We start from the raw sequence: 72,089 nt of genomic DNA, 5'->3' as shown, positions 1-72,089 counted from the left end.
ATTGCATCTTTATGAAGGGTAGGCCAATAGTAACCAGTGGCTAAGATTTTGAAAGCTTTTCTTTTGGTTGCAAAATGTCCTCCACAGGGCTCATTATGACATGCATGCAAAATATCATATGTTTCATCTTCTCTTACACATCTGTGCATAATTTGATCAGGTCTAGTATAGAATAGAAAATTGTCTATTCATGAGAAATGGAAGCTTTTCTGTATGAGCAACTTTCTCTCCTTATAAGAAAAAAGTGCTGGTGTCTTATTAGCTACAATGTAGTTAGCAATATCTGCATACCATGGAACTTTAACATCAATATGAAACAAATGTTCATCTGGAAATGCATCATCTACCAAAGTAGTGTCAGTATCATGATGATTGATTCTTGACAAATAATCAGCTACGACATTTGTTTTTCTAGGTTTATCCACTATGGTTATGTCAAATTCTTGTAGCAATAGTAACCATGTTGCTAACCTACTAGTTATAGCAGGTTTGTTCATGAGATATTTGATTGTTGCATGATCAGTATGAACATCGATAGGATAACCTGTGATGTAATGCCAAAATTTATTTAGAGCATAGAGTACTGCTAACAATTCTTTTTCAATCACTGTGTAATTCAATTTTGGACCATGAAGACTCTTACTGATATAATAAATGGCATTCTCAAAATTTGAGTGTTTCTATGCTAAAACTACACCTATGGCATAATCAGAAGCATCTGTATATATGTGAAAAGGTAGGTTACAATCAGGGCCTTGTAAAATTGGGGCTATGGTCAAAAGTTGCTTAAGTTGCAGGAAAGCTTTATCACACTTAGGTGTCCAATTGAATTTAGCTTCTTTTGTGAGCAACTTGTACAAGGGACTGGCTATTTTACTGAAGTCTTTTATAAAACGCCTGTAATATCTAGCATGTCCTAGAAAAGATCTGATATCTTTTAATTTAGTGGGTATGGGTAATGTTTGAATTACCTCAATTTTAGTTGGGTCTACTTGTATACCTGCAGTAGATATGAAATGACCGAGTACCACACCCTCTTACATGAGCATGAAACACTTTTCACTATTTAGTGCCAAATTATGTTCTTGACATCTTACCAGAACTTTTTCAAGATTTATCATTGCGTCTTCAAAAGTAACTCCAAATGTTGTAAAGTCATCCATATAGATTTCCATACAATCATGTGATATATTAGCAAAAGTACTAATTATAGCCCGTTGAAACATTGCAGGAGCGTTACAAAGACCAAATGGTAAAATAGAGTATGCAAAAGTACCCCATGGATAGGTAAATGTAGTTTTGTCTTGGTCTTCAGGAGCAATACTGATTTGATTATAGCCACTGTATCCATCTAAAAAGGAGAAGTACTTCTTTCCAGCTAGTGTATCCAAAACTTGATCTATGAAGTGTAAATGAAAATGATCCTTTTTAGTAGCCTTATTCAACTCCCTATAATGTACAAAAATTCTCCATTTTCCTCTTTTCTTAGGTACTATAACTAGCAGTGATACCCATTTACTATCAGATATAGGATAGATAAAGCCAACATCAAGCAGTTTCTGCAATTCTATTTTGACTATTTCTCTGAGGCTTAGATTTATCCTCCTCTAAGGTTGATGAAGTGGTAGACAACCTTCATTAATGTATATCCCATGGGTACATAGTGTAGGGCTTAATCCTTTCATATCACCACAATCCCAATAAAAATTCTTCTCATGGTTCTGAAGCAATTCTTTTAATTGTTCCATCTGTACAGATGTCAATTTGGGGTTAACATGCAGTTTATGGCCTTTACTCAGTTCAATAGGAATAGTGGATTCTACCATAGCAATTTTAGAGATTGGGCTTCCTTCTAATTCATAGGGAAGTAGTGAACAAATATTTTTAGGTTCCTTAAGTAAAGTACAACTTGTATCAGACTCCTCATATGTAATCAATTCTAATACAGAGCTTTCAGACACATTTTTTTCTACCACACAATTGTTGGTAAGGATGCTTTAGATTACTGAATCTTCTTCTTGTAACTTTAGAAAAGATTTCCTATGTAACATCATAATTTGTACTATGGAATTTATCTCTTCTTCTTCATCTCCTAAATTTGGCCAAAAAGATGTACTCAAATCTGGTAATGGTTGTGCAAGAGGATATAGATCAAATTGCTTGGTTGCTTGGCCATTTGATATGGTCATATTCCCTGATCTGCAATTTATGTTTGCATTAGCTGTGGCCAACCATGATCTACCTAGAATGACAAGATAGCCAGATAGGTTTACTATAGATGACAAAATCATGAAGTCCTAGGAATCTAAGGTCACAACAATATTTTTTATCATTCCATCAGGAATGACAGTGGAACTATCTGCAAGCTGCAGAATATATGGTGTGGGCCTTAATCCTTCTATTTGTAACTTCTTCATGGTTTCTTTAGTCATCACATTTATAGCAGCTCCCAAATCTATTAAGGCATTTTTAACAAATTGACCATTTATGCTGACACTTACTACTGGACTCCGTGGGTCAAAATATTTTGGTGAAATCACTCTTCTTAACATGATATCAGCTAAGTGTCCAACAACATGAACTGTGGTAGGATCCTTCTTCTTCCTTCCAAGTTTCTTTAGACAAGCTTCCCTTATAGCTTTTCCATAATAGGAATGTCCTTAATAGCTTGAAACAAAGGTATTTGGACATGCATATTCTTTAACTAATTAACAATGTCAAAGCGTTGTTCCTTGCTTTGTTCAGGTTCCTTTTGTATTAGTTGGTTTGGAAAAGGAGGCTCTACTGCTAATTGAACTGGTATTGGTATGGTAGCATTAGTTGGGTCAACAAGTTCATCAACCAAAGGTTCTAATGCTACATGAGAGTCTGATACTTCAGTTATAAGAGGTGGCTTTAGTGCTGGTAAGGTCGTTCCATATCTCAAATGTATATCTGCGACATCTAGGGCATAAGCAGGGTACTGCTGGGTATCAGCACTATACATGGGTTATTGTGGTTTTCTATTTGGATTTGGCTGAGGTTGTGCAGGTAGTTGTGTTTTCTTTTGAGATCCACTATTTGCAGGTGATAGTATTAAAGTAGGTTGTTGAGATGGAGGGGGTAATTGTGGAGCACCAATATTTTGGTTAGGCCATTGTTGAGATCCGTTCCATTGGTTTGGAGATTGCGAATTCCATTGGTTTGGATGGTTTCCATTGGTTTTGCTAGTTCTGAGGCCATTGGTTATTCTACTGGTTAGGCCAAGGTTGTTGGAAATTTTGAGACCATTGAGACTGTTGTGGATTATTTTGCCCAGCATTATTCCAATTGGGTTGGTTTTGTGGAGGACCTTGGGTATTGCGGTTTTTCCATTGATTACCATATGAATTTGAATTTTGCAAGGGGTCTTGAGGCATACCTTGATGTTGAGTCCATGGTCAGCATTGAGCAACAAAGAATACTTGCTCATCATCCCCATCTATCTTTACATATTCAGTTGGAAGATGCTGGTTCTCCATGCTTGCAACCAATTTACAGTGGCAATCCTTCTTTTGCTTTCAGCAATGAGGACAGTACTCAGCTAGTTGTAACTTAGCCTCTACTTGCTTCTTCTTTGCAATCATTGTATCCAACTATGTAGCGACATCATTACTGATGTCTTGTTTGAAATCTGACAACAAATTGGATATTTCAAGTTTTGAAATGCCTTGACTAATTCCTTTTGTAACTGTAGAATGGGGTCCTCAACCTTTCTTCATGGTTGACCTTGAATAGTTCTGACATATCTTTTTGAGGTCATCCCATTGAGCTTGATATATATCTCCATCGGCCATCAGGTCCAATGCTTCCAAACAGTCTTCATTCACTCCTCTTAGAAAGACTAGTTTTTGGGAATCTTCAGACAATGTGTGTTGAGGATTCTTTTGTAGTTTATATAAAAATCGAGAAACATAGTCTTCTAATGTCTTTTCCTCCTTCTGTGATATCCTAAAGATATCATCTCCTCTCATGCCAGATGCTTTGCAATATTCTTTATATTTTTCCAAAAACAAGGCTTGCATTTCATCCCAATTCACAGTTGTATTGGCTCCTAAGCCCATGAACCATCGTAAAGCAGATTCTTTCAATGTGGTTGGAAATAATTTAAGCCTATGGGCATTAGTGTTATAGTCAAAACTATGGCAAAGGATGTCAAACTCAAACAAGAAGGTATCAGGGTCTTCAGTTGCAAGGCCATAGAACTTCAGAAGAGTAGTGGGAGGTATATTCTTGAGATTGGCATTGGTTATGAGACTTGGAAGTGGAAATGCAAAAGTGGGTTGTGCCATGATTGGTGGGACTAGATTATGAGGTTGCTGCTGAAAAGGAATGTTAGGCATTGGATGATTAACAACTAGTGGATTCGAGGTAGTGTTATCAAGAAGACTGGTCAATATTTTCGTGAAAGGTTGGAGACTAGATATATCTAGGGATTCAGCTCTTGATGATGATACTGTGGGGAAAATAGGACTTGTGTCTTCAAAGGGCAACTCAACTTCTTCTTCAACTTCTTCATTCAAATTAATAGATACTTGTGGAAGAAATCTGCCATATCCATCTCGTCATCTTCCTCTTTGATGCATGCAACTAAAATTTTCACACTGGTAAAAAGAACTTAATCTAAAAACTATGACTCAAAAAATGATCCTAGCTTGACACCATCCTCGGCAACGGTGCCAAAAATGAACTACCTCATAATAGGTGTTCTATAGTCATGTGCTAGGCCTGGCTTAGGAATAATCTATTCAAGCTAAGGACTACTTTTCTCCTACCATGAGGTGCATTTAGATTATCAACCCAAGGACGTATACTTGAAATGGTCAGCACAATATGTGCACTAGGTACCTTGATGAGTCATTATGCTTATGCTGTAGGAAATTAAAAATGCAAAGGAAGGAAACTATTGAATCTATGAATGTTGAAAACACAATGACAAGATAACAAAGATTCCATCTCGACTCATCCACTAGATTGTTCTCGTAGATGCTGCAGGAACGTTTATGAAGTGTGATGCTACAGGAAGGAATTAACTAGCTACGTCTTACTTAAAATACTGCTAATGCTAGTAAAATGAATCTATTCTATCCTAATCTAATCCACCTTCCAAGTGGGCCCCCTTGGTTGGCTTCTCTAATCTACCAACGTAGGATAGAAGCTAAAGAGAACTAATTCATTTCATTAATCAGTCATTACATAATTCAGAATTGTAAAACACAACTACAACAAACTGTGAATCAGTGTTCTGTCTTACTCGATAAAACTTATCAAAAACCAAAAACTAAAACTTCACACACAGGAGTTGATCTCAAAATATATAGGGAATCTACTCTTTATTACATAATAGAAAAAGTAACTATCCTAAGTTAAGTCCGCAGGAGAGAATATAGGAGAAAAACTGAAAGCGAAAAGGAAGGATAACAGAATTGAGGAGGGAGCAATGAAGTCTCAGCATTCACTTGTTACAACGTAAATTCAGAGAAGGTAATGGCTTGTAAAAGCTCCTCCTTATTCGCTGCCATGTTTCTTGGAGTGGTTATAACTTCCTTTTCGTGGTTGTTCCTTGATGCTCATTTCTCCTTGAATGCTGTCGGCAACCAACTTCTGGATTCTTCCGCTCATCCTTTAATCCTTATCATCATGTTAGTTATGATATAAGACATATTTGCAAATAAACATCCATCAAACTAATTTCAATCATAAAAACACACATTTGGATATTTATATGAAATACTGCATATTAGATATAATTTAGGCAAAAGATGACATAGTTTTTCTACCCCATAAATCATCAAAGGTTTATCAAACATAGGCTTATAAGTGTTAAAACAAGGATAAATGGAGTATCACAAAGTATCTTAAACATAACAAAATAAAGGCATTTTCTAGACTCATTAGTTACCAACTCTAACAATACCTCCATCATGTTCTCTAAATTTAAAAAACTTATTCATATCACAAGTCACGTGATGTAAACAACCATTGTCTATTATCCAATTAGATTTCTTCTCTACTTGAGACACTAGAGCCTTTTCTTTAATTTTCTTGTCAAGACCATCTTCTTTTATGGCTAAAAATCCTAGATCATCATCACTCTCACTTTAATTTCTCTCTTCATATTCTTCATCCTCATTAGCATACAAACAATCTCTAGGTTTTCTAGAATTCTTTTATACTTTTTCTCTCTTTCAGGACACTTAGATGCATAGTGACCAAATTCATCACAAGTCCAACATTTCAAGATTCTCTTACTACCTATTTCTCTTCTTAGAAGTAGGGCTATACCTCCTTCAATCTTCTTTTCCTTTTCAAATATGGTTCTATTGCTACTAGCATAATCTCCATGTGTGCTTGCACCTCTGGATAATCATGGATGAACACTTAAAGAACTAAAAGTTCTCTCCACTCTTGTAAATTCTCTTGATTGTCTCAAAATTGTCTCTACTTCTTTTGACCTTCCAAGACATTTTTCCCTGGTAAACGTCTCAGTACAAGGTATCAATAGTTCAATCATTTGTGCTACTTGCTTGACTGGTGGTGTCAAAGTTTTCAAGACCTTCCATGCAATCTCACCTTCTTCCTTGGATCCGTCACATGATTTGATTCCTGCAAAAATTGCACATATCCTAGCAACATAGCTTCTTATAGATTCATCATCTAACATTTTTGCATCTTCAAACAAGCATATCCAATTCTGTAATCTTACTCTTTTTGTATGTTTATCCCCTTCAAAAGTAGACTCTAAATCTTTCCAAATCTTATGAGATGTTTCAAATGACTTTACCTAACTATATTCATAATCAAGAAGAGCTATCAATAAATATTCTCTAGCTCACATATTGCACATAAAAAAATCTCTCTCTGCTTCATTGTATTCCTTGAGCTTTCCTTCTTGCACAATATTTTTGTTGTCCTTCATCAAAATCCAATATCCTAGACCCATACATAGCAGATGAGTCTTCATATTTTCTTTCTAGTTTTCATAGTTAACCCCATCAAATTTAGGACTATCCTTTCTGAAGTGACTCGACATTGATCTCCAAAGTTGTTAGGCTTTCTCTTTAGGGACTTGAGGCTCTAATATCAATTCTTAGAATATATAGTCCACCAATATAAATGAGAAAGGGGGGCGGGGGTAATGTGGGGGTGGGGAGGTGAATTAGTTATCCAACTACTATCATAATTAAACCCTAACCATATGAATAATATAATCAAAAATCACAACAAGATACTCCTGCACAATAACACTAGATATGTTAACTAGGGACACCCTTGATCAAAGGGAAAGCCCTAGTGGGGATGGTACCAAAAAATGATGTACTAAATATTCCTTGTTAGAGGATGGATTGTGTTAGCAATCTATGAAATAAATTCAGTACATATAAGCTCCTGTTAGGAGAATTTGAATCCCTATTAGGAGATTCCAACCTTGTTAGGAGTTGTATAAGGCATACGGACCCACTATCCAAATAGCTTCAGGGGAAAGACCAATGAATCCATTGTCTAAATGATCTCTGTATTATTTCTTGTAGAATAATAGAATTGCACTATACTTATCCTTCCTCTTCCTCTGTTCTATCAATCAGACTTCTGCTCCTAATCTCAAAGCTAGGTTACCAACTTTGCATCTAATAATCCCTTGGATCACTTACTCACATTTACCAAAGACTCTTCACTTTTTTGCACTTTCTTAATCACATTCAAATTCCATCCATGTTTCCAAACAATGAAAACATCTTTCCTTTATACCACATCCTCAATAAAATTCCTAGAGTTGGCCTTGAGGCTTTCTCAATTAATTATAATAGGACCACATTAAGATAATTAAATATTTCACAACTACACAACATTGTCAGCTCACAATCTTAGCAACTTCTCACATGCATGACTCCAAACCTTGTGTAATCACTAATGTCATCATCAAATTTTTAAATTTTATTGATAACCTTGGATAACCTGATTCTAATTCTGTTATGAGATACAATACAATCATCAAAAACTACTTTTCAAGTACTATGTTTCTATGCTGCTCTCTATAAATTGAACATATCTTCCATACATATTTGATTGATGTTATGCTTACTTAACCTAGTCATTAGGACACCATGTATAGCATGTGCTTAACCACATTTTACCTGAATATCAATTCTTTGTCCATACAACCATGATCTCTATCTGATACTCTGCTAGTCCTCAAAGAATTACTGGTATTCTCACATTAATGAAAAACATATACATGAATGCAATATGTCAGTAATGCGACATGCCCTGCAATACTTAGATTACTCCCCCAAAGAAATAACATTAGATTACTCCCCCAAAGAAATAACATCAACATTCATGCTAACACTATCCTTACTCCCTCCTTTCTAACTATGTGCCCCAAACATTTTCCTTTAGTGACCCCAAATACACACTTATTTGGTTCAAGGAAATACCATACACTAGTACATTTTGATCCATTTTTCGATGAAACCTAGTCAAAATTTTGACCCATGTTGGTTGAATTTGTGATCAAGTGGTGTGTCACAAATTTTCTCATCAAAATTTTGACAAAACCTTGAATTGGTTAGAAATATGACCAATAACTTGGTTGAAATGGACCACATTTGGTATGACCATTATTGGTGGCCATTGGTCAAAATTTTAACCAATCATGGTGGAAATGCTAGCCGAGTTTGGTCAAAAATGCCACATTAAAATTTAAAATTATATATATATATATATATATATATAATATTTGGTCAAAATTTTCAACCAAGTTTGGTTAAAAATTCAACCAGTTGGCTACCTTGATTGACCAAGATGCCAAACCCACAACGACATCCTTGTCAATGACTTGTTCAAAAATTTGACCAAGTTATACCAACATTGGTAAAATTTTCTACCAATCTACTTTGTTTGGAAAAAAAAAATAAAATTGGATTGAAGATGATTCCAAAAAAAGTGAGATTTGTCCTTGATATGGAGCCCCCCTATGGATTTCACTAGACTTAACTCTTTCTTGGACACATGGGGTGATTCCAAAAGTTGATTAAGAAGTTTTCATCAAAATCATATTGGTTGGATATGTTGTTTCAAAATGGCAAGCCATACACATGGGAGATTGCACAAGTAGAGGCCTTTGAGGAGCTCAAACAAGGCTAGTGTATACGCCCATTTTGGCATATCTAAATTGGGACAAGGATTTCTATGTTTATGTGGATGCCTCTAACATAGAAATCCATTTCTCAATTCAGATATACAAAAATGGGCGTACACACTAGCCTTGTTTGAGCTCCTTGAAGGCCTCTCTTTGTGCAATATCCCATGCTTATGGCTTGCTATTTCGAGTCAACTTATCCAACCAATAGGATTTTTATGTAAAGTTCTTAATGATCTTCTGGAAGTACCCAATGTGTCCAAGAAAGAGTTAAGTCTAGTGACATCCATAGGGGGCTCCATATCAAGGACAAATCTCACTTTTTCTAGAATCATGTTCAATCAAATAATCTTACATAAAATGATTTTCTCAATTGGAAAATTATTATGACAACTCCAATTTCAAATGGTTAAGCCAAATTCATAATATTGTTGGAGTTATTAAGTTTTCAATGGTTATATGTTTATTTTCTTTTCATATATTTTGTATTTGTTTTGCACATACTTGCATGATATCTAGTTGAGTATATCTGCTTTAGATTTGTAGTAGAAAGATTGATTTCTAGGTGAGTATGGAAGACTTATAGGCTTATACTCGTCCATACAAATCCATCACCTGCTAGAAGGCCTTGCTAATAGGACATAGAGTTTAAGAAGCAAGTAGTCCATACTTCAACTATTTGAGTGAAGTTGCAGCATATTAAAAGATGGAAATGAATAAAGTATTTCATGTTTGGCATTATTCAATTGAATTTTTATCATTTTGATAGGAATTTATGGAGTTTGGTAATTGTATCAAATACATCATTCTAAACTAAAAGTTGACCTTTTTCCTATCATTTCACTGAATAAGAAATTTTATTGCATTTTAACATTATTGTAGTCACAAGGAATTTAAACGTGGAGAGTTATCTCTCTCATATTTAGTTTTCATGACAACTATCTATATTAATGTTTAATTGCATATTTACATAGTGTGGATCCTCTATATGCATGCAAAAGTCAAAAACAATTACATCTACATTATGGTTCTTTACATAGACACCTTAGTAACAATTTGAGAGCATTTAAAACACATTTGACATCATTTCAAGCAATCATTAATAGACTAAAACATTGAAACAACTTGTACAAAGATTGTTTGCAATGTATTTAATGAAGTTCCTTGAGTCTCTAATTTTGAGGTTGGATTTGGAAAGGGATCTTCCAGTGGTATAAGTGTGTGATCTTGCCAGCTTGTAGGCTAAAGAGAACCTACAATACTTCCCCATGACATGGGGTTTCATTGTCCTCCAAATCAATATGAAAATCACTTCCAAAATTTCCCTATTAAGAGGAAGTAAAATGATATTTCAATTCAAACATCAAAAGCGAAAAATATTTGAGCTTTACAACAAGATACAACCACAAGATAATAAACAACAAACTACATCCATTTTCAAGAAATTATATTTTCTCAATATACTCATGACAATATTAAGGATTCAAAAAATTTAAACAAATGTCTAAAAACTCCAAAGTAGGAGAAGAAATACCATGCAAATTTCAAAAAACTGAGTTTAAACTTACCATGAAGGAAAGAAGTCCTATTAGAATGCTACACCCATGTGTTCACAGTAAACAATAATAAGTTAATCACAATATTGGCACAGAAATGAACTATACTTGATTCCCCAAATTAGACATGTATAAAATTCATGTGAACATAATAATTTAATAATATTGAATTAAAATTAATATATACCTTGAGACATATCACATGGGATTCCACATTTCTGAATGAATTGGACAATACCCAAGTAAAGACAATAATAAAATTTCCAAATAAATTAGCGACATTCCAGAAAGCATAAGAACAAGAAAAGTTTGCAACAAATCAAATCATGGAGAAAACCATTATAAAAACTTACAATCACTCATAGACATGCATATCCTCTTTTGAGTTGCAAAATTCCCACTTGGTGTAATCATGTTTCAAGGGAGGTGAACAAAAATGTTGTAATTAATGCATCAATTTATTGTGAATTATTGTGAATTAAAAAAAATTAAAAAAAGGAATCAAATATTATTAAATTACATTCATCAACAACTAAATTTCATTTACAAGGATGTCACATTTCATAGGAGAAGATAATAAAGATACCTGATGCCTAGAGGCTTATATGGGTACTCGAGTGGAAATTTAAGTTTGCCATAATATACTCCTCATGATCAAATTTAAACTGAACAATGTATGCCATAATGAATATGATAAATACTAAGTATCTTTGCTAAATAATGTTCAATATCTAGGGAAATAAATGTCTACAATTAGGCCAATCAATAGGAGAGTATAAGCCATCTAAAATAAGCCCACAAAAAAGGTGCATGAACAATCTATAGGTGGATGTGCTTAGGAAAACACTAATTTTGATATACAAATAGAGAAATTTTAGCAAAATAAAACCCATGTGTCAATCCCACATTGTATTCCCAAAACCAAATTAGACATATAATAGTAAACCTGTTGGAATTACAATAGGAAAGGTAAACTTCTAAGGGGCGGGGGGTGGGCGGGGGGGGGGGGGGGGGGTGTGGGGGTGGGTGAATCAATAGTTTAAATTTTGATTGATAAAATATTCACCACACATCCATCTCATACATTCAATAAATAAACTAAAATACCATGTAAAGCATGTACATCTAAATGATGTAAACGAGTAGGTATTCACACATATATGACACTAGATATGATTGCCTAGAAACCCTCCAATGAGAAAGTAAAACTAGGGTGGGGATGACACCCATAAATCTTCACTATTGCATTAATAAAGTGTATCCAATGAAGGTTACAATGTTTGATCATGAAACATGATCTACCCTATGAAAGGCCTATCCTGTTAAAGGTTTACAAAGACTATTAGGTCTTACCCTATTAAAGGATTTCAACACCTTGTTAGAAGTGTGCCTTGTTAAAGGACTTTAACTCACAATTAAGTAAGCACATTGTTAGAGGATTTCAATATAGCTTGTTAGGACTACTCTATTAAGAGAATTAACTGATTCACCTATTAGAATGTCTTAGCATTGATCCTATTGTTAGCACTTTGTTGCTTGATGGGAAATCACCTCTAAACTGATGTATTCTTGACCTTTCTTGATCAAGTGTCTCTCTGTTGTTCACTATTTCATTCCTTTGTTCTCCTTTAACTAATTTTGTAGTGCAATTTTAGATCACAATACCTTAGTCACCTTGAATGGTATGTTTGCACAGGAAAACTTCTCTCTTTCCTCCTTCCACACACATATGAAGTTTAGGGTTTTTCCTCCTCAAGAAGATCTAAGTGACTTAGGGTTAAGTATAAATCAACGCCTATGGTTCATCCATTTTTTTGCTTAAACCTTCTCTTTACTTGATTAGATGCATGCAATGCATAGGGATTCCAACTTAAGATTCATCCTTATTAGCAAAATATCATAATTCAATCTATAAGTCAGCTCAAAAATGTTAATGTTTGGTAGCTTTAGTTGGATAAACTATATAGTTTATCCAACTAAAGCTACCAAACATTAGCACTCCCTCTTAGATAGGGAGGATAAACAAGATCCATACACAATATGAATTACCTCAACATAAAAATAGTTTATGGAATGTCAACTCATTTGACTTCCTCATTTATTAAATGCCAACTCATTTTACATTCATGAATGTCAACTCATTTGACATTCACTAGGTGCTTAAATGTTCGTAAGGTATATACACTTGCATTCTCATAATTAATAACATACAAACATCCACCATTTCTATGGTGGACAGGGAGTAAGAAAGTATAGAAAAAATAAATGTTTCATTCAAGATATACCACACCCTTCATTCATAGTGAAATCAACTGAGTTCTATTGTAGATATGAGGGTATAACCAAGAGTCATATTATTCATGCATAAAACCACGACATTATAGAACAGAAAGAAACTGCAAATGTGAATCTATTGTGGCAAGCAATATCCTTGTCATATAAAATAATATCCATAACTTGAATTAATAGAAGCGATGTGAGTTGTGGCTCTACCTGATGCCATTGTAAATAATCTTGGAGAAATATATTGGTTAAAATAATGTTCAAGTGATCTACCCTCCATTTACTTACCTTCTTGGTATAATAATGTACCAACTCTGAACATTAGCATTGGACAAAAATATAATTTTGTTTGCTTCTATTAGTGAAAAGTGAAAATGATTATTATTGAGATCCCTAGTGTTAGAATGCATATTGCATGTTAAGAATATATTCAGTATGCATATATTGTTAATCATTAGTCACAAACCTCATTGTCCTCGAGGAGATGCCATGCTATTCTACATGAAACCAGGCCACTCACTAAATAAAAGTAGTTTTTGCCAATACAAACAACTATGACAAAACTATTTTACTCAACATCCAAAGTCTTTGATGCTCGGAATATACTATGACTAAACATCTAAATGATTCGACATGCACTCCTTACTTAGCTCTTGAATCAATCATCATACACTACCTAGTTGGAACTTGAGTGACTTGGCACTCACTATAGAATTGGCATAATCTATCTTATACATGTTGTGCTCAACATGTACTACTTGTTCGAAATGAACTAAGTAAATGACTTAAGTGTATACACACTCTCTTGTCAAAACCAATCTGAGATCAACAATCTCCCCCTTTGACATGAGTGTCAAAAACACTTGGTCATGCATTAATATTCTTATTATTATGAGCATAACATATCCCTTATTTAGCTTACATATAAAACTTCAAAATATCAAAATTTTGCAATAACTTATACCTCAAAATCTCACACTACCCCTGAGTTGTTAGATCTCGTTCTATTCTCAAAATTCTATACTCAAAATGTTACTCCTTCTAAGTAGATATGCCTCAATTGAAACTCCTTCACTTCATGTTGTCTATGGTGTTCACTGATACTCTTTCCTTGATGCTCTTACTCTATTTTAGCTTAGCTCTCTTTCTCTCCTTTTGCTTAAGCTAACTTTCTCCCCCTTTGGTGAGTTCTCTTTCTCCCCCTTTTTAACTTTCTCCCCCTTTTTGAAATTGATGTCAATGGGCTATAAATTGATAGTGTGTTTGTCCAAGAAAGATTTATGGACCTCAAGAATAATTTTAAGAGTTGCATCCCAATTTTCACAAGCTACAACCAAAGACTTAATTTGGATAGCCAGCTCGACAGCAAGGTGAACTAGGCCATTTAGTGTAGAAAGATTGGGGTCTTTCTTCATAAGATTTTCCACATAGCCTAACTCCTTGTGAAAAATATCCATGTGAGGAGTCAATGTGGTTTGACTGCTAATCAATTTGGCCCTTATGTTGGCTTCTTCTATAGATAATGTTGCTAACTAACTCTGGGTTTGCAATAAAGTTCTAAAATACTTCTTAGTTTGAGTTAGAGTCATAGGAAATTTTGCACCCGATGCATTAATTTAACTTTCCAAGCTCAAAATGTGACCTTTTCTTTTATGTGAAGAGTGTGGGATTGCATAGTTTGGTGTATAGTGAGAAAATATTCTCAACTACCTTCTTCACACTTTCTACCTTAGTTGCCAATGCAACTTGTGTAAGTGCTATATCATTTGATATTTTCTCATTCATTTTACTTTGAAATTTCTTTTTAGATCATTCTAATAATTTTGCATTAGTATCAAGTTCTGCAACACTTACCTTTTACACTATATTTGTCAATTGTTCAATAAGTGGCTTGGTTTCATCTAGAGTAGGCAAACTGAATGCATCTAAGAATATGTCTTTAATTTCAAGCAAAGCTTGCTTCTGCCTATGCTCCCTTCTGAGCAGTTCTTGATGTTTCTTTCTAGCTAGGGCTTCTTGAAGTATACCCATTTTCTCAATTTTCATTGTGGCATAATCAAATTTTGGTAAAAAAATTTCTTCATCTAGGCTTACATCTCCATATGTTATGACTTCTACTATCTTTGATGAACTTGGACTCAACATTGAGAATTGCAAAGGTGTTGCATCTGTGCTTAGCCTCTAAAGAGTGTGACTAGAAAGAGTACTAGATTTTGGTAAAGTTACTAGGGCTTGTATTAGTGCTTGGTCCTTTAGCTTGGGTGTCAAATTGGTCTCTTCATGCTTGTCCTTTTTTTCCATAATGCCTTGAATTGTACCTTAAACTTGTGTTGGAGGTGTAGATAAATCTATCTAACATGTTTGACTCTATTTATCCATAGTGGCTCGAGTTTCCACTTTATCCTCTCCAACTGTATCAACCTTTGTTGGTGTAACTTCTGGTACTTTATCCAAAGGTTGTATAATAGTGACTTGAGGGGTGATGATAGGTGGTTTTTATGTTTTCACCTCCTCCCTTGTATTTTTAGTCACTAATTTTTTAATTTCATCTACACTGACTAATACAACGTTGTCACATAGTTTATCATGTAGTGTTGATTGATCAAGTATCATAATTTATCATGTAGTGTTGATTGATCAAGTATCTTTTTCAGGTCTTCCTCTATTAGCGGATTGATGTTTTGAGTAGTGAGATTAGAAAAATTCTTTACTATGATTATTTTAGTGTTTACACTTGATATTTGTTGAGAGTTGACATTTGGAAATTGTGTATCTTGTACACTTTTTTCTTGTTTCTCCTTCTTAGTTATTTCCTAGTCATCTATATTCATTTCAGTACCTCCCTCAACAATGCATTCATTGTTGTCATCTTCTTCATCATCTTTAACCTCAATAGGCTCTTGTTCTCCTCGTTTGACTATAGTTGACCCATATGTGACTTTGCACATTTGTGTGGTCTTCTTTACAAAATCTCAATATTATTTTGTAATATGCTAAAGGCTCTATATTTAGGGACAAATCTAACATCATATTTCTTTGTGGCTTTAGCAATTTGTGCCTTACTAAGTTTACCCATAACTTGAGTAAGGGATGTCTCCCTAATTTTCCTTTCTAGGTTCAAACAATAGTGCCATTTTTTCTCAACTCTTTCATATAAACTTTTAGGCATAGAGTTGGCAATCTCTAGAGGGGCTTTCTTATAATTTTCCATCATGGCATATATTACCTCCTTCACTTGATTCTTTTCAAATTTTCCAAGCTTTTCAAAATCAATGTGAGAAAATCTTGACAAATCTGCATTATTCCTAACATTATCACATAGGTTGTCTAGATCTGAGGATGGATTATGACTCACCACTTGGAATTGGCTATTGTCATCACATTTAGTTCTTTCCTAATCAAATTTTTCCTAAGAAATTTATTTTATCCTTGGTCTTTTTTGTGCTTATCCTTCCTACTCTATAGATTTGGCTTTCTCTTTAGCCTTTTGTTCAATGACATGTGCACTAGCCCTTGTGGTAGGTGTTGTAGGTTTAGGCTAGCTAGGTTTAGCAACCTTCTTGGGTTTTGTCACAGCTTATTCCCTAGCCTTTCTTTTATTTTTATTAGTAGGAGTAGGTGCTTCCTTGGATTCTTCATCCTTGGCACCTTCTATAGTTTCTATCTCTTCCTCTTGCTGATCTTCACCTTATCCTTGTGTCAATGCAAGTGGTGCTTGAATCTAACTACCTTCTTCCTCTTCATCCTCTTCTTGTTTGACACCTTCACCAAATTTAGCTTTCAATTTATTTACCAACTTATCCTTCTTCTTGATGATAGATGCAGTCTTTAGTTCCATGGTAATCTTAGATTTGGCCATCTCATGATTACCAAATGCTTTGGAATTTTGGTCTATCAATTCTGCAAGTAATGTTTTTATTGCTACAGAGGCCTCATATACATTAATGTCATATCCTAATGGCCTTAGCCATCTTACTCTTGGAGTTTCTTCTTGAAAAAATGTATAATCAATATCAATTACCAAAAAAAAATCATTATAATGTTTTTCCACTAGTGGTACTGGAATCCTCAACCTTTTCTTCATAGACTGCTTGAAGTCCTTAAAGTAGCTGGTCATTACTGACTCAAAATTTTCACCCAATTGTTTAATGAACTCTCCTATTTGAACTACAAAAGACTTGTTTGTCTTCCATGTCATAGTGCCAAATGTAGGAAAAAGTGTTCTGAACATAAAAGAAGATACATATCAAAATAGATCCAAATTTGCACTAAGCACTCGTTGTTTTCCTTATTGTTCCTAGGTTTTCAATAAATTGTTGTAGTTGTAGCTTGGCAAGATCATATGTATGATCCTTCTTCATAATCTTGTAACCCACATCCACTGCAATACAGGGCACACTATTTAATCTACTTGATTGGTAAAATTTATGTGCAATTATCCTTACTACAAAATCTATTAGAGGATCTGTGATGGTGTCTATATTCATTCCCCTCCTATTCCATACAACTCTTGTGTTCTTCTCAATAACTTCTTTAGATTCACTCCTCATAGTCTTAGGCCAATCTAGGGTTGGATACCCTATTACCTTATGGATTATTCTTTTTGTGATTTTGATAGGCCCATTGTCTAACCATAGTGAACTATCATGAATCCTACTAAAAACAGTTCTGATCCATTTAGTTTTGAAAAAATTAGGGAAGTCTAGGGCACAAGTTAATCCTTTCTTTTCTACAATCTTAAATTCTTCCCTTAATACACCATTTTCACAAAGTTTTCCATTTTCTTCTCTTATCTCCATGTCACCAATACTCTTAATTTTACAATTGTAACACTTTTTGACATCCTAAATTATTGAAACTTTTGGTGGTATCATGGATAATGCACCGAAGGGATCTTGTTGGTGTGCAATGTCAGGTATGGATTTGAAAATAGGTTGTTTTACTTCATTGCCAAAAACTTGAACATTCAATACCTCTTTACCCTCTACACCTTTTGAACTAGATGTCATTTTACAAAACTAGGGTTTTTGAAATTTAAAATAGTGCAACTTGGCACATGATAAATACCTTGCAAAATTTGACGAAATAATGTTAAATATCTGTTCAAATTGTATACAATTGCTTCAGATGACTTTCTAGATTGCCTCTAGCTCTCCTTGGTTTCTCTCAATTTTGAATGATGTAAAATGAACAAAAAAATTGATCAAATACCCTTTTGAAATACTGTAATTAATGTTACACAACTATAAGCTCAACATCAACCAATTTCAGCCTCACTCAGCATCCACTAGTCTTTTCATTCATTTGGCAATCATTACGAGCTTGGCAACAACTAGCCAGTCTATTAGCTTGTAATCCTCTAGCATTTTACTCAACAATCATAGAAGACTTTTCATGCTCGGCAGTAACATGAAAAACTTAAATATTTTTCTTTGATTCCTGACAACAACTTGCATCTTTGTTCATGCTTATTTAGAATTTTCAGTACAAAATCCTTTGGAACTAATGTATGATATAAGTTTTGAATATCAGTCCCACATATGTCTTGATTGCTTAATTTGATGAGGTGTGATCACCTAACCCATTGGGTTAAGTGATCCCTTCTCCACTTGATGTGCCTTTTCCTTTATTGAACTCATAACTTAGTGCCTTTGACCTTGTTGGACAATATTGACTGATATGACCAATATTCAAACAACTAAAACATGTGGTTTGACTCAACCAACTTTTTTAGTCACTTCTAAAGTGTGTTCTAATACAATTCTCAAGAACATGTCCATACTCTTGACAATAGTGATAGATTAACCTTGTATTATAATCCCAGTTATATGAGTTTCCATTGTTCTTTACCTTTGTTTGCCTATTTGATGACCAAATGGGTTTGGATCTACACTCAAAATCTCTATGTCCATACTTCTATTAGTTATAACAATAGCCTTCAAATATTTGGGTGTGGATGGTCTTAGTTCTACATTCATGTGCCTAATGGCCTTCTTATTGTACTTATGGTAGTGAACCATGCTCTTATGCTTGACATTCTAATTTACACTCTTTCTCCTACACACATTAGTAGTATGTCCTTTCTTACCATAATTATGACATGTAGGATTGGAGTTCTTACCTTTGTTGCTTCTTTCTTCAGTACTTTTGGATGACTCTCCTTCTTCAATACTTGTGTATCCTAGTCTACATGTATCATTATTGGATCAAGGGGATCTCAATAATTACTCAAAGTATTTGATGGCTTCACTTGTTTATTGAAACTCTCAACAAATTCCTTTTCCCTTCTTAGGTCATAAGTCAAATTCTCATTCTACAACTTCAATGTTGTTATCTCAATGTCCTTGGCATTCAACTCATAGTTTGCATTCATCATTTGACTCAAAGTATCCAATTGCATGTTAGAAATCTTAGTTAGTTCTGATGGTTTCTCTTCCAATCTGTTGATCAAAATTATTTTGTCATCTTCAATCATGGCTTTGTCTTCCATAGCTTTCTTTTTCTGTTCAATCACCTCACATAGTAGCATGGCTGGTGATTCTTGCTCTAACTTGAGATTTCTGATTTCTTCAGCTTGGGCTCTATTTTTTTCCATTAGATATGCGACTGATGCATCAAATTCAATGGATTCTCCATTAGAAAATATCTTAGTAGTGTCCATCTCTTTGTATTGTGTGTCATTCTCCTCAATAGCAATTTCCTTCTATCTCTTCAAATATTTCTTTAGGTATTCTCTTGCTTCATTCAATTGATGTAGAATGAGTTGTATTTCAATTCCCTGATTCTCAATGATCTTTCCCAACTTTTAGACTTCTTTCATCAAAGTTGTAAGATTCTCTTTCAGAGAACAAGGCTCTAATACCAATTGTTGGAATTACAATAGGAAAGGTAAACTTATGTGAAGGAGGGAGGGGGTGAATTAGTAGTTCAAACTTTGACCCATAAAACATTCACCATACATCCATCTCATACATTCAATAAAAAAATTGAAATACCATGTAAAGCATGTACATATAAATCATGTAAACAGGTAAGTATTCATACATATATGACACTAGATATGATTACCTAGAAACCCTCCAACGAGAAGGTAAAATAGGTTCAGGGATGATACCTACAAATATTCACTACTACAGTAATAAAATGTATCCAATGAAGGTTACAATGTTTGAACATGAAACATGATCTACCTTCTGAAAGGTCTACCCTGTTAAAGGCTTAAAAAGACTATTAGGTCTTACCCTGTTAAAGAATTTCAACACCCTATTAGAAGTGTTCCTTGTTAAACAACTTTAACTCATAATTAAGTAAGAACCTTGTTTGAGGATTTCAATATAGCCTATTAGGACTACTCTATTAAGAGATTTAATTGATTCACCTATCAAAATGTCTCAACATTGATCCTATAGTTAGCACTTTGTTGCTTGATGACATATCACCTCTAAACTGATGTATTCTTGATCCTTCTTGATCAAATGTCTCTTTATTGTTCACTATTTCATTCCTCTATTCTCCTTTGACTAATTCTATAATATAATTTTAGATCACAATACCTTAGTCACCATGAATGCTTTGTTTGTGCATGCAAACTTCTTTGTTCACTCCTTCCACACATATATGAAGTTTAGGGTTTTTCCTCCTTAAGAAGATCTAGGTGATTTAGGGTTAGGTATGAATTAACAACTATGATTCATCTTTTTTTTGCTTAAACCTTCCCTTTACTTGATTGGATGCATGCAATGCATAGGGATTCCAACTTAAGATTCACCCTTATCACCAAAATATCGTAATTCAATCTGTAAGTCAACTCAAAAATAGTTTACATAGTAGTTTATGCTAATACAAACAACTATGACAAAACTGTGTTACTCACCATCTGAAGTCTCTGATACTTGGCATATACTAATTTGTATACTATGACTCAGCATCTAAATGTCTTGGCATGCACAACTTACTCGACTTCTAAATCACTCGGCACTTGAGTGATTCGACACTCATTGTAGACTTAACATGCTCTATCTTATACATGTTGTGCTTGGTATGTACTACTTATTCGACATGAACTAAGTAAATGAATTAAGTGTATAGACACTCACTTATCAAAACCAATCTAAGATCAACAAACCAACATAGAAAATTACCCCACCATATCTATGTTTCAGTTCAATAGGATATTAATTGCATCATTCAACCATACATACAACATGATACGCTCATTTAATCACATGCATGGAGCATATTTCCATATCAAGGAGAAAATATGAAAATGAAGTAATCATAAAAAAATAATGAAATAATGAATCATATTTTACTCACCATTATAGACAAGGGAGCAATAAACATGGCTACTAAAACAACCACCCCAATGATTCCAACAAACAATTCTCATCTTGTGCCATGAAATTTGCTGTAATTTTCTATAGATGTTAAGAATTTCATTTAAGTTGGAATTTAAGTTTCTATTTACCACTGTATTGTTCCCCTTAAGTTGTTGTTTATGTTTCCTATTTGTAAATTTATTTTATCATATCCACCAATTTTCTTTGTCATCAATACTGTCATTTGATCATGTACTTGCAACATTTATAATGACACAAACTTCATTCAGTTCATAGCATGAGTGAAAATTATTGGCTATCTATTTCATTTCTCTTACCACCAAATTATATATCATACCCATTAGATCCAGATATGTTAGAGGTTGGAAATGGTAATATGACCAAAGAGGAGCATTGCTCACATTTCAGCATTTGGGCTCTTATGAAGGTAATAATCATGTTGTATCTTACAAAATCCAATTTTCTATACTTTCTTTTGCTAGTTATTAAAATCTATTCACTACAGCAAAAATTTTGCTTGCTTTTGTAAAGGATTTGAGGATTTTAACTTAGAGTCAGCCTTTTTGTGTCCAATACAAATTGCATAGAATTCCAATTTCTTGTGATAGGAAACAAATAGAAGATCCATTCATTTAAACTTCTTTTTGTTTCTTTTTTTAGGCACCACTCCTTATTGGTTGTGATGTGAGATCTTTGAATAATATGACCTTAAAAATTCTAAGTAATGAAGAGGTCATTGCACTAAATCAAGGTCCATCCACTACATTTTTGAGGGAAAATATGCATCTGTAATCAAACAAAATGGACTTTATTACCATGATTGAGTTAATTAAATTCTACAAACTTACATCAACATAGGTTAATCCTACTTTCTATAGGTATCTTAAATGGTAACTCGAACAATATTCTTGCATACAAATACATTGGGAGTATAAGGGAGGAAAGTGAGACAGAAAGAAAATCATGAGGTACATAAGTTCCCTTTTTATTTTATTTTATGGAGGTCATCCATGAAATAATTTTAGATAACTAATATAGGAGCACAAGCCTTATGGCTCAACGTCTTTGACTAAGAGCTAAGGACCTAGTAGGTGAGAGTGTGAAGTTGAATTAGAAAACTACAAGTTAAATTTATATTTCATTGAGATTTATTATAGAAAAACCAATGTTGCTACAAAATTGATAAAAATCACTACAGATGAAAATTGAATGCTCTCCTAAGGACAAATAAATCTTGATCTAAAAAAAAAACCACTTTGGACTTTTCCATAAATGAAAGAGACTTCTTTTTAACCGAAAAACTACTTATAAATGACTCTCATCATTGACATTATATCTAGAATATTCTACAAAATTCTAATTATTCTGAGCCATATTACATTACCAAGCTTCTACCTAGACTAAGAAATGAAACAAGCAATGAATTTTTTGACAAAGAGTAATAGAATAGTAGGAATAATAGAGAAAAAGAGTAATGGAATGACCATCATAATCTTCATTCTCGGTTTGCCTTGTACATAAGCTCAAATGACAATATGCGCAGTGTTATCACTTAGTTATGCTTTATGAAGTTTTTAAATCTTCCTAATGAATTTTATATTTGATATTGATTGAGCATCTACTTGATAGATAAAACATTAAATTAAAGTTGATATTTTGATAGTGGGTGGGATCAAAAAGTGTAGATTTCTATTTAGCATGAATACGCCCACTCAGTAAACCATAAAACTAGATGTGTATTTGTATTTGTGTTATTTGCATGAGATAAATTTAAAAAAAAATTCCATCACCTACAGTCACATTAAGAAATGGTTGTATGAATTAAAAACACGAAAACAATGTTGAATAGCAGTCTACCTACTTGAAGTCTTAACTCTAATGATATTTTAATATTTAATTGCATAAGTACTCTATCTACTATTTAATATTTCAATTAGTTAGCATGGTTAAATCACATAATATCATATACTACAGTAAAGATAGAGAAGGGATACTAGCAACATCAAAAGGAGAATTGTATCATTAAGAAGAGTGAACAATACCTTTTCAGGATTTTTTCTACCACTAGTTGACCAAAGTTTTTAGTGAATTTTGATCAACCATGAGATGTTGGGCTGGAAATCCCCATCTTTTCATTACCCCCTATTCCAGATAAGGTTGGCATTAATCTCCTGATCAACCATCTCTATTGGCCATGTAGAATTGCCATTGGACTAGTATTATCACTCAATCATTTATCTTTAAGTATGAAACAAAGGGTCAATGGAAACAAGGTCGTCATTTGATTTAAAAATGAATTTAAAGCTTTTTTAATTTTAAAAAAGAGAAATAGTTGCTAGGTCCTTGGACAAGGAAGAAAACTCATCAAGATATTTGTAAACTACTTGAATGAGGCTTCAATACTGAAAATATGGATCTTCATTTAAACAACAAATCCTAATTAGAGATTGAGTGTCTAATTGAGAAGAAAAGGTGCAAGTCATGAGACAACTCATGAATGGGCATGCCCCCACTTTATGGAGACATGTCTAATCATGACATGTGTCTCTTCCATGTATCTAAGTCCCTAAACAAGACATCAAAATAATTAAATGCTCCACTCTTGTAGATCGAATACCATTAAAGAAAATTTAGAGTTATGAATTCATCATTATTATTTCTCAATATTGATTTGATATCACCTTCATATTTATCAAATTCAATAGTTTGATTATAATTTGCAAAGAAGTACAATGATTGCAAGAATGATATTTTGAAAATAGAAAAGACATAGATCAAATCTGAAAGAAATTTAATCATGTTTAACAAGGTATCAGAGTCTTGCTAAGAAAGATCCAATTAAATTTGAGATTTCAGATTACTCAAAACTGAAATATTATTCCTCTTGAAATTGAAATCACAAATATGATTAATGCAAAGTCCATTTAGGATTCAATCTCTATCTATATTCAGTCTTACATAGATAAGTCAGAACTTATCAATATTGTTGCAGATTCATTGTATTATAAAACATGTTTGCACTCTGATTAGTATTCAATTGAGGCTGGTAATTATAGGGAAATCTAATAGCAATGTTCAAGTTAAGAATGGAGTAGCATCAAGGAATAATGCTATGCATGTAACGATGGTATGCAATATGGTGAACAATGGTTGTTTGTGTCATCTAAAAGGGGTTGTTTCTACTACAAAGTTGAAGACTTCATACGTTGGGTCCTAAGAACTTAACTCTAGGATTAGGATTGAACATGTATTGCATTGGGAACAACTGGGTGATGATGGGGTATCCTCTTAATACAATAAACTCATAATAGAAACAAAGAAACAATAGCAAATGTGAGAACAAAATATGGACTTCTTATTTGTGTCGCAAATGTAGTATTATAGAATTCACAAGTACAATATGCTAACCCACATGGGTGCCTTCATTACAATAATCTACAAGACAAGCTATGAACTATCACCCGCAAGTTGTCCTAGACAATGTTCGGGCCTTTCTTAAATAGGCAATTTTATGCTGCCTGAGAAGGTTCTAGACATTGAAATTTAATACCTAGGGCTAACAAAACCTAACAATACATATAGACTTAGCCAAATACATCTTTGACAATTATTTTAGATATTTTGGTTAGCCCAACTTTGAAAGGCCATAACTCACGAACTGTTGCTCTGATTGGCTATTATAACTACTTTTCAAAAATGCTAGCTCATGTTCTATAGGCTTAGAATGGTGCAAGTGCCCTTCCATCAAGTTTTTGGACCTCATCAAGGAACTCTAAGGTCTCCAATGGTGAGCCTAAAGATTTTTTTGCAAATTTTTGTACTTAAAGTGCACAATAACTTCTTCGATACTTATGCTTGAGCAATGAGATTTTTATGGTAGGCTTACAACTCTAAAATGAACCTTCTTGTAGAAAATGAGAATATTTTGAGCTCATATGAAAAACTTACTAAAAATAGTAAGTTTCCATAAATAGTAACCACCCTATCTACTAGTCCTTATTAAAATAGAAAAAACTAAAAAGAAAATACTTTTTTGTGATGCAAGATTGCTCTTACACCTAGGATGCTCCTGCATCAAACACCTGGGGTAATTGGAGAAGTAACCCCATCACATCTTAGGTGTTCAGAGGAAAACCAAGATGGTTAACCTCCTCCTTTGCTAGCCATGATGAATCCTCAACTAGCATCCTTTTCCATTTGACTAGATATTCTACATAAGTTATGTTCCTAGTACTTTTTCCAACATGACTATCCAGTATATCCTCAATCTCCTTTGTAACCGAACTAGTTGCTGGAATACTTCACTACACTTTTGTAGCTTTATCTTCATCATCTCCTTCATAATACTCTATCAAATCTGAAATATTAAATATCGGTGAAATATTCAATTCAGCAGGCAACTCTACTTCATAAGCATTTCTAGATTCATGCCTTTTCACTATCTTGCACGGTCCAAACTTCTTCATCTTCAGCTTATTATATGTCCCCATTAGAAAATGCTCTTTTCTCAAATGAACCATGACTTCATCTCCAACCTAAAATTCCTTAGACCTCCTTTTCACATTTTCGTTAGCTTTATACTATGTATTCATCTTTATGATGTGCTTCTTCACCTCCTCATGGACATTCTTCAAATGTTAAGCAAAATCTTCTACTTTAGCACTACTTATCTCCCCTTTATCCAACTACCTCAATTCATAGGTATTTCTGGGACTGCTCCCATATACAATCTATAATGGTGATTTACTTGTACTCCTATTGATAGAGTTATTATATGCAAATTCTACCTATGGTAAAATCATACCCCATCCTTTTAGTTTATATCCAACCAAGAATTTTAGCAAGTTTCCCAAACTATGATTCATAGCTTCTGTTTGTCTAGTCTTTAGATGATGCGATGAACTAAACTTCAAATCTGCCTTCAACTTCTTCCACAATGTATGTCAAAAATACCCAACAAATTTGGTATCTCAATCTAAAACTATACTCTTTGGTAGACCATGTAGTCTCACCACTTCTCAAAAAAACAACTTTGCCACATGAACAACATCACTAGTCTTCTTGCAAGGAATAAAATGTGCCATCTTTGAAAACCTATCAACCACCACAAAAATAGAATCATGCCCATGATGTGTCCTTGGTAATCCAAGAAAAAAATCCATGCCGACATCCTCTCATAGCTTCTCTAGTACATGTAATGGCTGATATAACCCTTTATTCTGCTTCACTCCTTTTTTCATTTGACATACTCTATAACTTTATACAAACTTTTTCACATCTTGCTACAACTATGGCCAATAATAATTCTCACAAACCAAAGCTATAGTTTTATCTCTTCCAAAATGGCTAGCCAATCCTCCACTATGCTTCTCCTTGATGAGATTCTCTCTCATTGAACTTTTGGGAATGCACAACTGGTTTCCTTTGAACAAAATATTATCTTGGATCATGAAATTCAACCACTTTGTCCTATCAAGTGTAACAAGTTCTGTACAAGCCTTCCAGACTTCACCAAAATTAGGATCATCTAGATACAAAGTACTTAATTCCTTGAACCCAACCACCACTATCTGCATTTTTGTCAGCAAAAGTTGTCTTCTACTAAAAGCATCTACAACTTTGTTAGACTTCCCACTGGTGTGTTTCAAAACAAATATATAACTCTACAAAAACTCAACCCATTTCAAATGCCTTTGGTTCAATTTTCCTTGACTATTCAAATATTGCAAAGCTTGATGATTGGTATACAAAATAAACTCCTTGGGAAGAAGATAGTGTCTCCACTTCTTCAATGCTTAAACTATAGCATAAATGTCTTGATCATAAACAAAATATATTCTTTTTCCATCACTCAAATTCTTATTAAAATAAGCAATAGTTCTACCTTCTTGGCTCATAATAGCTCCTATTACAGTACCACTATCATCATAGCCTACTTGAAATACCTTGTTAAAACCAAGAAGTGTTAAAACAAGCTGCTCGGTAACTTTTTATTTCAACAGATTAAAACTCTTATCTACCCTATAGTCTAGTTACAATCTTTCCTATTCCCTCTCATTATTTTAGTTAAGGGTCCACAAATGCTACTAAAACATCTTATGAGCTTTCTATAAAAACTAGCCAGTCCTTGAAAAGATCTTACCTCTGTCACACTCCTTGGTGTAGGCCATTGAAGGATAGCCTTCACTTTCTCTCGGTCCATTTTTAGACCTTCCACTGAGGCTACAAATCCTAGGTACACCAACTCCTTTACAAAACTATGCTTCTTCAGGTTTATCAAATAAATTTCTTCCCTCAACTTATCACACATGTTGGGAATATGAATCTGATGCAGGAGCATCCAAAGGTATAAGGGCAATCCTGTGTCACCCAAAAAAATGTACTTAGACTTAGTTTCTGTTTTATGTCTTTACATTTTTGGATACCCATTTGGCTCAAATAAAGGTTCCAACTCTCATAGTTCAACTATCAGTGCATTTGAAAATCCTGAAAAAATAGGAGCATGCAATTTGACCATCATTTTGGTGACCTAGAAGGTGCAACTTGGCTAGATGAATGTAATTGAGATTTAGAGCATTCCAGAAAAAGAATCAGGTCAAAAGGCCCCACGGTTTGAAAGTTATTACAGTTTTTCAGGTTTTGGAGACCTCCTAAGAATGCTTGAAGGTCAGGTTTGGGGCATTAAATGACCTCAAAAAGGGTCAAAAAATGGGGGACGAGTGAAGCTTGTCCAGAGGGCTATAGAGCGCTTTGAGAGCTTTCCGAAAATGTAAACGGTTCGTCAATCGAAGCTATGGTTCAAAAGTTATGCCTCCCGGAAGTTCGGCTACCGTTTCTAGATTCTTCTAGATTTGCACCGACTTCTAACGCAATTTCTGGAACCTTCTATTTTGTCGGTGGATGCCTACTAGCACTTTCTAGAATGTACTCCTAGTCCTTAACCCTCCGGGGTCTATTTAAGGAGATTTCTGGTATTGTAAAAGGCAGTTCGGATTGGAGCTTGAGGGAAGGTGCTAAAAGGAGAAATATTCTCCAGATTTATGCTATTGTAAGCCCGTAGGGCATGTTTTGAAGTTTGTTTTCTCTGCACTATTTGTACTAGCTTATTTTCTCATTTAATATAATTCCCCTTTCTATTGTGTCTATTCTGTTGTTGGGTTGTGTTCCCATCAAAATCAAATGCTCCTCCAATGTCTTACTAAAGATTCATATATCATCTAAGTAAAAAATGATGATCTTACCCAAAAAATCCTTCAATACCTCATTCATGAGCCGCATGAAAGTGCTTGGTGTCTTAGTTAGCCCAAAAGGCATGAGTAACCACTCGTATAATCCTTCTTTGATCTTGAAATAAATCTTCCACTCATCACCTTCTCTGATATGAATATGATGGTAATCACTTTTCAGATCTATCTATGTGAAATACTCAGCTCCACTCAAACAATCCATAATATCATCCATCCTTAGCAATGGAAATCTATACTTGATTGTGACCTTGTTGATAATGCGAGAATTTGTGCACATCCTCCATCCTCCATTCTTCTTTTGTGCTAATACTACTAGTACAACACATCGACTTAGACTCTCTCAAATCAACCCCTTCTACAATAACTTATGAACTTTTCTATTCAACTCTTCACTTTCTACTGGTGTCATTCTATGGGCTGCCTTTTTTAGAAAATTGGCTCCTAGAACCAAATCTATCTAGTGACTAATCTTCCTCATTGGGGGCAATCCATCAGGTACATTATCTAATACAATATTAGAAAACTCTCCCAACATATCTGCAACTTCTATAGGTACCTCCTCTACTTCTTGTTTACTATCTTTTGGAATTATATAAAAAAACATATGCTCATGCTTCACACCTTTGAGCAACTCTTTTCCATAAAACATATTCTGGCAACACTATATAGCTTTTTTTCTTTCTCCTTCAACAACTTCAACTTATGTTTCACTGCATCCTTGGTCAGAGTGTAGGTATTTGCATGCCCATTGTGTACATCATGCCTATCAAACTACCATGACCTACCCAACAACATATGACATATGTCCAGAGGTATGATATCACAAAGTACTTCATCCTTGTAGCTTTCGATCTTGAACTTCATTAAGCATTGCTCATTGAGCATGACCTTGTGGTCATCTTGCACCCAAGCAATATGGTATGGACATGGGTGTTTTTGCCTCTTCAGCTTCAACTTGGTGACCATCATTTGTGACACTAGATTATTAATACTTCCACCATCAATTATCACATCACAACACCTATCTTCACATTTTCACCTTTTGTGAAGCAAGCTCCTTCTTTGATTAGGTTCATTCTCACCACTCAACAAGACTCGTATGTTAACTAGGACTTCTCCTCTTTCAACATCTTCAGAATGTGAGGATCTGGCATCTTCATCAACATGTGCAACACTAGCCTAGCCTTCCATTCTTTAATCTATCCTTCCTTGGTGCTAGGTATATTAAAATACTCTATGCCCTTCTTCTCTACAGTGAAAACATTTACCACAGAAGTCTCCTCTTCTAGATCCTTGTCCTCTGACTCTTCCTCTTTGATCTATATTGTTCTAATCATGGAAATTATTGGAATGGTTTTCCCTCTAATTTTGATTGCTACTTCTAGCCTCATCCTTGTTCTTTTGATCATCATTACGGCCACCATAAGATCATCTACTAGATCTTCCACCAGGACCTCTTCCACTATTCTTGTTGTCAAACTTCTTGCTCAGTTTCTCCTTAACTCTTAGAGAAAATTGGTTTGCCTCCTCCATAATATTCATTCAAACTAGAATTAGCTCATCCTAAATGCTTGGCCTTAACCCATTAAGATAATGTGCAACTTTCTCCTTATCAACTTCTACATGGTTGTTTCTAATGAGAACTCGGTAGAACTCTTTAGTATACTCTTGAATAAATTTTCCCACTTGCTTCAACCCTTGCATTTTCTTCAACATGTCAAGCTCATAATCCACGAGAATGAATTTTTTCTTTTGTTTAGCTATCATGTGTTTCCATCTAGTGATTTTGTCCATTCCCTTTCTATTACTCTCTAATTGAACCTCTTACCACCAGGTCTTCGCATGTCCCTTCAATTTTTCCTTCGCAAACTTGACCCTATTAGGATAATCAATATCTCCATACTCAAAGTATTGCTCTAGTTCATTGATCCAATTGATTAGTTCCTCTAGGTTAAGATTTCCTAAAAATGTGGGAACATCAAACTTAGGTATTTTTCCAATATTGGAGATGGCTCTAAAAAGCCTCTCTTCCTCTTAGTTTAGAACTACCTCTACTTCAAAATTTTCTTCTACTTCATCTGTATCCTCACTTTCATTTCTTATAGGAAGATTTATTCCTCTACACATTTGTTCTTCCAATTCTTCCATTTTTCTTTGGAGAGTTCTAAAACCCTCAAGTGTAACACCTACAACTCTTCTGCCACACTCTCTGTGTGGAGGTATTTTCACACTTCTTTTGAAACCCTAGTGAAAATCACCTCACAATCAGTGATCTATCTACATGCTCAACCCAAACCATGGTCTTGGTGTGAACTCCCTCACAGTTGGTAATGTATCCACACACTCAAGAACTCTATCTCTAATACCACTTGATGAAGGGTGTCCCCCTTAATACCATAATCTCATAATAGAAACAAAGAAATAATATAAAATGTGAGAACAAAATATGGACTTCTTATTTGAGCTGCAAATGCAATATTATAGAATTCACAAGTACAATATGCTAACTCACATGGGTGCCTTCATTACAATAATCTACAAGATAGGTTGTGAACTATCACCCCCATGTTATCCTAGACAATGTTTAGGCCTTTCTTAAATAGGCAATTTTATTCTGCCTAGGAAGGTTCTAGACATCAAAACTTAATACCTAGGGCCGACAGACCCTAACGATACATATAGAGTCTGCAAATACATCTTTGACAATTATTTTAGATATTTTGGGTTGCCCAACTTTGAAAGGCCATAACTCACAAATCGTTGCTCTAATTGGCTATTATAAGCACTTTTTGAAAATGCCAACTCTTAATCTATAGGCTCGAAATGGTGCAAACACCCTTCCATTAAGTTTTTGGAGCTCATCTAGGCACTCTAAGGCCTCCAATGGTGAGTCTGAGGATTTTTTTGCAAATGTTTCGACCAAAAATCTGCAATAACTTCTCTGGTACTTATGCTTGAGCAATAAGATTTTTATGGTATCCTTACAACTCTAAAATGAACCTTCCTATAGAAAATGAGAACATTTTGAGCTCATATGACAAACTTACTAAAAATAGCAAGTTGCCATAAATAGTAAGCACTCTATCTACTAGTTCTTATTAAATTAGAAAAGACTTTTGTGTGATGCAAGATTGCTCGTATACCCAAGATGCTATTGCATCACTGAGCATCCTTAAGAGTATCTGAGAAATGCCAATGATGGAAACCTTAATAGAAGGTTAAAATCTAATGAAAATTGATGCTCATGTGTTACTACATAGATGAATTAGTTTTCTAGTTTGAGTGCTCACCCGATGATTGCGTTAAAAAAATTCCACTATGACAAGCCAAATAATTGTAAAACAACTAGAAATTTCAAAATTTCATACAAAAAAAATAGTCAATAATTTTTTTAATGCATTACAGTTTGTAGGCCTAGGATTCTTTTGCATCATATGAGGAGCTCTAGGATTATAAATGGAATATTATCCAATATACTTTTAAGTTGGAAGTTGAACCTAACCCATTATACAAACTTAGGTTGGAAAATCTATGATAGAATCCTTCATGCAAGAAAAGTTCTCTAAATATGTTATAAAAGTGGATATCATATTCCCAATCAAACATTCTCTAGGTAGCTAACCTAGATCAAGTTAGGAAGAAGAATTATGACCAACTATTGTTAGTTTCTAGGACATTAGCAAAGAAAAATTGAAAGATCTTTACCCATTCCTACCAATGGAAAAAAGACTTCAAATAATAATTAGACTCGAAGATAGTTTCCATGCTTGGTGGATAATTTGTATTTAATCAGACTTGGGAAAGAGAGGACGATCAATATAAGATAGTATGCACAACAAAATAGAGTATAGATGCTCATTAGAGAATGTCCTATTTTCTACCTAATTCTAATGCTACCTTCTAAGGTCCATGGATAGTATTTTAAAGGCTAATAAATGAGAAAGTCCTTGTGAGGTTGGAGAATACAATTTTAGTTTCATAAATGTAAAATGACCACATTGTACATCCATGTTTTCTAAAAGATGTAGACTCATATGTAAGATAATCTTGGCTTCCCTAAATTCTAAGAAATATAATTTTGTTGTTCTTTATGTTAAATTGCTTGAACACATTTTTGAAGATAGTTTTACTAGTGATGTTGAATGCCTTGATGCTATTCTTGACTTGACTTTACCAAGTCATGTGGCTTTTCTATTATTCTTTAAAAATGTTTTTTACTATTTATTTCCAACAACAATAGCTTGATTTTAACATAACTAGTCATTTTGAAGATGCTAAAAACTTGTACAGTCTCTATGCTACTAAGAAAATAAGATTAATGTTGTATATATTTTAATGGTATTCATCAATGGTTTCCTCTTGCAAATTGTTTTTTTGATGGAGTTTTACTAAGACATATTGAGCCATATAGACCCATTGACCTACTTGGAGATTCCAAGTGAGGACTGGCAACTTTATTTAAGTCACACCTATAATTAATTTTCATATCAAAAGACCTAAAGATCGAAAAAATGAGACAAACTTGATACCAAGAAGAACAAGTAGAAGCTAGAATTCATATAGGGAGAGTGAACAATGTGGAAAGATCAAAATTTTGGTAAGTCATTTAGACCTACCTACCTATCAATTTCCTAAAGTATGTACACTAGATATAAATGCTTTTTTCATTAATGTAAGAAATCCATACATATATACTTTGAGGATTCAAGTGATAACATAATCAAAACACAAAAAATTGCACAGGTTCGATTATAGGATAAACACTTAATGAAATCACTTCTTCATGTATAAATGATATCTAATATTTTAGTGTGTACATTGTAATACCCCAAAATTGGCTCATTGCCATGATACCAATTCTGGTCTATTTGTGACCAATCCTAAAGTCCTATTCCATTAAGCAAATTCTTATTCGTCTACTCGCTACTTGACTTAATTGTCAGATATAGAAAACCCTAATCTGCATTCATCATGCTTATTATTTAATTCGTATAGTATTTACTCATATTAGTCACATTAAACCTATTGATTAATATTTAATTTAATTACTAAGTATTTATAGTTTAATTAAATTAAATTATATCCTAAGGCTAATGTACTATGGAATTAAATTTATTTAATTTAATAAATGTTCCTATTTTAATTAATTAAACAAAATTATTTAATTAAAAGGAGAACTTACTTCTAATTAATTAAACAAAGTTATTTAATTAAATGGGAAGCCATTCCTAATTAATTAAATGAAGTAATTTAATTAAATAAGAAAAGTATCTCTAATTAATTAAATAGAATTATTTAATTAAATAGAAAAGGTAATTATGAGAGTATATCTCATTTTATTAAATTAAATATCTCACCAAAATTTCTCTTCCATTCAAAAAAGGAAATTCCCAGTTCACTGCTGATCAAATTAGAAGTGACCCAAATCACTTGCTTTTACACTAAAGTCTATCTGAGTTGAATAACTCTTACACTCAGATCTGAGTTAGTTAACTCCCTTTAATTTGGGAATCTTCCTTTATGACTGAATTTCATCTTCAATCCTGACCGTTGATTGAAATCAATCTTGACCGTTGATGGATTTCAAGAAAGTCTATTTAAGAGACCTTCATCTCTTCATTTTGAGAGGTTGAGTGAGAATTTGCATCGAATTTCTGCTAGATTGTGCATTCATTTGAGATGATTACTTTCATAAGATATTCATTTTCTAGTTTAATCTCATTTAGCATAATCTTCTTTTACATGTTCTTAGATTAAATGTGCATACTTCATTCTAGATTAATCTGCATTCTCATATAGATTAGTCACATTTTCTTTTAAATCCTTCATTTGTAGAGGGTTTGGTTGCTTAACACCTCAAATCTGAGGATATCTAACAAGCAATTCCCTTTAGATAGAAGGCAACAGGTCACCTTGCCAGCTGATTTTTGGATGAAAAATCCAATGTTCATTCTGGGATGAATCTGCAAATAAGAACCATGTTGAAGTGTGTGTGTTAGCATAGGCTTCATTTTCACATATACATACACTAGTAAAAATATGCCCCAAGGTATGAATCCCCATCCTTTCACTTAGAAACATGTACTTATCATAGTAAGTCATGGGACTACATCATTCACCAAAAAATGTCATATCATTGTTAGGACAATCACATTCAAAACTTACATTAAAGATACAAAGTAACCTTACCTTAGGTATTAAATAAATATTTTCGTTTCTATTAAAATACACTTGAAATTTGATTTGAAAAGTTTATAAATTTCATCTCAAACTTTGATAGGTAATGGCTTACTAGTTATGACATGGATCTAATTGTTGGAGTACTTTGTAAAGGTTTTGTGATCTTAATAGTGTTTATGGAGAAGCACTAAGATTGTTCCAAAGGTTGGAAGAAAAATGATTTACCAAATTAGTGATGTTATGGTGACTGGTCAGAATTAGCTGTAGTGATTGTCATAGTTGGACACAAAGGAGGGATCACACTAAGAAAATGAAAATGAGAGCATCTACATGAAAGAACACCAACATGTCCAATTTATCATTGCATCAGTATAGAAAAAAAGAGATATCCAAAGCCGATATCACTTGCATGGCCAAAAATTAATCTTTTTAAAAAATCCTTAAGCAATCAACGTTTAAGCTTACATCACATTTAGAGCCCAGCTTCCCAGATTGACAATTTGGGGATAAACTTTAATGTTTCATCATCTATATATGCAAGTATAATGTAACACCATTCTAGGTAAAACTACTTTTGAAACACATACCATCATTTACATAAAGAAATTGCAATAGATGAGAACATGAGAATATAATTTACCATACATGCATCATGAGGTAAATTTGGACTCATGTGATGTCTCCAGCTATTGAAGGAAATCCATACTCATCAAACAAGTGCATTAAATCACCAAATCATCCATGCAGATCTCCAAATATTTTGACTAGAGCCCTTAATTACAAAACTATTTTCTCTTACATAAAAATTTGTTCTGTGGTATAACAAAGCTCACCCACTTCATAGGAGTCCAAGAAGAATCACTTGTTTGCAGGAGACCTCCAATTATGAGGTTTAAGCAATGAAGCATTATCTAAACCATAAGAGAGTCCCCAATTAGATCATTCTATGATAGTCTCCTGTTAAGTAGACATCAACATGATTTATAGTCTACAATTACCTTTTTATGCAAGCCAACAGGAGATTTGTGCCTGTTAAGTAGTATTTTAGCACCCTGTGCCTGGTCCATATTCTAAGGGCTCACTCTCCTTCCTTCATTCTCAAACTAATCCAAAGATAGTTGCTACACAAGATTACCAATGTTTCCTACCAGATCTCTCATAGCCACAACCTAGATCTACATGGTATTCAGTCAATCATATTCATGTTAAAAGATAATCAATATGTTAGCTAATTGATAGCATAATAGATAAAGTTGGGAAAAAGGTCATTAATACTTTGTGGTGAAGGTGGACATGCAATTCAAGAGATTCATTAGACATCAAGGTAGAACATAATTGGTAAAACATATCACTTGTAAGAGATATCTTACTGAAACCACATTTCAATTATACCTAACATATCAATAGAGAATAATAGTTATTATGAAATTTTATCCTCTTATGCCTGAGAGCATGAGAGAGAGAGGGGTTTATGACAAAAATAAGAGAGTACCTTTCCCATCCTAACAAGGAGAGTAGAACTAGAGGAAGGCCAATGTAGAGCTTTTCCATAATAGGAGAATGTCTAAAATGGCTCCTGTGCTAGCTCTTACCTCAAATGGCTCCCATGCACATAGACTGCATCTAACCAGCTCCTTGAACCAAAATAAAAATTTTATGCCACCTTTTTTTCTTTTTTTCTATTGAACCCGAATTGGTCAAAATTTCAACCAAATTGGAAAACTCTAATTTGGTCAAAATTTTGACCAAATCGAGCAAAAAAAACAAAAAGAGCAAAATTCATAGGCCAATATGGCCTTTGGTCAAAATTTTATGTCAAAAAATAAGGGGAAATGTACTAGTGATAGTTTAGAGCTCTAGTAAATACTTTCTAAAGATGCATGTAGTGATCACCTTCCTTTTTTGAATATGTTATTAAATCATCTAGGTATACTACTAAGAAATTATCTATGATTTCTGTAAAAACTACATCCATGGCCCTTTGAAAAGTAGCCCCAGTATTTGTTAGACCAAAAGGAATTTTGTTATACACATAAGTTCCCCAAGGTGTTGTGAATGTAGTCTTATATTGTTTTGATTTCTTGTCCACTACCTAGTTATATCCCAAAAAGTGATCTATCATGGATATTAATTCTGACCTAGTAACCCTTTGTAGCATAGGATCAATATTAGGCAAACCATAGTTATTTTTCAATGAAGATATGTTCAAGTTTATGAAATCAACACATAACCTTATATCTCCATTTTTCTTCCTAATAGGGACAAGATTAGATATCCAAGAAGAATTCCTTATTGGATTGATAAATTCCAACATCCTTTATCTTCATTAACTCCTCTTGCATTTTTTGTGCTAAAGTTAGATTAATAGGCCTTTATTTCTACCTAAAAGGTTTGATTCCTCCTTTTAATGAGGCATCATGTTGAAATAGATCCTCTCTATAATCCTTTAAGTCATCATAAGACCAAGAAAAGATATGCCTATATTTTCTCAGCAAATTAATCAAAGACTTTCTCAATATAGGAGATAGATTTTTGCCAATTTACTCTTTCTTTGGATTTTCTTTAGTTCCAAGGTTCACCTCCTCTAAATCCTTAACACTTTCTTGCCTTTCACTAACCTAATATCTATCATAATTGTCAAAGATAGACTCTAGAACCACTAACACTTTAGGGGTCTTGTTTGTTTTTATTTCTACTACTTCATTTCCAAAGATAGTTTCTTGGCCTTATACAGTTTCAACAATGCAACACAATCAATTTCTTGTCCCAAAAATTGACCTTCACAATTCAAGAACCTCAAAATTTCTCTATCATCTTCAAAAAATTTCCACTTCTTAATGTTATTAGGGACATATGGTTTGGTTTGCATTTCTATCTTTGATATGCTAGCAAATGTGACATCACTAGTTTCTAGACTATTGTTTACCAATACATCAACCATTTTGTTGTTATTTATTTCCACCCAAGTTATTCCAACTGCATCAAAGTTCTCTATCATTTTAAACACAACATTTTTATATTCCTTCGATCTTTTATTCTAGGAAACATAGACCAATTTAACTTGGGAAAAAATTAATTCAAAATCCCCAATTACACGTATACATTTAATCTTAGACCTAGTAAAAGGGTGTCATATTCTGCAATATTATAGGTAGAAAGGAAATTCAAGGTAAAAGAGAATTAGTATGTAATACCAACAAGGTAAATCAAGAGAATACCATCTCTAGACCCATCCTTATAAGATGCTCCATTATAATATATGGTCCAAAAATTCCTTTTAGTTGATTTTAGATCAACTTTTGCTACAACAGATAATTTAGTAGGCTCCTTTTCTAGAACCAACAATTCATCCATGAGTTAATTTATGTTAGTATCTACAAAACATGTCATTTTATCATCAACACTATCTTCAATCATATAAATGCTCTTTGGTTTGTTGTTAATCTTAACCAATTTTCTATCGATCTAAAAGGTTGCTTGGGATAAATTACACTGAAGGCTTCCACCAATTACACCACTCCATTTTCTAGATAACAACATGCCATATTGAGGAGGAATGTCCATAAATAGTACACTCATTGTCAATTCTTTGTCAGGGTAAGAAGACAATCTATAAGGCAATGCACTTATTATACCTATAAAATTAACCTCCCTCTAATCCATAGAAAAAAATATACCCTGGGATGTATCCACTTTTAAGCCTAACCTTTTCATGACCTCAAAAGGAAATACCATATTTGATGCACCAAAATCTATAACACATTTTTTTAGTCTCTTGTCATTTACAATGATGCTTAAGAAAAATGGATCAGTATTTCCCAAGAACTGATTTACAGAATCATCTAAGTACATAGGTGGGTTTTGAGATACAACACCCTCCACTTCTATTGACTCATTTTCTTTAAAATATCCACTTGAAATATAATTAATCTATGTTAGAAATAGATAATACTAAGAGGGGGGTGAATAAGCATTATACAAACTTTTTTCCACAACTGAATATTGTAAATTACTTTATAACTTGCATATGAAAGTAAACCAACAATATTGAATAGTAAATCTAACCATGCACATAGAGAACTCATAACACTATTATTTGTTAAATAGGTAAACCCTAGCCAAGGGAAAACCCTACTAGGGATGATACCCCCTAGATGATTCACTAAACAATAGGATCCTATTAAGGATATTGAGCATGTTAGGAGTCTATTAAGTACATATAGTGTCTTGAGTCCTTGTTAGAGGACTATACCTTGTTATAATCCTCAAAACTATTAGGAGTTGCTTCAACCCTGTTAGGAGTTAGTAGAACAAATACAATGTATGCACGAAGAGTCCACTACCCTAACATGCAATTTATACTATTCAATTCTTCACAAGAATAGATATACACACAATAATTTTCTCACTATTGTACTTCACACTATTTCTAGTCATACATTAGAATTCTGATCACATAAGGCTTGCAGATAGTTTTCAAAATAGTTCTCATGTCACATCTAATCCATAGGACTTCATAATAACTATGCAAAATAAGATCTTTACTTATACCATGCACATTACAAAAGTTTGCACTATCCAATTCATGTCTTCACAGGCTTGACATAATATAAAATAACTTATGGAATAATATTCACATAGTCAGCTCATCACAACTTAGTTCTCTACTATGCTTTGTTCCACACTATTAAATACATGCAATGGTATTTTAATCATAACTTGAATTGTACTATCCATACACATTTGTGCAGTGCTACATGTCATCATGAAATTTTCATGAAGCTATCCTCAACTATGCATAACCTAACTCTCAACAAGTCATCCATACCTTTAACATATGTACTCTGTGCTACTGTAAATTGTCTAACACTTAGACAATTTTCTATCTCTAAATGTATAAATGAAATGCTGAATGTATTTTGACATAAATGGAAACCATCAAGACATCTATCTAATCATATTTGCAACAATCTCCACCTTTTGCATTGATGGCAACATTTGGGAACATTGGCTAAGTCCAAAAATGATGTCATACATAAAACATAAAAATAAAAGTAACTACAAAAATTGCCTTCAAAACATAACAATTTTATTCATGTTTTGATGGATCATTACATTCCCTTATCACTCCTTTACACTAATACATAAGTATACATCCTCTTACATATACAATATTACTCCCCCTTTGTGTATACTCCTTTTTAGTACTTACAAACATAAAATTTCCTTACATATAATCCTTACTACAATTTTCCTTGCATATTACTCTCCCTCTTTCACATGAATTGCAAAGGTGCCAAAAAACTATATACAAAAATTCCAAGTGTTCTTCTTCTGATTAACTTGTTAATCTAGAAAAACAATCTACATAAACAAACTTTATTCATTCTATTTCTTTCTTCTAGTTTTCCTTTACTATCTTTGAGAAACTGATTAATGTGTAAAGTGCATAGGATGCCACTTCAACTTCACTCAAGTCAATATAGTCAAACTTGTCATAGGAAGACTTAGCTATAAGACATTCCTCAAGTTGCCTTTGCAAAATATTGACTTTTGACAACAAAATTTCTCTAGGACTAGAGAATTTTCTTATTGCTTTCTCTTTATTAGATTCCAAGTCTCTGATCATACCATGTATCTTCTCCATATTTTCTCTATAGTCATCAATACTAGATTCTGGGAGTTGCAACTTCACAATGAATGTTTCAAGTTCACTCATCTTACCTTTTATTTGAATCTCAAATTCTACAAGGTACTTGTATGATGGTGTACATTGTCCATACAATCTTTTCCCTTCATCAATATTCTTTGTGAGTCCTTTGATGTTTTCATCAAGTGCCTTCAAATAATTGTGCACATTTGTGCACACTATGTTAAATAGTGTTGCATCATGAGTAACTTGAGCTTGCACTGAAGCTACTTCTACTAAAGTTTTGAATTCATTATCAAAGGTTTTCACCAACTCCATGGCCTTTGACTCCAAGTCTGGAATGGCTAAAGTTTTAGTAACTATATTTTACATTTGGTCCAACACTTCAGTTAATGTCTTCTCCAAAGACTTTATAACTTGTTCTTTTCAAACAACTTATTTAAGGTACTCATCAATCCTTTCTAATCTTCATCATCTAATAGAATAGATAATGATGTTGATGCTCCATCTATTATTACTACTAAAGCTATACTACAAATAAGTGTAGCTACTTTTTTCTTCTCTTCCTCTTCTTTCTTCTTTTCCTCAGCATCCTTCTTTGCATCCTCTTCATCTTTCTTCCTTTTTTCATTGTCTTCTTTCTTCTTCTGTTCTAGTTCTTCTTTCTTCTTCTTCTTTTCTTCTCTCTTCACCTTCTCCTCTTTTTATTTCTTTCTTCTTCTCCTCTTCTTCTTTCTTCTTCTTCTCCTCTTCTTCTTTCTTCTCTTTCTCTTCTTATCTTCTTTTCTTTTCTTCTACCTCTTTTCTTTTATCTTCTTCTTGTTTCTTCTTTTCTTCTTCCTCATCATCATCTAAGCTAGAATATGCAGTGATATTGTTGATACTTCCAACAATATTTTCTCCATAGCCTGCAAAGGATTTTCCTTTGCATCCATAGATATGTGCATACTATCCACATGTATGGATTCAATACCCATAACAATATGAGTTGGTGAAAGTGCCTATTGCATCTCCTTTGCTTCTTCCTTTTCTCGAGATGGTGTATGGACTTGCACATATATGGGGCTGTAAAATTTGGTCTATGGACTCACTCTAGGTACTGAGGACATATATTTCACTATTACCTCCTTTGTTTCTTGTCTAACTTCCTCATAATTCACTCCCATTAGGAGAATTTCTCTTCTTTTGTTCCTTAGCAAGGGCTCAATACCCTTCAAAACTCTATTTGGTTCCTCTTTGGATCCAACATCATACAATTTATTTATTTTTGAGATCATCACATTCATATCTTCCTTTGATATTCTCCTTTTTCTATTTATGAGTCTATTATACAGATCTTTTTGTTTATTCTGTATATTCTCAAATTTTTTGTTCCTCAAAATCATGTTTCTTATAACAATATTCTCTAACTATCTTCTATCCATACTACTATGCATGCTATAATATTTATTCAACTATAAAAAATTATCATCATTTATTATTTGTATATTTAGATTCTCTACCTTGGGTTTCCAAGCTTTCTTTCCTGATGTTGTTCTTTCTTCCTGTGCATCTTGTTCAATAGGTTTATCTCCAACTTCATCCTCAAAACATTCTGAACTACTTATCTACATTGTTTTCCTCCTCTTTCCTTGTCTATTGGTGGTTTTCTTGGCCATTTTCTAGGCTTGTGGTGTAGGTTCTTGCTTAACCTTTACCAATCTCTTAGACTTCCTCTACGCAATAGATGCTTCCACCTCTGGTTTCCTCCTAGTCTATTCATGTCTTTCTCTCACTAGTTACACCTACATAGCTACTGCATGAGGTGCAATAGGACCTTGTGCACAAGGTTGTGCCACTATGATTCCTTCTGAAGTTCCTACCACAAAAATAGGAGTTGTTGCGAACACTTCAGTTTGACCACTAGCCTTCATCTACAATGTAATTCCTTGATCTTATTGAACTCTTGTCTAGTCATTCTAGACTCCTTAAGAATGGAATCTATCTCTTTCTCAACATTTTTCTTGATTTCTTTACTATATAGTTCAGACTGAACTATCCTTGATCTTTCCTCATAGGTTCCACATCTGGAGCACTTTATGTCCTTCTCAAATTCAAGTATGATATGTGCATAACTCTTTATGAGCTCTACACTCTTCTCATAACCTATACGCTCAATGAATTTGACTCTAGGATTCACTACTTCCATGCAGGTGTTTTCTATCTCCATAATGGAGAATAAATCATTCTTGTATTTCTCCACCATAGAAGGAGGTATTCTATACCTCTATTTGATCTCAGATTGAAAACTCTTCATCATTTTGTCAATGTCATCATCTCTAAAATTATCACGCTTGGATCTATAGCATTAAGTCACCAATTTAATTATTCACTTGCTGCTATCCCAATTTATCAGTTTGGGAAAATTCCTTGTAACATAAAAGAATAAGTTAGTCAATAGGGACTCAAATCTAAAAATTACGATCTTAGTTTTCTTGATCTTTGCAATGTTGTTTAATAGCTACAATCTGATAATGTCACATAGATTAAATTTTCTTCCTTTACCTGCCATCACATATGCTGCATGAAGAAATCTAGCTACTACTAAGTTAACCCTTGATCCATGGTTCAACTTGTACCCTAATATCTTGGTTAACAATTTCACTCCTTTATCTTGAATGGGATCAACTTTCATGTTCATTCTGTCAAACTTTTCCTTCAAGTTCATCTCAACCATTTTCCTAACATTCTTCTCATTAACAACATTACAACCCTCATTGCACAATCCTATGACCTTGTGAATTAGGTCATTGTCTATAATAATATATACAATCATGTACCCTACTCAATATGATTCAGGTCCATTCATGATTGTCAAATTTTGTATCAAACGTATCCTTTACTAGATTCAGTCCTTCTAGGTGTGCAAACTCAGACTTTAGGGGTAAGTCATTGTTGCACATATTTCCTAAATCCTCATGAATCTCTTCATCACCTATGCTTTCAATATTACAGTGAATGTAACTTCTTATATCCTCAACATGTAACACATTTTCTAAAACTTGCAAAAATGTGCCTACTGGATCATCTAATAAAGAAACAAATGGATGTTTCTTGAACTCATACCTTGGTTTATCAATGAAATCATACACTTTCTAAATTTCCATTACTTTTAAACTATAAATACTAGAATAAACTGGATTTAATACTACATAAAATACCATGAAATCACTATTTAGGGCTTCTCCAACATTTAGCTTCTCAAACTTCACTTCACACTTGAATTCACTATCAAATTGCTCTTCAATTTGTGCCAGACACATCACATGAAAAAATGGTACAACAAATATTTCTTACAATGCTTAAATCATTTTGAATCATAATGTGCATTAAATGTGTACGTAACACAAATTCAAAATACCACTCTATTTAACAATGACCTTATTTTCATAATTCCCACTTACTACAATCACATCTAGAACTGTGCACTTGACCATAGCTTCCTCTTTATGTCTACTATATTCTTTTAACTATGCATCCTCTAACTCACTCTCTAACATTAGTTCTGACCAACTAATACTCTGCTACTACTAAAATAGCTTAATTCAGATAGGTTCAATGAAAAACAATTTGTGACTTCAACTTCCCATCGGGTGCATCAAAATAATACTCTTCCAAGACTATACAAGAGCTTTTTGGATTACAAGCTTTCACAAATGCTTCCTTGACTACTTCCTTCTAACTATTGTCACTTTGATTTTCATTCCTTCTATCGTTCATTTTCTTGTTTCTTCTGTGATTATGATTCTTGTTAAAGTTCCTTCTGTCCATTCTATAAAATCTTTTTGTGCGTCCAAAATTATTGTATAACTAACATACATGTGTATTTCTCCTCTGATTGGTTCCATTCTAACTTTCAAGTGCTATGTAATTCCTTGCAATGTGTCCAAGATTATTACACTTGTAAAAAATAAACTACTTTCTCTCACCATTAGGTTTATCTACATTATTAGATCTTCTCTAGGATCTACCTCTTCCATTACCTAGAGGGTTAGTATTCCTAAACATTCTACTATTCCCATTATTATAATCAAATTTAGGTATCTTACATTCTACTAATTTATGTCCATAATCATGAAAATTATGACAATGGAAATTAGTAATAGGTTTAAAAGACTTACCTATGTGTCCAACTTCATTGTATATGAAACATCTACCTCTGAAATCATGTATGACTTCTTTCGATGTATCACCTTGCTTAGGTTCATCAATGTGCTTTGAAAAATCAATTTTCTCAACCTCATTAGGCCACTTGATCTTTTCTTTAGGGATTTCTACACTAGGATCTAGTTCTTTCCTAGTTTTATTTTTCTTTGTTGACTTTTCTCCAATAAGATATCCAAGCCCTATATTGTCATAAGAAGGTCTCTAATTAAATATTTGTTCATCAATTTTCTTAGAACTTGAGAAAAGTTTCTCTAACTATTGTTTAGCTTGTGTCAATTCTCCTTTCACAGTAATGTTGTATTTTTCAAACTCAACATGTTCTACCTTAATTTAATATAATTTAGATGTCACTTCACCCAACTGGGATCTAAGGTCCACATTCTTAGATTTTAGATCAGGTTCACTCTTACTACCACTAGTCTTAAGACTAAACTTTAGTTCAACAATTTTTAACTCATATTTCAAGATCTCATTCTATTTCTTAAGTTTTTTTGTATCATCATTATCACACATTTGCACAAATGGTTCTTTTCTAGATTTTAGATTATCAATTTCATCATTAAATTTACCAATGTACACTTTTGAATCTTTGTATCTATCTTTCAAGTTGTCTCTTTCTTCTTGAAGAAGATCAATTTTCTCAAGAGATTCTTCAAGATTCTTATTCAACCATTCCATTTCACTGGGATCTTGCTAAGTTTTTTAAGCCTCTTCAAAGTAATATTGTTAATTACTTTATAACTTGCATATGAAAGTAAATCAACAATGTTGAATAATAAATATAACCATGCACATAAAGAACTCATAATGCCATTATTTGTTAACTAGGGAAACCCTGACTAAGGGAAAACCCCAGTTGGGATGATACCCACTACATGATTCACTAAACAATATGATTTTGTTAAGGATATTGATCCTATTAGGAGTCTATTTAGTACATTTAGTGTCTTAATTCCTTGTTAGAGAACTAGGCCTTTTTAGACGGCTTATCCCTATTAGGAGCTACTTCAACCCTATTAGGAATTGGTAGAAGAAATACAATGTAGGCAACAAGAGCCCACTACCCTAACATGCAATTTATACAATTCAATTCTTCATAGGAATAGATATACATACAATACTTTTCTCACTGTTGTACTTCACATTGTTTATAATCATACATTAGAATTCACATCACATAAGGCTCGCAAATAGTTCTCATAATAGTTCACATCTCACATCTAGTCCACATGACTTCAATATAACTACGCAAGATAAGATCTTTACTTATACCTTGCACATTTACCAAACTTTGCATTGTCAATTTTCATGTCTTCACACAATTGACATAATATAAAATAACTTATGGAATAATATCCAAATAGTTGGCTCATCACAACTTAGTAATTATTTTGTAACTAAAATAATTCATAAGGCCGTATAACCAAATTCTCTGCAATGCTCTATTCTGAACTATTAAACACCCACACTGGTATTTTAATCATAGCATGCATCGTATTATTTGTACACATCAGCACACTAGTACATAACTCTCAATGAGTCATTTATACCCGTAACATCTATACTTTGTGTTGATGCAAATTGTCTAACACTTGCACACTTTTCTATCTCTAAATACAAAAATGAAATTTGGAATATATGTTCCATAAATAACAACCATCAAGACAACTATCTGACCATATTGCCAACAATCCCCCCCTTTGGCATTGATGGAAACATTTGGAAAAATTGGCTACGTCCCAAAATGATGTCATACATAACAATTTTATTCACATTTTGATGGATCATTACATCCCCTTATCACTCCTTTACATTGATACATAAGTATACTCCCCCTTACATATACAATATTACTCCCCCTTTGTTTATACTCTTTTTTAGTACTTAAAAACATACAATTTCCTTACATATAATCCTTACTACAATTTTCCTTGCATATTACTCTCCCCCTGTGACATCAATGGAAAAGATGCCAAAAAAATGTATACAAAAATTTTGGGTCTTCTGCTATTAATTAACTTGTTAATTTGGAAAAAAAATTTGCATAAACAACCTTTGGTCATTCCATTTTTTTTTCCAATTTTCATTTACTATCTTTGAGATAGTGATTATTGTGAAAAGTGCATAGGATGCCACTTCAACTACACTCAAGTTAGTATAAGTGAATTTGTCATAAGAAGCCTTAGTTGTAAGACATTCCTCAAGGTGCCTCTACAAAATTTTGACTTTTGATGACAAATTTCTCTAAGACCAGAGAATCTTCTTGTTGCTTTCTCTTTATTAGATTCCAAGTCTCTAATCATACCATGTATCTTCTCTACTTCTGCTCCATAGTCTTTAATGTTGCATTATCAGAGTTGTAACTTGATAATGAGCTTTTCAAGTTCACTCATCTTACCTTTTATCTCACTCTCAAAGTCTACAAGGTACTTCTATGACTATGCAAATTGTCCATAAAATCTTTCCCTTTGTCAATAAGCTTTCTCAATCCTTTGATGTTTCCATTAAGTGCCTTAAAATTATTGTGCATATTTGTGCACATTATTAAATAGTGTTGCATCATGAGTAACTTGAGCTTGTGCTGAAGCTATTTCTACTAAAGTTGTGAATTCCTCACCAAAGGTTTTCACCAACTCCAAGTTGTGAATTCCTTATCAAAGGTTTTCACCAACTCCATGGCCTTTGGCTACAAGTTTGAAATAGCTATAGTTTTAGTAATTGTCTTCTACATTCTCTCCAAGACTTCAGTTAATGTCTTCTCCAAAGACTTTACTAAATTTTTCTTTTTCAAACAACTTACTTAAGGTACTCATCAATCCTTTTTGATCTTCATCATCCGATAGAATAGATACTACTACTGATGTTTCATCTATTGTTACTACTAAAGCTATAGTAGGAATAAGTGTAGCTATTTATTTCTTCTGTTCCTTTGCTTTACTCTTTTCCTTAGCATCCTTCTTTGCATCCTCTTCAACTTTCTTCCTATTTTCATCCTCTTCTTTCTTCTTCTATTCTACCTCTTCTTTCTTCTTCTTCTCTTCTTATCTCTTCTTCTTCTTCTCCTCTTTTTCTTTCTTCTTCTTCTCCTCTTCTTGTTTCTTCTTCCTCTCCTTCTCTTCTTTCTTCTTTAACTCTTTGCCTCTTTTTTTTCTTTTCCTTCTACATCTTTTCTTTTCTCTTCTTCTTCTTGTTTCTTCTTTTCTTCTTCCTCATCATCATCTAAGATAGAATACACAGTGATATTTCTGATATTGCCAACAATATTTTCTCTATACCCTACAAAAGTATTTTCCTTTGTATCCATAGTTATGTGTGTACTATCCATTTGCATGGATTTAGTATCCATAACAATGTGAGGTGGTGAAAGTGCATGTTGTGTCTACTTTGTTTCTTCGTTCTCCTGAAAGTTGTATGGACTTGCACACACATGAGCATTCTAGCTTTGGTCTATGCACTCACCATAGGTACCAAGGACATATATTTCACTATTTACTCCTCTATTTCTTGTCTAACTTCATCATAATTTCCTCCAATTAGAAGAATTTGTGTTCTTTTGTTCCTCAGCAAGGGCTCAATACCCTTCAAAACTCTTTCTAATTCCTCTTTGGATCCAACATCACATAGTTTATTTATTGTTGAGATCCTCATATTCATATCTTCCTCTGATATTCTCCTTTTTTAATTTATGAGTCTATTACATAGATCTTCTAGTATCTTATTCTGTAAATTCTCAAACCTTTTGTTCAAAAAAATCATTTTTCTTATAACAACTTTTTGTAACTTCCTTCCATCCATAATACTATACATACTATAATATTTATTCAATTGAAAAAAATTATTAGCATTTATTATTTGCATGTTTAGATTCTCTACCTTGGGTTTTGAACCTTTCTTTCCTGCTATTGTTCTTGCTTTATGTGCATCTTGTTCAATAGGTTTATCTCTAGCTTCATCCTTAGAACTTTCTAAACTAGTTATCTACATTGTTTTCCTCCTCTTTCCTAGTCCACTAGTGGTCTGCTTGACCCTTTTCTTGGCTTGTGGTGTAGGTTCTTACTTAGCCTTTACCAATCTTCCAGACTTCCTCTATGCAATAGATGCTTCCACCTCTGGCTACCTCCTAGTTTTTTTGTGTCTTTCTCTCACTCATTACACTTGTGCAACTGTTGCAAAAGGTGCAATAGGAGCTTACCCACAAGGTTGTGCCACTATTATTCCTTTTGAAGGTCTAACCACAATAATGGGAGTTTTGGCCAACACTTTAGTTTGACCATTGGCCTTCATCTCCAACACAATTCCTTTGATCTCATTGAACTCTTGTCTAGTTATACTAGATTCCTTAGGAATGCAATTTATCTCTTTCTAAACTATTTTATTTCTCTCTTTACTATATACTTCAGACTAAACTATCCTTGATCTTTCCTTATAGGTTCCCCATCTAGGGCACTTTGTGTCTTTCTTAGATTTAAGTATGATCTACACATAACCCTCTCTGAGCTCTTCTCTCATCTCATAACCCATAGGCTCAATTAATTTTACCATTGGAATCATTGCTTCCATGCAAGTTTTGTCTATCTCCATCATGAAGCATAAATCATTCCTATATTTCTCCACCATAGAAGGAGGTATTCTATACCTCTGTTTGATCTTAGATTTAAAACTCTTCATCATTTTGTCAATGCCATCATCTCTAAAATTCTTAGGCTTGGATCTATAGCATTGAATCACCAATTTCATTGTGCACTCATGGCTATCCCAATTTATCAATCTGGGAAACTTCCTTGTAACATACAAGAATATTTGAGTCAATAGGGACTCAAATCTGAAAATTGTGCTCTTAGTTTTCTTGATATTTATGATATTTCCCAATAGTTGCAATCTGATAATCTCACATAGATTAATCTTTCTTCCTTCAACTACCAGCACATATGCCACATGAAGAAATCCAGCTTGTACTGAGTTAGCCCTTGATCCATGGTTCAATTTGTACCCTAATATCTTGGTTAACAATTTCACTTCTTTATCTTGAATGGGATCAACTTTCATGTTTCTTCCATCAAAATTTTTATTCAAGTTTGTCTCAACCATTTTCCTTACATTCTTCTCATTAATAGGATTACAACCCTCATTGCTCAATCCTATGACCTTGTGAATTAGGTCATTGTCTATAACAATATTTTAATGTCCTAACTAGAACATATCATCATGTACCCTACTCAATATGATTAACATATCATCATGTACCCTACTCAATATGATTTGGGTCCATTCATGATTGTCAAATGATGTATTGAACATATACTTTACTAGATTTAGTCCTTCTAGGTGCACATAGTTAGAATTTAGGGATATTGTTGCACATATTTCCTAATTCCTCATGTATCTCTTCATTGCCTATGCTTTCAATCTTATAGTAAATGTAACTTCTTATATCCTCAACATGTAATACATTTTCTAGAACTTGCAAAAATTTTCCTACTGGATCATCTAATAAAGAAACAAATGGATGTTTCTTGAACTCATACATGGGTCTATCATTGACATCATACACTTTCTAACTTTCCATTGCTCTATACTACAAATGCTAAAACAAGCTGGATTTAATAATTTGTAAAATACCTTGACATTGTGATTTATGGCTTTTGCAACTTTTGATTTCTCAAACTTCCCTTCGAACTTGAATTCACTGTCAAATTAATCTTTAGTTCACTCAACAAACTTCACATGAAAAAATGGCACACTAAATATTTCTTACAATCCTTAAATTATTTCAAATCATACTATGCATTAAATGTGTATTTTCCACAAATTAAAAATATTCTCTCTACTTATTGGTGACCTTATTTTTGTAATTCCCACTTCCTGCATTCACATATAGACTTGTGAACTTGAATAGCTTCCTCTCTATGTCTACTATCTTTTGTTATCTACACATCCTCTAACTCACTTTCTAACATTAGTTTTGACTAACTAATGCTCTGCTACTATTGAAATAGATTAATTTAGATAGGTTGAGCCACAAATAATCTCTGACTTCAACTTCCCATTAGGTGCACCAAAATATTTCTCTTCCAAGATTGTACAAGAGCTTTCTAGATTAAAAGCTTTCACAAATGATTTCTTGAATTCATCAACATGTTCCTTGACTGATTCATTCTGACTATTGTCACTTCCATTTTCATTCCTTCTATCATTCCTATTTTTGTTCCTTCTATGATTTAGATTCATGTTAAAGTTCCTTCTGTTGATTCTAATGAGGCTAATTATTGCCTCTATTTTATGATAGTTTTAAACACTTTGTTAATACTCTGTTTTAGTTTCATGAAAACATTTGTGAACTTATGTTTACCTAAACCAATGATTAACCTATGGGTAGATAGTATGTCATCTTTTTCCAATATCATATATATGATGCAGTATTTCATATAATTATCAGAATGTGTGTACTTATATTTGAATTTAATTTGAAAATTATTATTTGCAAATATCTCTACATTATAACTAACCTATTAGCAATGAAGTTGAAGATGATTGGAAGAATTCAAACAAGAACATTGAAGACATTCAATAGCATTCAAGGAGAAGCATGTTGAGGTATAGCCATGGTGGAAAAGTCATAATAGTACCAAAGGACACAACTATGAGTATGGAGGAGCCATGAAGACTTGCTATGTCAAAGCAGTTGTCTAGACTTTATTATTCCTACCTTGAGCTATTATCTTTTATTCCTGACTTGAGCTATTATTTTCCCTCTTTCTCTCCTATGAATTTATAGCTAGGTTGTTTACTTTTATATTTTAGAATAAATGTTGATCTTCTATTTATAGGGATTAGACCATGTATGCTAGTTTAGTTAGAAGGAGAAAGTTTATGACAAGGAACTATTAACTTTTGTAGTGAGTTTTTTTTACAGTTCTATGTATTGTTCCTATGTAATGAATTTCTGAGATGTAATGAAGTAATTTTTGGCTTCTATCCTATGTTAGTAGATCAGCAGAAGCCAAACAAGGGGGCCCACTTGGGAGGTGGATTAGATTAGAGTAGAATAAATTTATTTTCAAGCATTTCTAGTATTGCAAGTAGAAGTTGTAATTTCCTTCCTATAGCATCATACTTTGTGAATGTTCTTGCAGCATCTGTGAGAACAATTATAGTAGATGAACTGAGTTAGAATATATATTAGCACTTCATTACATTCCTAGTATTTTTTTTAGTAAAGAGTTATGCATGTTAGTTTCCTATAGTAATAGTGCAATTTATTTTCTTTGCTTTTTACTTTCCCGCAACATAAGCATAATGACTCATTAAGAGACCTAGTGCACATACTGTGCCGACCAGTTTAAGTATACATCCCTATGTTGACAAGATTAAATGCACCTCATAGTGGGAAAAATAATCCTTAGATTGAATACATTATTCCTAAGCATGGACTAGAGCATGGTTATTATACACCTATTGTGAGGAAGACCATTTTTGGTGCCATTGTCGAGGATGGTGTCAAGCTAGGAGCATTCTTGAGTCATAGTTTTTAGTTAAGTTTGCTTTAGAAATTTATAGTCCTCAAACTTTCTTCACCAATGTGAAGAATTAAATTAAATGCATTGAAGAGGAAGATGATGAGATGAATATGGAAAACTTGTTCCATGGGAGTCTGTTTATTTGAATGAAGAAATTGAAGAAGAAGAAGTTGAGTTGCCTTTTGAAGATGCAAGCCTTGTTTTTCCTATAGAATTATCCTCAAGAGTAAATCCCATAGATACAAGTGGACTTCAACCTTTTGCTAAAATTTTGGCCAATTTCCTTGATAACACTACTTTAAATCCACCAGTTGTTAATAACCTAGTACCCAATGTTCCTTTTCAGCCACAACCTCAAAATCTAATACCTCCAGTAATGGAAAAACCTACTTTTCCATTCCCTCTTCCAAACCTTGTAACCAATGCTAATCTCAAAAAAATACCTCCAACTACTCTCCCAAAGTTCTATAGCCTTGTAAATGAAGACCATGATACTTTCTTGTTTGATTTTTATATAATTTGTCATAGTTTTGACTACAATACTGATGCCCATAAGCTCAAATTATTTCCAATAACATTAAAAGAGTTATCTTTATGATGGTTTATGGGCTTAGGAGCTAATGTAGTAGTAACTTGGGATGAAATTCAAACTCTATTTCTCGATAAATATAAGGAGTATTGCAAAATATTTTATTTGAGAGGAGATGATGTCTTCAGGATATCACAAAAGGAGGAAGAAACATTGGAAGACTATGTTTCACATTTCTTGTATACACTAGAGAAGAACCCTCAACATGTGTTGTCTAAGGATTCACAAAAGCTATTCTTTCTAAGAGGTGTGAATGATAACAATCTAGAAACATTGGACCTAATGGTTGGTGGTGATGTGTATCAAGCTTCTTGGGATGACCTTAGGAAGAATTGTCAAAACTATTCAAGTTCAACTATGAAGAAAGGCTAAGGACCTCATTCCACAGTCACTAAAGGAATCAGCCAAGGTATTTCAGAGCTCAAGATATCTAACCTATTGTTAGATTTCAAGTAGTACATCATAAATGATGTTGCTACACATATTGACATAATGAATGCAAAGAAGAAGCATGTAGAAGTGAAGTTACAACTAGTTGAATACTACCCTCATTGTCGAAAGAAAAAGAAGGATTCTGACTACAAACTGGTTGCAAGCATGGAGAAGCAGCATCTTCCAACTGAGCACCTCAAGATAGATGGAGATGATGAGAAAGTATTTTTTGTTGCTCAACACTAGCCATGGGCCCAATGTCAAGGTATGCCTCAGGACCCTTTGCAAAGTTCAAATTCATATGGTAATCAATTGAAAAACTATAATTCCCAAGGTCCTCCACAATCTCAACCTAATTGGAACAATGCTAGGCAAAAAAATTTGCAACAACCCCAATGGCTTCAGAATTTCCAACCATCCTAGCCTAACCAACAAAATAACCAGTGGCAAAACAAAAGAAACTACTGGTAAAAACAACAGAACTAATGGCAACCACACCATGGGAATTGGCAGTCTATGAACCAATGGAAGGGATCTCAATAGTGGCCTAACCAAAATACTAGTACTCTACAATTACCACCTCTAGTTCAACAACCTACTCTAATGCCACCACCTACAAATCTTGGACCTCAAAAATAAACACAATTACTTGCACAACCTCAACCAAATCCAAATATCCAACAACCATAGCAACAAATGTATAGTGTTGATGCTCAACAATATCTAGCTTACACTCTAAGTGTTGTAGATATACATATGAGATCTGGTACAACTTTGCCAACACCTAAACCTTCTCTTATAACTAAAATACTAGATACTCCTACAACATCAGAACCCTCAGTCACTAAATTAGTTGACCCAACCAATGTCACTATTTTGACCCCAGCTCAATCAGCAGTGGAACCTCCTTTTCCAAAAAAAGCTTATACAAAGTAAACCTGTACAAATAGAGGAATAACCTTTTGATATTGTTGATAAGCTGAAGAGCATGCATGTCCAAGTACACCTATTTCAAGCCATTAAAGATGTTCCAATATATGGAAAAGCTATTAGAGAAGCATGTCTAAAGAATCCTGGATGGAAGATAAAGGACCCCACCATAGTCTATGTTGTGGGACAATTGGCTGATATTATGTTAGGAAAATTGATCACACCAAAATATTCTAATCCAGGTAGTCGAGTTGTAGATATCAGTATTAATGGTCAATTGGTTAAAAATGATTTAATAGATCTTAGAGCTACTATAAATGCCATGACCAAAGACACTATAAAGAAGTTGAAACTAGAAGGATTAAGGGCTACTCCAATAATTCTACAACTTGCAGATAGCTCTACTGTCACCCCTGATGGGATGATAGAAAACATAGTTGTAATCTTAGACTCTCTAGAGTATCCTGTAAACATCATGATTATGTCCCCCAAAGTTAATCTATTTGGTTACCCTATCATCTTAGGTTGACCATGGTTAGCTACAAAAGATGCAAATATAAGTTGTAGATAAGGGAATATGACCATATCTAATGGCCAAGCAACAAAAAAATTTGATTTATATCCTCCAACACAACCATTACCAGATTTGAGCACATATGTTTGGCCAAATATAGGGGATGAAGAAGAAGAATTGAATTCTATAGTAAAACTCATGATGTTACATAGACAATCTTTTCTAAAGCTACAGGAGGAAGATTTAGTACTTCAAAGTATTCTTACTAATACTTGTGTGGTAGAAAAAGATGTATGTGAAAGTTCTGTGTTGGAATTAATCACACATGAGGAATGTGGTGAGAATTGTACTCTACTCAAAGAACTTGATATTCTTCATCAACTCCTACCATGTGAATTTGAATCAAGTCTAATATTTGAAGCTGTTATGATAGAGTCTACCACTATTGTTGAACTATCTAAAGGTCATAATCTCCATGTTAATCTTGAATTAACACCCATACAAATGGAATAGTTAATAGAGTTGCTTCAAAGGCATGAAAAGGCCTTTGCATGGGACTATGGTGATATGAAAGGGTTGATTACTACATTGTACACTCATAGGATATACATCAATGGAGGGTTTTTACCACTCTGTCAACTCCAGAGAAGGATAAATCTAAGCCTTAGAGAAATAGTTAAAACTAAATTGCAAAAATTGGTTGATGTTGGTTTCATTTATCCTATATCTGATAGTAGATGGGTGTCACCCCTAGTCATAGTTCCCAAAAAGGGAGGAATGTGTAGATTACAGAGAATTCAACAAGGCCACCAAAAAGGATCATTTTCCTTTACCATTTATAGATCAAGTTCTAGACACTTTAGCTGGAAAGAAGTACTTCTATTTTCTAGATGGGTATAGTGGTTATAATCAAATTAGTATTGCCCCTGAAGATCAAGACAAAACCACATTTACATGCACATGGGGTACTTTTGCATATTCTATTTTTCCATTTGGTCTATGTAATGCTCCTGCAATGTTCCAACAAGTTATCATTAGCATCTTTGCTAATATATCACATGATTCTATGGAAATATATATGGATGATTTCACAACATTTGGAGTCACCTTTAAGGAAGCGATGATGAATCTTGAAAAAGTTTTGGTAAGGTGTCAAGAACATAATTTGGCACTTAATAGTGAAAAATGTTTCATGCTCATGTAGGAAGTTGTAGTACTTGGTCATTTCATATCAGTTGCAAGAATACAAGTGGATCTAGCTAAGATAGAGGAAATTCAAACATTGCCCATACCTACAAAATCAAAAGATGCAAGATCTTTTCTAGGTCATGCTAGATATTATAGACATTTCATAAGAGATTTCAGCAAAATTGCTAGCCTCTTGTATAAATTACTCACGAAGGAAGCTCAATTCAGTTGGACATCCAAATGTAATGAAGCCTTCTTACAACTTAAGAAACTTCTCCCTATAGCCTATTTTTGCAAGGCCCTGATTGGAATTTACTTTTTCATATATATATATATATATATATATATATATATATATATATGATTCTAACTATGCTATAGGTGTAATTCTAGGACAACAATCTCAAAATCTTGAAAATGCAATATATTATATTAGCAAGAGCCTTCATTGACTAGAATTAAACTACACAATGACTGAAAAAGAGCTGTTAGCAGCATTTTATACCTGGAACAAATTTTGTCACTACGTAACTGGCTATCCCATATTTGTTCATATTGATCATGCAACAATTAAATATCTCATGAACAAACCTGCTATAATAGGTAGGTTAGAAAGATGGTTACTATTGTTGTAAGAATTTGATATAAATATCATTGATAAGCCTAGAAGAGCTAATGTTGTAGCTGATTATTTATCAAGAATCCATCATGATGAAAATGACACTACTCTGGTAGATGATGCATTTCTAGATAAGCATTTACTTCATATTGATGTTAAAACTCTATGGTATGCAGACATTGCTAACTACATTGCAACTAATAAATACCAAAATATTTTTCTTACAAGGAAAAGAAGTTGCTTGTAGAGAAAAGTGTTCATTTCTCTTGGATAGATAATCTCTTGTTTTACACTAGACTTGATCAAGTTATGAGAAGATGTGTGAGAGAGGATGAGACATATTACGTTCTACATGCATGTCATAATGGACCATGTGGAGGGCACTTTACTACAAAAAAAAAAATCTTGAAAATCTTGACAACTAGTTATTATTGGCCTACACTTCACAAAGATGCAGCCAACTATACACAGAAGTGTGATAAGTGTCAAAGGATGGGCCGACCAACAAGAACAAATGAAATGGCTCTTAACCCACAAATGGCATTAACACCATTTTGACAAATGGGGCATGGAATTTATTGGTCCAATTGATCCTCCATCCAAAGGAAAATAAAATATCCTTGTGTGCACTAATTACTTGACAAAATGGGTTGAAGTCAAAGCCATGAAGCATGCTTGTGATGGAAAAGTTATAGAATTTATGTATGAAGAAATTTTTACTCACTATGGTGTACCCAAAGAGCTAGTCACTGACCAAGGTACACAATTTACCTCTAATCTAATCTTAGAACTGATAAAACAATATAACATCAGGCACCAAAAATCTATTCCTTATCACCCTCAAGCTAATGGGCAAGTAGAAGTCACAAATCGTGAGCTGGAGAACATCCTAACAAAAACAATTCATTTGCACCATAGGGATTGGACCAGTATATTAGAAGAAGTTGTTTGGGCCTGCAGAATAAAATGGAAGACTACTATAGGATTCACACCATTTGAGCTACTATATAGTAAAGTAGCAATGCTCCCGATTGAATTTGAACATAAAACTTTAAGAACTACATTGGATTTGGACATTGAACTTCCTATAGCATAGAAAGAACATCTTCTGCACCTTAACTCTTTGGATGAAATGCACAAAGCTACTTTGGAGTCCATTGAAATTGTACAAAAAAAAAGAAAATAATGGCATGATTCCCATATTATCAATAAATAATTTCAAGTTGGTGATTGGGCACTACCATATGATTCAAGATTTAAAGATATGTTAGGCAAGTTGTAGACAAGATGGTTGGGTCCATATGAAATTAATCGTGTTTTTAACAATGGAGTTATCCAATTAACTACCATTGATCTAGTGCCTTTTAAATTATTAGTCAATGGTCACAAACTCAAGTTATATAAATGACTCCAAACAAAAGAGGACTTCCTGCAATAGTTCCAACAGCCAAATTCAAAAACAAACCAGGTAACTCTTCCTGCAGTTGAAGGTGTTAACCTTCTATCTACCACTCTTCAATACTAATTTCTTTGTGCATGCTCATAATAAAAACTTTATGTCTACATAAAGTTCCCAATTTCTCCATCCACTTTCTCATCTCATCTCATTTCTTTACCTTCCACCCATCCACCTCATCTCATTTCTTTTCCTTCCACCCACCCACCTTCCATGTCACCATTTTCTAATGCTTTCAATAAACACTGCAAGTTTGTTGATAGATGTTGTAATTGCTGATGTAACTTCCACCAGCTTTTGGTATGTGTGATGATTAATTAACAGGTATAAGATTTTCAAATTATTATTCATTTATAGTATGCAGATTTTGTTGATTATATTTAATACTGCATCCTTTATATTATGGTGGTGTTATGCTAGTTCCATACCTTGTACTAAGTTTGACAAGTGTGAAAACTTGTCCATATTTCATAGGGGGCAGGGAGGTTACTAAAACCCAATGAAATTTCTATTTATTCATAAAGATTTTTTCAAATCTTCATACTTTCTTTATTGATGGAATTCAATTGTTACAAGTTCACAAGTGTCTAGGTGTTGTACCCTTTTTTTTTTGTCAGGCTGTGATGTGACTTGTATTTAAAGCTCAAATGATTTGAATCCCATTTTTAGACAATCTTCACACACATCCATGATTTACTCTCATTAAATCCATATTATTTCTCATAACAAATTTTTATGACAATAATTACTTGTCAAATGAATGTGAAAATGGATTTATAAAACAAAAAAAGAAGCCTAAATTCATAAGGGGGGAAATAGTGTAAGTAGTGCAGACAGTGAAAGTGTTAACCAAAACTGGGTGGACAATTATGACAATATGAACAAGTGGAGCATACCATTTTTCTTATAGATGTAGAGGTAGTGAGGAGATTTAATGTGTGTGGTTGGTTAGGGTATTTCTTAATTTTGACTATATTTGATGAAGAAGAAACCACAAAATTCACAAAGACATTTGATGAAGGAGAAGCTTCTATATGGGGTTTAATAGTTGTAGCTATAGAAGAGCAGATAGCAAAAGTGACTGGGTTACCAACAAGAGGAGAACATTATCTTAATATACATGATGCAAGATCAGCTAGAGCTTAGTTTTTCATACCAACTGATCCTCAGTTGGATATGACCAAGCAAGGTTGCAAAAGAACATCTCTTTTGTAGCCATGCAATGAGCTAGCCACCCATATTATCAGGTACCTCACATGTGAAGGTAGATTTTCATATTTACATGCACACCATTTTAAATTGTTCAATTGTAGAAGGCATAATCATCTGGTAAATGTTCCTAATTTCTTGTATAATATGATGTGCATTAGAGCTAAAGAAACCCAAAAGGGGAAGGACAATTTTGTCAACCATCATGCCCTAATTAGGTTACTCATAGAAAGATCACTTAGGGATGCTTCTCCCATGTCATGGGTAGAATTTGTCCAAGCCAAAACCCTACAACCCCAGGCACAGCCTAGAGAGGAGAATGTAGTTCCCACTAATGAACCTACTAAGCAAAGAACTCAAGAGGCTAAAGAAGAAAATGTACAAGAAAATGTATAAGAAAATGTCCAAGAGACTATGCCTTTACCTATTCAAGAAACCCAAAAAACTAGCTCCAACTAAGCAAAGAGAAAATTAAAATTGCAAGAATAAATATCTATTTTGGTAAAATAAGAACCAAACCCTACAGTCATGAGACAAAAGAGAAACAAGAAGGGTCCTATAGTAGTTACTCTTGTAGTAGAGACAAAAAAAGGAAGAGGTAGGCAAAAGGTTGTGATACCAGAAGAAACTCCCTTAAGAAGAAGCCCTAGAATGAGAGGGAAAATTTCTAAAGAGTCCACTTTGTCCAAGCTATCTACTAAAGAATTCCCCATACAAATTGTTCCTGATCACTATCCTCCTCATCCTGAAACTACAAACATTTCTTTAAAATACTAATAAGGAATGTAGGGTTGAAGATAATGAAAATCCAAATAATACCCCAGTAGGCCAACCAGGTGCTTCAAGTAGCAAAGATGAAATAGTTCCCAAGCAAGTTTATCCAAACACTACCCTAGTTCCCTACATATCAACATGGCTTATTGATTTGTCAGCACATTTATGGAGGGAACAAAGGAAGAGGAAAATAAATTATGAAGAGGACAGTGGTTCCATTACCCTGCAAAAACTCCTTTTCCAGTTGTTTGGACAACATATGTTTGTTGAGGCCTTATGGGAAGAGGAGAGGAAGAGAATGAAGAAAGACATAGTGTCTCAAAGTGAAGAAATTGTAGATTTGAAGGATCAATTAGCAAATCAAAAACAACAAATGGATCATGCCCTCAAATTAGTTGATAAAGCACTTGCCTATAGACCACCACCATGGGTTTATGCTCTCTATTTAAAAGAACAATTTCTTTTATTCCAACTTATGCTAACCCTTAAGAATATCAATGTAGAATTCAAATCAGCCTAGGAATTTTATGGTTTATATCAGACTCTGCCATCTTAGTAGTAGAATTTGCTCTATGAATTATATGTGCATAATTTTACTATCCCTTTAGAAACCCAATGGAATCCTTTACTTTATATAGGGGATATGCATTTAAGAGCTTTAATTTCCTGGATGTCTAATGAAGAAAACTATGATAGGCAACTAAATAATTATAGACATGAGGAAAGGATAGAGCCCTTGTCATTAAGAGCTGAGAGTAGTAAACTAGAAGAAATTCTTAGGGACTAGTTCAAATTAACTTATGGGGATAAGAACAAGGGAGTAAGGGATAGAATCTTCATTGCTAGAACCAAGGCCTATGCTAATTATGAGAACTTACCCTACTTTTCCTTCCAAAGAGCCATGACTAGTGTTAGAAGCAAATCGGCCAGATTACCTAAAACACTCAAAAGGTCATGACCGCATAGTCCCATCAATTTGGAGGCTGCCCTTCACTGAGGTCCCAAGTATCTAGAGTTAGGGAAATAGGCTAGATCATAATTATGGTGCCCACTCACTATGCAACCTCTAATGCTGATGTGGCCTTTATATGACATTAATGCCAATAGACTTGATAAGTTATAGGAGGACAACAAAAGGAAAGTTTGGGAAAGAACAAGAGGATTCTACTATACTTTCAAGAGTAGCAAGAAAGGAAGGACAGAGGTTGGGGAATTCAGGTCACTAATTAGGAAATTCCATGCTTGAGGACAAGCATTAATTTACCAGGGGGTAGATGATGAGGCTAATTATTGCCTCTATTTTATGATAGTTTTAAACACTTTGTTAATACTCTATTTCAAGTTCATCAAAACATTTGTGAACTTATGTTTACCTAAACCAATGATTAACCTATGGGTAGATAGTATGTCATCTTTTTCCAATAGCATATATATGATGTAGTATTTCATATAATTATCACAATATATGTTCTTAGATTTGAATTTAATTTGATAATGCTTATTTTCAAATATCTCTACATTATAACTAACCTATTAGCAATGAAGTTGAAGATGATTGGAAGAATTCAAAGAAGAACATTAAAGATAGTCAATAGCATTCAAGGAGAAGGATGTTGAGGTATAGCCACAGTGGAAGAGTCATAATAGTACCAAAGGAAATGGCTACGAATAAGGAGGAGCCATAAAGACTTGCTATACTTTTTTGTGTTTATTGCTATGTCAAAGCAGTTGTCCAAACTTTATTATTCCTGCCTTGAGCCATTATCTTTTATTCCCACCTTGAGCTATTATTTTCCCTCTTTCTCTCCTATCAATTTATAGCTAGGGTTTTTTACTTTTCTATTTTAGAATAAATGTCAATCTTCTATTTATAGGGATCAAATCATGTGTGTTAGTTTAGTTAGAATGAGAAAGTTTATGACAAGGAACTGTTAACTTTTGCAGTGAGTTATTTTTACAGTTCTATGTATTGTTCCTATGTAATGAATTTCTAAGATGTAATGAATTAGGCTCTAGCTTCTATCCCATGTTAGTAGATTAGTAGAAGCCAACCAAGGGGGTCCACTTGGGAGGTGGATTAGATTAGAGTAGAATAGATTTATTTTCAAGCATTTCTAGTATTGCAAGTAGAAGTTGTAAGTTCCTTCTTGTAGCATCATACTTTGTGAATGTTCCTAGGGAATCTATGAGAACACTTATAGTAGATGAACTGAGTTGGAATATATGTTAGCATTTCATTACATTCCAAGTATTTGTTTCAGTAAAGAGTTAGGCATGTTAGTTTCCTACATCAATAGTTTAAGTTCTTTTCTATGCATTTTACTTTCCTACAATATAAGCATAATGACTCATTAAGAGACCTAGTGCACATACGGTATTGACCATTTCAAGTATACGTCCCTAGGTTGACAAGATTAAATGCACCTCATGGTGGAAAAAATAATCCTTAGATTGAATACACTATTCTTAAGCATGATTATTATACACCTATTGTGAGGTGGACCATATTTTACAAATTCTTGTTGTGTGTGCAAAGTTATTGCATAACTAAAATATAGATGGATTTCTCCTCTGGTTGGTTCCATTTTGACTTTTAGTTGCTCTGTAATTCCTTGCAATGTGTCCAGGATTGTTACACTTGTAACAAACAAACTACTTTCTCTCAACATCAAGTTTCTCTCAATCCTTAGATCTACTCTGGGATCTACCTCTTCCATTACCTATAGGGTTAGTATTCCTAAATATTCTACTATTCCCATTATTATCATCAAATTTAGGTTTATTACATTCTACTACTTTATGTCCATAACCATGACAACTCAATTTTCTCAACCTCATCAGCCCACTTGATCTTTTCTTTAGGGATTTCTATACTAGGATATGGCTCTTTCCTAATCTATTTTTTCTTTGTTGACTTTTCTCCAATAAGATATCCAAGGCATTTCTTGACATAAGAAGGTCTTTGATGAAATATTGTTCATCAATTTTCTTAGAACTTGAGTAAAGTTTCTCTAACTGTTGTTTTGATTTTTCAATTATCCTTTCAAAATAATGCTGTATTTTTCCAACTCATTATGTTCTATCTTAATAGAACTTAATTCAAATCTTACTTCACTCAACTGGGATCTAAGGTTAGCATTCTCATATTTCAGATTAGGTTCACTCTTACTACCACTAGTCTTAAGACTCAACTTTAGCTCAACAATTTTTAACTCATGTTTCAAGATCTCATTCTCTTTCTTGAGGTTTTATGTATCATCATTATCACTAGCCTATGAAAGTGGTTCTTTACCAGATTTTAAATCATCAATTTCATCTTTTAGTTTGCCAATGTACACTTTTGAATCTTTGTATCTATCTTTCAAGTTGTTTCTTTCTTTTGTAAGAAGATCAATCTGCTCAAGAGCTTCTTCAAGATTCTTATACAACTATTCCATATTCATTGGGATCTTACTTAGGTTTTTAAGCCTCTTCAAAGTAAATAGGCTCTGATACCAATTGTTAGAAATAGATAATACTAAGAGGTGGGGCCAGTGGTGAATCAATATCTACAAACTTTTTTCTCACAACTAAATATTGTTAATTACTTTATAACTTCCATATGAAAGTAAACCAAAAATGATCAATATTAAATATAACCATGCACATAGAGAACTCATAACACCATTATTTGTTAACTAGGGAAACCTTCGCCAAGGGAAAACCTTGGTGGGGATGATACCCAATAGATTATTCACTAAAAAATAGGATCCTATTAAGGATATTGACCTTGTTAGGAGTCTATTAAGTACATATAGTGTCTCGAGTCCTTGTTAGAGGACTAGGCCTTGTTAGAAGCCTCAACCCTATTAGGATTTGGTAGAACAAATACAATGTATGCAAGAAGAGCCCACTACCTTGACATGCAATTTATACAATTCAGTTCTTCACAGAAATAGATATGCATACAATACTTTTCTCATTGCTCTACTTCACATGGTTTCTAACCATACATAAAAAAATTCATCACATATGGCTTTCATATAGTTCTCACAATAGTTTGCATGTCAAATCTAATCCACATGACTTTAATATAACTGCACAAGATAAGAACTTTACTTATACCTTGCACATTTATAGAACTCTACACTGTCAACTTTCATGTCTTCACATGCTTGACATAATATAAAATAACTTATTGAATAATATCCACATAGTCAGCTCATCATAACTTAGTAATTATTTTGTAACTAAAATAATTGCTAAGGCCATGCAATTAAATTCTCTGCTATGCTCTGTTCTACATTATTAAATACCCACATTGGTATTTTAATCATAACCTATATCTTATTGTTTATACACATCTGTACAGTGGTACACATCTTCATGATGTTTTCATGAAGCTTCCCTCAACTGTGCATGAGCTAACTCTCTAAGAGTCATCTATACAATTAAAATTTGTACTTTGTGTTGCTATAAACTATCTAACAATTTGACAATTTTCTATCTCTAAATGCATAAATTAAATGTTGAATATATTTTTCCATAAATGACAACCATCAAGACATCTATCTGACCATATTTTCAACACTCTCCCCCTTTTGCATTAATGGAAACATTTGATAAAATTGGCAAAGTCCCAAAATGATGGCATACATAACAAAAACAAAATAAAAGTAACTACAAAAAGTGGCTCCAAAACATAACAATTTTATTCATGTTTTGATGGATCATTACATCCCCTTATCACTCCTTTACATGGATACATAATTATACTCATCCTTACATATACAATATTACTCCCCCTTTGTGTATACTCATTTTTAACACTTACAAACATACAATTTTCTTACATATAATCCTTACTAAAATTTTCCTTCCATATTCCCTTTGACATCAATGGAAAAGGTGCCAAAAAATTGTATCCAAAAAATTTGAGTCTTTTGCTACTAATTAACTTGTTAATATGGAAAAACAATCTACATAAATAACCATTAGTCATTTTATCTCTTTCTTCCAGCTTTCCTTTATTGTCTCTGAGATACATATTAGTGTACCAACTGCATAGGATGCCACTTCAACTAAACTGAAGTTAGGATAGGCAAACTTCTCATAGGAAGCCTTAATTGTAAGACATTCCTCAAGTTGCCTCTGCAAAATGTTGACTTTTGATGACATAATTTCTCTAAGACTAGAGAATCTTCTTGCTACATTCTCTTTATCAGATTCCAAGCCTCTAATCATACCATGTATCTTCTCCACTTCTACTCCATAGTCTTCAATATTGGAATCTAGGAGTTGTAACTTGATAATGAGTATTTCAAGTTCACTCATCTTATGTTTTATCTGACTCTCAAAGTCTACAAGGTACTTGTATGACTACACACATTGTCCATACTATATTTTCCCTTCATCAATATGCTATTTGAGTCCTTTGATGTTCCCATCAAGTGCTTATAATTCATTGTGCATATTGTTAAATAGTGTTGCATCATTAGTAACTTAAGCTTGTAGTGAATCTACTTCTACTAGATTTGTGAATTCCTTATCAAAGTTTTTCACATACTCCATGGCCTTTGACTGTATGTTTGGAATGGCGATAGTTGTAGTAATTGTCTTCTATATTCTATCCAAGACTTTAGTTAATGTCTTCTCCAAATAATTTACTGACTTGTTCTTTTCAAACTACTTACTTAAGGTAATCATCAGTCCTTTCTAATCTTAGTCATCTAATAGAATAGATACTATTGCTGATGTTCCATCTATAGTTAGTATTGAAGCTACAGTAGAGATAAGTGTAATTTCCTTTTTCTTCTCTTCCTCTTCTTTCTTCTTTTCCTTAGCATCCTTCTTTGCATCCTCTTAAGTATTCTTCCTCTTTTCATCCTCTTGTTTCTTCTTATGTTTTTCCACTTCCTTCTTCTTCTTCTCTTCTTCTCTCTTCTTCTTCTCCTCTTTTTCTTTTTTATTCTTCTCCTCTTCTTCTTTCTTCTTCTCCTCCTCTTCTTCTTTCTTCTTTTCCTCTTCTTCTTTTCTTTTCTTTTCTTCTACCTCTTTTCTTTTCTCTTCTTCTTCCTATTTCTTCATTTCTTCTTCCTCATCATCATCTGAGCTAGAATATGTAGTGATATTTCTAATATTGTCAACAATATTTTCTCTATAGTCTACAAAATCATTTTCCTTTGCATCCATAGTTATGTATGTACTATCCACTTGCATGGATTTAGTACCCATAACAATGTGAGGTGGTGAAAGTGTCTATTGTGTCTCCTCTACTTCTTCCTATTCCCTGGAAGGTGTATAGAATTGCACATACATGAGACTTTTAGCTCTGGTCTACACACTCACCTTAGGTACCAGGGACATATATTTGACTATTCCCTCCTTTTTTTCTTGTCTAACTTCCTCATAATTGCCTCCCATTAGAAGAATTGCTCTTCTTTTGTTCCTCAAAAGGGTTCAATACCCTTCAAAACTCTGTCTGATTCATCTTTGGATCCAACATCACATAGTTTATTTTTTTTGGGATCCTCATATTCATGTCTTCCTTTGATATTCTCCTTTTTCTATTTATGAGTCAATTATATAGATCTTTTGGTATCTTATTCTGTATATTCTCAAACCTTTTATTCTTCATAATCATGTTTCTTATAACAACATTCTCTAATTGCCTTCCATCCATAGTACTATAAATAATGTAATATTTATTCAACTATAAAAAATATCATCATTTATTATTTGCATATTTAGATTCTCTACCTTGGGTTTCTGAGATTTGTTTCTTACTATTGTTCTTGCTTCCTATGCATTTTGTTTAATAGATTTATCTCCAGCGTCATCCTCATAATTCTTTGAACTTCTTATCAACATTTTTTTCCTCCTCTTTCCTAATCTGTTGGTGGTCTTCTTGACCCTTTTCTTGGCTTGTGGTGTAGGTTCTTTCTTAACCTTAACCAATCTCTCAGACTTCCTCTGTCCAATAGTTTCTTCCACCTCTAGCTACCTCCTAGTCTGTTCATGTCTTGCTCTCACTAGTTGCACTTGTGCAACTCATGCTACATAAGGTGCAATAGGAACTTGCACACAAGGTTGTACCACTATTATTGCTTCTAAAGGTCATGCCACAACAATGGGAGTTGCTACCAACACTTCAATTTGATAACTACCCTTCATCTCCAACACAATTCCTTTGATCTCTTGAACTCTTTTCTAGTCATACTAGATTCCTTAAGAATGGAATCTATGTCTTTCTCAACCTTTTTCTTTCTTTCTTTACTATATAGTTTAGATTGAACTATCCTTGATCTTTCCTCATAGGTTCCCCATCTAGGGCACTCTATGTCCTACTCAGATTCAATTTTGATCTGCACATAACTTCTATGATCTCTACACTCATCTCATACCCCATAGACTTAATGAATTTGACTCTAGGAATCACTTCTTCCATGCAAGTGTTGTCTATCTCTATTATGAAGCATAAATAATTCTTGTATTTCTCCACCATAGAAGGAGGTATTCTATAACTCTGTTTGATCTCATATTGAAAACTCTTCATCATTCTTTCAATTTCATCATCTCTGACATTCTCAGGCTTGGATCTATAGCATTGAGTCACCAGTTACATTGTGCACTTGCTGTTATCACAATTTGTCAATCCGGGAAACTTCCTTGTAGCATAAAATAATAAGTGAGTCAATAGGGACTCAAATATGAAAATTTCACTCTTAGTTTTCTTCATCTTTGCAATGTTGTGCAATAGTTGCAATCTGATAATCTCACATAGTTTAATTTTTCTTTCTTCAACTGTGATCACATATGCCACATGAAAAAATCTAGGAAATAGTGAGTTAACCCATGATCCATGGTTCAACTTGTACATTGATACCATGGTTAACAATTTCACTCCTTTATCTTGAATGGGATCAACTTTCATGTTCCTTCCATCAAATTTTGTCTTCAGGTTCATTTCAACTATTAACCTAACATTCTTCTCATCAACAGAATTACAAGCCTCATTGCTCAATTCTGTGACATTTTGAATTAGGTCATTGTCTATAACAATATTAATGAAGAGTGCTCCCCTTAATACAACAAATACATAACAGAAAGAAAAGAAACAACAATAATTTGCAAGCACAAAATATGGGCTTTCTATTATCAAATCAAACGTAGAATTGGGTGATTGAAGGAAGTTGGGTTACAATTCTACGGAAGTCAAATCCATGGAATTGTACTTCTCAAAAATGGGTTCCCAATTTTTCTAAAATTGGGTACCCATTTCTAAAATCAAGCTTTGGGCACTTGAGCTGAAATTCAAAAATTGGGTACCTAATATTTAAAAGTGGATTGGGTGCCCGAGCCACTCAAATATCGGGCATCCGATTGCTTTTAGAGTCGGGTACCCAATTTTTTAAAAATCGGGTACCTAATTTAAAAGACTTTATTAAACCTATTTTTTGGCATTTTTGAAGTCATTTTTATGACTTCAAAAATAGGAGCCCGATTAGAGATGCATATAGGAGCTCAATTTTTAGCCCTACCGACCACTCCCTTGCTGCTAGTTTTTGATATATTGGGTATTTTAATATGTTTTGTAGTATTTTACTTTATTTGTTTGAATTTTATGTTTTATATGTATGTTAATTTATTGGTTTTTCTTAAAGTTTTAATATACGTAAAATTGTAAATTTACATTGTTAATGAGTAGATGTTTAAATTTTTGTATCTGTTAATTAAAATATAGTTTCATAAATGTTTATTTAAAAAATTATTATTTTAGATATTTTGTAATGTATTTAATTTATGTATTTATTACAATGTTGAATGATTAGATTATATGTAAATTTGTTGTTTAAACATGTAATTACAAATAAATATAATCGCGACCTAGAACCATATAACCTCGACCTTGTTTAAACTAAAACCTTGACCTAAATTCATTGTTTAAACTATAATCTTGACCTAACCATATAGTTATGTACAATAAAACCCTAAACATATATAACTAAGTACTCAATCACATAACACTCCACCAAAGGATCCAAACAAAAAATTTAGTATTTAAAATGATTTTACTTAAATTGTATTGTACTTTATTTCATGGATAAAAAATGGATGATGTAAACTATTTTATAAATGTATATTCTTTTAGCCTTTCATACCCTATGACATGTATAGTTGATGATTGTGCATTCTGAATTAATTTGCCAAGTGGCATTCGAAACAAATGTATATATTATTTAAATGGATTGAATTAAAGTAGTTAATATTCTTTCATGTGGATGTGTTATTTATTTTACTTTTAGTACTTATAATTATTTAAAAATGAAATGTAAATGTGCTCATTAAGGAATGGAATCTCTTATTTTTTTAATAAATGTAAAATATTTTATGTATGTTATTGCTTGCTTAGTAAAACTTTTGATTAGTTCTTTGGATCCCTTGGCTGGGCATCATTTAGGATTAACTATAATGTCAATTTGTATTGAATTTAACTCTAATCATAACCCTTACTATCATCTTAACCTTAATCTTAATTTGCTAAAACCTACACCAGGTAATATATAAATAATTAAATAACTTTCCTATCTTACCTTGAGTACTAATTTTATAAATGTCAAATCCTAAAATTGTAACCTTATTTATGATAAACTAAATTATCCTAGAGGAGCATAATATCTACATCTAAATGTCATGTACATGTGAATCTAAAAACATTTGTGCATATCTAATTACATCATTTATTGCATAGGAAGGATTTAAAATTTTCATTATATATATTATCCATGCATATCATATCAAAAGAATCATATAGAAATATGTCATTTAAGACATGTCCATCATAGATAATCAAGAAGAGTACTTAGGTGTGTATATATATATAACACTATAGATTATAAGAAAAGAAAAACACCATATATAGGAGCATCTCATGTACATAAACTATAAAAGTTTACCATGACACATGCAATGAGATCAAATAATATTTGTAAGATTCATCGCATATACTATCAATGTATAGGGGTGATATAATCAAAATATCAAAAAATGAGTGATATCAAAGCATTATGTCTTAATATTTAACACTAAAATAAACTAACCCCTAGGTAGCCCTAAACCAAATTGAATATATCAAACTAGATTGAAAGGTAACCCTGACCCTTAACTAATTAATATTATACTTATAAACCAAATTAAATTAAACCATGATCATAAACCTAATTATATATCCCAACTTAACAGTACAAACCTTGAATTTAACCTTGAATTCTTTCCCCAACCATTAACTAAATTGAACTGTTACCCTAAGATTGAACCAAGTTAAACGTTGACCTTAAGACTAAACCAAATCACCCTAAACTAGAACTCAATAATATATTGAACACTTTAAAACAAAATTCAAAACTAACTTTTTTGAATTAATGTTGGTTTTTAATCTAAAAGCTCTAACTATAATTCTATATCTAAAACTAAATTTAGCACTTTAAAACTTAATTCAATTTATTAACTCTTGTCCTAATTGAAACCTAAGCATGTAAACCTAATCAAATAGTAAACCAAATTGAACCCTAATCCTAAAACTAATTAAACATTGATATCAAGATCTCAAAATGATACATCATAAAAAAATTAGAAGAGACTTGAACAAATCGGGCATCTAATTGAGTAACCCTCCCTCACCATCAAGAGGTGGAGGTGAAACATCAGTGTGAGTAGGAGCCTAGACTACACCCTTGGATGCTAAAGAATATATCTAAAGAAGTGAATAACTTGTCTTTCCACTGGTTGTCTAAAACTTTATATCCTAAGTGAGTACATTCATCATGTAATATCTAATTGGGAGGGTATTGAAGAACTCTAATAGCCCAATCCCTAACTACATAATTATGTTAGGGTGGACTAATTTCTATTTATCTTGGGTTGGAAGTGCCTAACAGTGTTTTTTGGAGACTGGAGATTCATGTATTTGTTTCCTATTTTCCTATATGGGTAGCCTAAATGTTTATTGCCTTTGCAGAATGGAAGGCCACACAAGAAAATATTGCCTTATTATATAAAAAGAAATACCCACTCCCTAGTGATATATAGTAAGATCATTTTTCTAATTTTACTATCAATTTTTTTGGTTAGAAGATGTTTATAGAAAAATGATTTAGAAGATAGCGATAAAATGAGAACCATCATTCCTAATGAAGATGCATTATTCCTTGATAAACCCATTTCTATCATAAATTAGCTCCTCCATCCAAAAAATTAGTAATGAGAAATCCCTAGGTCAAGTAATCAATGGAGGGCTCATAAAATTGATCCACAAGGGGAGATAAGAATCTCATTAAAAATTAGAGATATGACACTCCTAAATACATATCATACAAATTATTGCCAAGGTCTTAGCCTCTAGACTAGAAGATATCCTACCCAAGATCATTAACCCTACACAAAAAGTGTTTTTTTAAGGATATTTATACATATTGGTGAACTTGATAACCTATTGGACAACTTTGGATTGGGAAACATTTCTAGGATAAAGTGTATTCATGCTCAAGTAATTTATTATGAAAATGTCTACAAAAGGGTGGAATGGAGTTTCACTATGATGATGTTGCAAGCCTAGGATTCCATCCAATATTATGTAAAATGGTGTCCTCTATTATGATTGGTGTCAGGGTTTTAGTAGAGAAATTAATGGGGTTAGATCATAATTTTTAGGACTCTCTAGATCAATTATGAAAGGGTTTCCTCTTCCATCCTCTTTATTTTTTATTGTTGTTGACTCCTTACATTATCTTCTTAGAGTAACTAGTTGTCTCTAAAAGTTAGAGGATCCACTCTCCAAATAATTAATAAGTATCTAATGTATAGTTTGTTTATAATATTTGTATTCTTTTTAAGCTAGAAGAGTGCAACATGAGTCATTTAATGATCAAGTTGGACCTCTTTTCTTTGTATCAGGTAGTAAGATTTATGTCACTACATCTATCTTAATGGGGCTAAATATTGAGTGCCCTACCTTGTGTAGTAAATATGGTATTGAATGGAGATGTCATAATTAAGTGGTTAGGTAACTAGGGATTCCATTTGTAGTAAACCCTAACATATAAATTAAATGTGTCTTTATATCAACAAGAAAATCTTTGGAAAACTCAACAACTAGAACTCTAATTATCTCACTTTGGTTCGTAGAATTCAAGTATGTTAAAAGATTGTCCCCTCATATTTGGTGCACTTCTCTTCTTCCTACTTATTTTATTTAAATTAGTT

Source organism: Cupressus sempervirens, chromosome 3 (assembly GCF_028749045.1).
Source record: "Cupressus sempervirens isolate cs-2001-9-10 chromosome 3, ASM2874904v1, whole genome shotgun sequence".
Classification (NCBI taxonomy): Eukaryota; Viridiplantae; Streptophyta; class Pinopsida; order Cupressales; family Cupressaceae; genus Cupressus; species Cupressus sempervirens.
This window is presented reverse-complemented; position numbering follows the sequence as displayed.